Here is a 72,089-nt window from a genome sequence, read left to right on the forward strand (position 1 = left end):
TCAGTGACTTATACTTTTCAGAGTAGGTTTATTCCTTAGCATTTTATTATTTTTGATGCAGTGATAAAGGGATTGTTTCCTTCACCTTAGGTAGGTTTATGCTTTAGTGTTTATTCTTTTTGATGCAGTGGTAAAGGGGTTGTTTCTTTAGTTTCTCTTTCTGATCCTTCAATTTTATTTTATAGAAAGCAAGAGATTTCTGTGTATGATTTTGCATCCTGCAGCATTACCAAATTCATTGATGAGCTCTAATAGTTTGCTATTGGTTTTGCTAATAGTTTTCTAATAGCATCTTTGGGATTTTCTATGTATAGTATCATTTCATCTATAGACAATTGACAGTTATGCTGCTTCTCCAGTTTTCCACTTTCTTTTATTTCTTTTTCTTCTCTGATTTCCATGGCTAGGACTTCCAAAACTATGTTGAATAAAATGGCAAGAGTGGACGTCCTTATCTTTCTATACTTCTGAGGATGGTCCCAAGGTATTATTTAGAATCTCTTGGGATCTTTTGATATATAACTGCAGAGAAGGAAATGCACAAGTTGCATGGAAGGGAAAGCATTAGGCATGAGAGGGGTCCCTTTCCTTTTTAAAGAATGAGGCACAGGAATATGCAGTGTATAAAGAAGTAATTGAGAGAGAGTCTTCAAGCAACCAAGAATAGCTTCCACACAAGTGGAGAGGCTGCTTCAACTGGCAAAGGAGAATCAGTATATTGGGAATTTGTGGTCTGAGTCAGCCAAATTCTCCAGTATATCTCATTCTAATATTCATATAATGCTCTTTCCTGATCAGTATCCTAACTTTGTCATAAGAGATTAGACAAGACTATGAATTAATAAATTGGACAACCTTGAAGATCAGATGTTTCATTTGGCTTATAATTATTTCACTTCTTTACCTGCAACAGTTGGTCTGGAAAAAAGTCTTAGATTTGTATAATATAGTCATAGAAAGCCCTTGGCTTTCTATTGATAGCTTGAACTCACAATTTAGAAATCTTAGCTTGTCATTCTTTCTTGCAAAGTTGTTCAGTGGTATCAGAAACAATCACAATACCTCCACAGTCTTCGAATTCCACTCACCCCTCATATCATCCTAAGGCAGTAGCACTTGGAAGTCCAAAATCTTGCCTTCTGTTGACATATTTAGTACAAGTGATCCAAACAAAATGGCTAATTAAGTCATTCTATGGATCACTTCCATGTGCTACTGCCTTAGGATGATATGAGGGGTGGGCTGTGAAAATCCAGTTCCTTAATTTTAGCTGGAATCTTCTCATTTTCATCTCAAACAAGGCCAAATAACCAATCTCAGCTCCACTACCTCACCGCCCCCCCTCACCTTTCCCTGAGGAAAAGTGCCTACAACCATTCCTGGTAAAACAAACAAACAGACAAAATCTCCAGGATTCAATTTCCTGAAACAGTATTTAATGGCTAGCTCACAAATTAACTAGGAAAGCAGGCAAGAATCAAGAGAAGCAATGCAGATAACACCACAGCCAGAAATAGACCCAGAAAGCTAGTCTACTAGGGCACTGCTCCTGCTGCCACTGAACACAGGTGCTGCAGCTTGCACCGTTGTCCTCCCCGGAATTCAATCCTGGATACAACAGTTGGCAACACAGACACCCTGGTGCCTGCCAACTGGATGCTGCTACCACTGAAAGAAATCTCCACTGTCTTTGTTTCTTTTTGTCATTAGTTTCAAATTCAGAATCACAGATGAGTCCATCTGATTGGCAGAACCTAAGTCAAGGGCCTCATCCCAGCTGGCAGAGGAGCTGAAACACTAGGTGTCTGTTCATGTCAACTTCTCTTTTGGGTGGCAAAGAATCGCTTAAATTCAAGGGGAGTTTAAATGCTGGACACGAGTAATTACAACTGTCTGTTACACATGTAATGTTCTGAGTAAATGCTGCAGAATGTAATAGGTGTGTACAAAGTTGTTTGGATTTTATCCATAGTATAGTTAATACATACAGTGTAGTGCCTCTCTCATAGCAGGCATTAGGTAGTGATTGCTATTAATAGTATCATAAAACTATCATCATTGCTATCATAATCATGGCCATCATTACTACAAAACATCAGCCTACAGGGATCAATGAATAAAGGACCAAATGAGATAATGAAAGTCTCGGGTACACTGTAGTAACCAATGACAGAGACACTTATATGGCCCCTCCTGATGCCATGACACTGTATAACACCCTCTAGAAATTAGATGTGACCAAAGGATGGGAGAAGGAAACTCTAAACCTACTAAAAAGAATACAGATTTTTCATTGATGGATCAGAGACTCATAAGAGGAAAAAAAGTTGTTAAGGAAAATCCAGAGGAGGTAGATTTTTGTGTACTTAACTAAAGACTGACATTGTACACACTACACCTTATTATTTCAGGTGCTCCATACCAGCCAAGTAAGGTGCCTGTACGACCCCCACAGGAAAGCTTCAAGAGACCTGCCACAATCGCTGTCCCTTTGGGGAAAAATCTTCTGGGGTGGGGGGAGAAAAGAATATTTGAATTCTTCACACACTGACTACATTGAGTACTGGATTGACTCACCGCAGTGAAAACCGATGAGCCATTTATAGGCTCTTCTGCAGCTTGTGAGGAGATAGGGCCCCAAGTTTATACGTGGGGAGTCCTCATCTTCTTTTAGCAAGTATGAACTCAAGTCACAAAGAGATACAAAAGCAATTAATCTTAATGGCAGGATGAGAGAAAGTAGCTGAGTCAACATAATGGCAGTGGGGTAATCTGATTAACGGCTGTATCTTCCTTCCATCCTAGTTTGCACCTCCTCTTTGCAATGCGACTTTTCTCCCTCTCCCTTGTATAAGTCAGGTCTGTTTCTCCAAATCCTTGGATCTAGGATGGCATTTTTAATTTATTTTGGCCAACAGGGTGTGGTGTAAGGTGTCTTACTTGAGTTCTGAAGCCTAGGCCTAAAGGGGTCTTGCAGCATCTCTTTTGCCCTCTTGAAATGCTGCCCTGAGAACCTGATGCTGTGAAGAAACTTGGGGTGAAAGACAATCGCATGGCAAAAGGACAAGCCATGCCAGTTCTCCCACCTGAATCCATGAGTGTGTCCAGGTAGGATAAGCAGCGGTGCCCAACAAACACACAAAATCATGAGAAATAATCAGTTGTACTTGTTTTAAACTAAGTTTAGGACTGTTTGTTACCCTGTGACCACCATGTAAGCTGGGAAAGCCTACAGAAGAATAAGGGGCCATACTGAGGAGATTCAAAGGACCCCAGCTGACTGCCAATACCAAGTGTGAGGCAATCTGAGTGGGGTTACCTGCTACTTTCTAACCTTAAACCAAGCACAGCAACATGACTAAGCTCAGGCAAAAAGCAGCGGACTGCCAAAGTCAGTCCATAGAATATTGAGCAATAATAAATCTTGATTTCTCTTTCTTCTTCCCATATTTTACCCATTGGCAAATCCTGCCAGCTTTACCTTCAAAATACATGCTGAATCTAATCACTTCTCATCAGCTCTGTCACTACCATACTGGTCCAAGCTACAGTCATCTCTTGAATGGATTATAAAATGATGTCCTAACAAGTCTTTTCGGAGTGATGAAAATAGCCTATATTTTATTGTGGTAATGGATACATGACCGTGTACATTTGTCAAAAGTCATCAAGATGCACATTTTAAAGGAGTAGATTTTATTGTCTTTAAATTATAAATCAATAACCTTGACTTTTAAAAAAGTAACATGAAGCCATCCAAGCTTTCAGGTCATATTCAAACCAAGTACAATGTTAAACCCACTGCATTTTTCTAGAACAAGTGCAAAATAATCTTTGCTATGGAGCAAAGAGAAGAAACCAGGCTATAAAAACATCAGAATTTAATGTAAATAAACAAATGCATGTACACGTCACACTATTTCAGAGACGCTTATGGAACTGGATATAATTATAATAAACATGCTCAAGGAGAAAACTTAGTGAGCTATTAGAGGCGAAAATCTCTGTATTAAATGATCCTGTATATCATAGGAGGCAATTCAGGGAAGCAGTTACTACCGTCAGCTGGTGCTCTCCCATAGTTTGCTGTAGAGATGAATGAAGGGATTGGCGTGCAGAGGACTGATAGCAGCTCTTGGCATACTTGCAGCACATGTTTGAAAACAGCACAAACAGTTTTTGTTCTCTCTTTTTTTCTTCCAATTTTATTGAAGTATAATTGACATATGCACTGCGTAAGTTTAAAGGGTATATAGCATAATGATTTGACTTACATACGTCATGAAATAATTACCACAAGTTTAGTGAACATCCATCATCCTATATAGACACAAAATTAAAGAGAAAAAAATTTTTTCTTGGGATAACAAAGCTTATGACTTACACTCTTAACAGCTTTCATATAAAACATACAGCAGTGTTAATTATGTTTATCATCTTGTACATCCTATCCCTAGGACTTACTTATCTTATAACTAGAAGTTTGTAGCTTTACTGCCTTCATCCGGTTTCCTCCCCACTACCTTCCACCTCTGCTAACCACAAATGTGGTCTCTTTTTCTATGGGTTTGTTTTTGAAGTATAATTGATCTACGACGCTGTATTAGTTCTTGTTACACAACAGAATGATTTGATACATCTGTACATTTCAAAATGTCCAATTATAATCCATCACCATAGAAAGATATTACATGGTTATTGACTATATTCCCCACCTTGTACATTTCATATCCCTGACTCACTTACTTTACAAGTGGAAGTTTGTACCTCTTAATCTCCCTTACCTATTTATTTCCTCCTTCTAAGCCCCTCCCCTCTGGCAACCACCTGAGTGTTTTGTTTCTTTATGTTTATACATTTGTTTTTTAAAAAAGATTTCACATATAAGTGAAATCAGACATTATTTGTCTTTCTCTAACTTATTTCACTTAATATACTCTCAGCCCATCCAGGTTGTCACAAATGGCACGTTTTTATTCTTTTTATGGCTGAATAATATTCTATCATATGGGTATACACACACACACATACACACACCATATTTTCTCTATCCATTCATTTATCAGTGGGCACTGAGGTTGTTTCCATATCTTGTCCATTATAGATTAATACTGCATTGAATATAGGGGTGTCTCTATCTTTTTGTATTAGTAGTTTTGTTTTTTTTCAGATACATACCCAAGAGTAGAATTGCCAAGTCGTGAATCATATGGTAGTTCTACTTTTAATTTTTTGAGGAATCACTGTACTGTTTTCCACAGTGGATGCACCAGTCTACATTTCCACCATCACTGTACCAGGGTTCTCTTTTCTCTACATCCTCACCAACACTTATTATTTGTTGTATTTTTGATCATAGCTACTCTGACAGGTGTGAGGTGATATTACATTGTAGATTTGATTTGCATGTCTCTAAATCATTAGAGATGTTGAGTTCTTTTCATGTGCCTATTGGGTATTGCTACATCTTTTTGGGAAAATGTCTACTTGTGTCCTCTGCGCATTTTTTAATCATGTAATTTGTTGGTTTCCTGTTGAATTTTATGAGGGGTTTTTTTGGTATGTTTTGGATATTAACCCTTTGTCGAATATATGGCTTACAAATATCTTCCCCAGTCAGCAAGCGACCTTTTCATTTTTATTGAATAGTTTCCTTCACTGTGCAAAATATATTTAGTTTGATGTAGTTGCATTTGTTTGTTTTTGCTTTTGTTTCCCTTGCCTGATGAGAGAGATCGAAAAAAAACATTACTAAAACCAATGTCATTGAGCTTACTGCCTATTTTTGGTTCTAGAAGTTTTGTGGTTTCAGGTCTTTAACTCTTTAATCCATTTTGAATTTATTTTGGGTTATAGTGTAAGAGAGAAATCTAGTTTGATTCTTTGGTGTGGAGCTGTCCAGTTTTTCCAACACCTTTTATTGAAGAGGCTACTTTTTCCCAATAGTGTATTCTTGCCTCCTTTGTCACAGATTAGTTGCCCACATAAGTGTGGATTCATTTCTGGGCCCTCTGTCCTGTTCCATTGATCTGTATGTGTTTTTGTGCCAGTGCCATACTGTTTTGATGACTGTGGCTCTGTAATATAGTTTGAACTCAAGATGCATGATACCTCCAGTTTTGCTCTTTCTCAAAACTGTTTTGGCTATTCAAGGTCTTTTCTATTTCCAAAATTTAGCATCATTTTTTCTAGTTTTGTAAAAAATGTCATTGGTACTTTGATTGAGATTGCATTGAATCTGTAGATTGCCTTGAGTAGTATGGTCATTTTTTTTTTGTCTTTTTGCCTTTTTTAGGGCCGCTCCCACGGCATATGGAGGTTCCCAGGCTAGGGGTCTAATCAGAGCTGTAGCCACCGGCCTACACCAGAGCCACAACAACGTGGGATCCGAGCCGCTCTGCGACCTACACCAAAGCTCACGGCAACACTGGATCATTAACCCACTGAGCAAGGGTAGGGATCGAACCCGCAACCTCATGGTTCCTAGTTGGATTCGTTAACCACTGCACCACGACGGGAACTCCCAGTATGGTCATTTTGATGACACTAATTCTTCCAATATATGAACACAGTGTATCTTTTATTCATTTATGGCATCTGCAATTTATTTCATTAGTGCCTTATAATTTTCCAAGTATAGATCTTTTGCCTCTTTAGTTAGATTTTTTTTCCCTAGGTAGTTCATTATTTTGATGCAGTAAGATGGTTTTCTTAAATTTTTTTGATAGTTCATTGTTAGTATATACAACAGATTTCTGTATATTAATTTTGTATCCTGCACCATTACCAAGTTCGTTCGTAAGTTGTAGTAGTATTTTGGTAGCATCTTTAGGATTTTCTGTGTATAATATCATGTCATCTGCAAAAAAATGGCACTTTTACTTTTTCCTTTCCCTTTCGTTTCTTTTTCTTGTATGATTGCTATGGTTAGGACTTCCAGTAATATGTTGTAAAAGTGGTAAGAGTGGACATCCTTGTCTTGTTCCTAATCTTAGAGGAAAGTCTTTGAGCTTGATTTTTTTTTTTTTTAAGCTATGGGTTTATCACATATGGCCTGTATTATGTTGAGGAAAATTCCCTCCAAAACCACTTTGTTGAGAGTTTTTATTGTAAATAGATCTGGAAATTTGTCAAAAAGTTTTTTCTACATCTTTTGAGATGATTAAATGACTTTCATTCTTGAATTTGTTAATGTGGTCTCTCACATTGATTGATTTACGGATATTGCATTATCCTTGCATCCCTTGAAAAATACCACTTGATCATGGTTTATGATCTATCCTTTTAATATATTGATGAATTTGGTGTCCAGTTATTTTGTTAAGGATTTTTGCAACTACATTCACCAGTGATATTGGCCTGTAATTTTCCCTTTTCTGTTACATCTTTCCCTGGTATTTGTTTCACGGTTATGCTGGCCTCATAGAATGCATTCAGAAGCATTCCTTCCTTTGCAGTTTTTTGGAATATTTTGAGAAGGATAAGTGTTAACTCTTTTCAGAATACTCAGTAGAATTCACCTATGAAGCCCCATTTTGTTGTAGGGAGTTCCTCTGTTGGGAGTATTTTTATTACTGATTCAATTTGATTACTAGTAGTTGGTCTGTACATATTTTCTATTTCTTCCTGCCTCATTCCTTGCAAGACTGTATATTTCTAGGAATTTGTCCATTTCTCCCAGGTTTTCCATTTTATTGGTATACAGTTGTTGATACTAATCTCTCATGACCTTTTGTATTTCTGTGGCGTCAGTTGTAACTTTTCCTTTTTCATTTCTGATTCTATTGATTGGGCCTTCTCTCTTTTTTTCTTGATGAGTATGGCTAAATGTTTATCAATTTTGTTTATTTTTTCAAAGGGTCACTTCTTATTTCATTGACATTTTCTTGGGTATTTTTAGTCTCTTTTTCATTTATGATTTTAGTCTCTATTTTATTTATGATTTCTTTCCTTCTACTAACTTTGGGTTTTGTTTGTCCTTCTTTTTCTAGTTCCTTTAAATGTAAGCTTAGGTTGTTTATTTGTGGTTTTTCCTATTTCCTGAGGTAGATTTTTATGACTATAAACTTCATTCTTAGGACTGCTTTTGCTGTATGCCATAGGTTTGGATCATTGTGTTTTCATTTTATTTGTCTCCAGGTATTTTTTTTATTTCTTCTTTAATTTTTTTTTTTTTTTTTTGTAATCCTTTGGTTGTTTAGTAGCATATTGTTTAGCCTCCACAAGTTACTGGGGGTTTTGGTTTGTTTGGATTTTGGGTGTTTTTGTTTGGGTTTGTTTTGTTTTGCTTTGCTTTTTGGCCACCGTGCAGCATTTGGAGTTCCCAGGCCATGCATTAGGTATGAGCCACAGTTTTGACCCACATCACAGCTGCAGCAACACCAGATGCTTAACCCACTGTGCTTGGCCAGGAGTCAAACCTGCATCCCAGTGCTCCATAGAAGCCACCACTCCCATTGCACCACAGCAGGAACTCCAGTTTTTGCAGTTTCTTTCTTGTAGTTGCACTGTGGTTGGAAAAGATGCCTGATATGATTTCAGTCTTCTTAAAATTACTGAGATCTGTTTTGTGCTAGCATGTAATCTATCCTGGAGAATAGTATGTGTGAACAGTAAAAGAATGTGTATGCTGCTTTGGACAGAATGTTCTATATATATCTATTAAGTTTAAGGCTGTTATTTCCTTATTGATTTTCTCTCTGAACGATCTATCCATTGATATAAGAGTAGTGTTAAAGTGCCCTACTATTATTGTGTGACTGTCAATTTATCCTTTTTGTATGTTATTATTTGCATTACATATTTAGGTGTTCCTGTTGGGAGCACACATATTTACAATTGTTATAGTTTCTGTTTGGATCAACCCTTGATCATTATGTAGTGTCCTTCTTTGCTCTTGTTACAGTCTTTATTTTAAAGTCTATTTTGGAGTTCCCTTACAGTACAGCAGATTAAGGATCTAGTGTTGTTACTGCTGTGGCTATGGTTGCTGCTGTGGTGCAGTTTCATCCCTGGCCTGGAAACTTCCACATACCATGGGTGCAGCTTAAGTAAATAAATGAAGTCTATTTTGTCTGACATAAATATCACTACACCCTCAGCTTTTGTTTCATTCCATTTGCATTACAGACTTTGTGTATTTGTACATCTAGAATGAGTCTTTTGTAAGCTATATATATATATACACACACACATATATATATATCTTGTTTTATCATTTGACCACTGTGTATCTTTCGATTAGAGCACTTAGTTCCTTTACATTTAAAATAATAATTGATAGGTATGTACTTCTTGCTACATTGTTATTTTTCTACTTTGTTTCTTTCTTCTTCTTTTGCTGTTTCCCCTTGTGATTTAATGACTGTCTTTAGTGTTTTATTTGGAATCCCTTCTCTTTTTTGTATATATATCTATAGAGATATTTGGTTTGTGCTTACTGTGAAACTTATATATAGCAGTGTCTGTGTGTTTGTGTCTGTGTGTGTGGCTATTTAAGCTGCTGATCGCTAAATTTGAACACATTTTAACAACCCTACATTTTTACTCTTCCTACTTTCAGTTTTGACATCATATTTTACATCTTTTTGTTTCATGTATCCCTTGACTACTTCTTATGGATATAGATGACTTTACTGCTTTTATCTCTTGACCTTCCTAATAGCTTTATACATTATTGATTTACTATCTTTACTATATATTTACTTTTACCAATGAGATTTTTCCTTTTGTAATTTTCATATTTCTAATTATGTCCTGTCTTCTTCTGTCACACTTTTAGTCACACTGATCAGCTCTGATTCAATGAGGAGACTACACAAGGGTATAGATACCATAGGGAAGGATGTCTGTGGGCTCTCTTGGATACTGGCTGCCATATGAGGCTTGGTGAATATCTGACCCCAGTCTATTTAAGGTAGTTCGATACTATGACTTATAAGAAATATATATTTGTTCTTTGCCCCCCCCCACTCCCATTTATGGCAGAGCTCTGAAAACCTCTGTAATTACCCTAAGTGCTAAGAGGGATAAATGCGCCTTTTGTTATGTTAGTGAGGTGACTTCTAGACATACCTGCCCCATAACCTAACGATGGGGGGAATCAACCTGATGATAACTTTCAGCCCCACCCCACCACCTCAGGAAGGAGAAAGGACTGGAAGTTGAATCCCTTACCAGTGGCCAATGATGTAATCAGTCATGCTTATGTAATAAAACCTCCATAAAAATCCAAAAGAACATTTTTCAGAGATTCTGGGTCGAATCTGGAGATTTGGGGAGAGTAGTGTACTCAAAGCATGGAAGCTCCTCGCCCTTTCCCATATATTGCCTTATGTTATCTCTTACAGCTGGTTTTTGCTGAGTTAAAGCCTTTTATAATAAATCAGTGATCCAGTAAGTAAAATGTTTCTATGGTTCTGTGAGCCACTAGCAAAGTAAGCGAAGTCCAGGAGGTGAGTCTTAGGAACCTATGATTTATAGCCAGTTGGTCAGAAGCACAGCTTAAAACCCAAGCTTGTGACTGGCATCTGAAGTTGGAGGGATGAGGGATGGGAGTCTTCTTGGACGGAACCTTAAACCTGTGGAGTGTGATGCTGACACTCAAGTTTAACTGTACGATACCAAGCTGGTATCTGGAGAATTACCTGTGCTATGTGGGAAACTCCCTCCCTAAACACATTGGAAACTGACTCTCAGAACCATTTTAGGCAGATAGGACACAACCTACAAGACAACTTAGTGGTTGTCTACATGATTTATTAGCACTAGTTTGACAAAATCAATCAGAAAGTTAATATGCCTAATGAAAGTAGACTCAACACTCATATATATAATACAAATGCTTCTCTCATTACTACATTCTTTACAGTGGCACAAATACCTCCAAAATGCCTCCCCAGACATTCCCCCATAAGAAAATTCATAAAAATACATAAAGCCATAAAGTATTAGGGGAAAAATTATTATAAATCCTCCTGGAGTGGGAAAGGCTTTTTAAAATATGAACTAAATAAAAATTGATATATTAACTATACAAATATTTTAAACACCATAAACAAAGTAAAAAAATAACAGTTGGAAAAAATTACTTGTAAGACATACACAGCCAATTTCCCTTCACCAGCCCTGCCCCTGAAACTTTTCAGTCACTAACAAAGTTAAAAATTAAAATTAAAAATACAATTTGCAATGTGTCAGAATCTACTAAAATGGTCTTAGAAATTAAAAATGAATGCAATCCATAAGCACAAAGAGAACGAAGGAACAGACCAAAAGTCTGTGTTTTAGAAGCTGGCAATTAGCCACATGAAGGAGCACAAACAAGCAAAACTGTTTGCCCTGTACAACCTTAGAAAGGTTAGTTAGGGTATGTGGCAAGACCAAAATAATTAAGTTTTGTTGTCAGTCTATGAACGCAGACCTCGAGATCCTCTCCTTCAATTTGACATAGCCAGTTCATGCACAATTTAAAATATTTTTGCTCGTGTGGACATACACATTCAAAACACTGAGTTTTCAATTTGGAAAGTTAATTCTAAAGATTATGTTTTCAAATAATAATAAATACTCAAAGTTTAGGTAACCAGGAAATAGCACTGTATGCCTTCATATGGGCATCAAAGATTCTGTAACATATCTACCTTCCTCCTTTACAAATTACCCCAAGAGTCCAAAAAAAGCATTTTTTCTAGACTCCAAAATGTCACTTTCTGGATCAATCACATCACATACTCGTCTGTTCTTAGAAAAAATAAGAGAACTAGATGAGAAAATCTTCTGAACTAATATTTTACCATAAAAGGGTATTTCAAAGCTAAAGCTAACTTTATGAAATTTTAAAATTTGTCTTCAAAGGCCAGTCACACCATGATAACCACGTACATATGGTTTTTTTCTCCCTAAGTTCTCCTTAGGGAAAAAAAAAATCAAAAACCTCCCAAATTATGAACTCCACTTTCAATCAGTCCAACAAATCAGTTTTTTGAAATAAGTCAAATACAGAATTCAAACCATGCATCAATGTCTTTTATTATGTATAGGTTTTTAAAGTTATTTCTGCATTTTCTTCATACACAGGCAAAAAGTGTACTGTTTAGCATATTGGAACTTGCAGATCTGACCGCTGCCTAGAGAGGGAAAATTCTCCCTGCACCACACTTAACCAGGAGGCCAATTCATCTGCCGACCTCCAAGAACATGGAGATGAACATGGTAGACAGACTGTCCCCCATCTGAACCTTCGTTCACCACCATTCGATAACCCTTCTTCAGGCCCAGATCAGCAGCACATTTCTTGCCAACAATCATTAAATGTCCAAGAAGCTGGAAAAAAAAAAAGTCTCTTAAGCATTGGTAATTTATAGCTTCTTTGGCATCATATAACAAACAACCATGTTGAAATATTAAGGTGCCAAACTGAGGAGTTCCCACTGTGGCTCACCCATAATGAACCCAACTAGTATCCATGAGGATGTGGGTTCAATCCCTGGCCCTGCACAGTGGGTTAAGGATCCAGCGTTGCCAAGAGCTGTGGTGTAGGTCACAGGTGGGGCCTGGATCCCATGTTGCTGTGGCTGTGGCATAGGATGGTAGCTCCAGCTCTGATTCGACCCCCTAGCCTGGGAACTTCCACATGCCGTGGTGTGGCCCTAAAAAGACCAATGCCAAACTGAAACAGATTTTGGACAAATACTTAGAAACACTTCTAATATAATTTATAATCTATAATTTTTAAAACTCTGGAAGATTAGGTATTTACATTCATTTCAGTAAACAAATTAGAGACACAAATCTGCTCAATTAAAACAATTTTTAAATCCTATTCCAACTGGTATTTAAGGCTTTGCTTTTTGAGGGGGAGAGTTGCTAGGGATTTTTTCAGCTGTACCTGTGGCACAGCTGCTGCAATGCCTGGGCAGGCCTGGGGATTGAACCAGCAAACACCATAGACATGAGCTGAGTCATTAACCCACTACACCACAGCAGGAACGCCTCAAGTTTTTAATAAAGCAAAACACCTTGCTTTCTTGTTATGGGAAAGTGTGTCAGTCAGGATAGGTTTGGTTATGCTGTGGTAACAAACCACCCAAAATCTCGTTTACAAAAAAGATAACATTCCTTGTGTTCACTATATGTTCATCACAAGTTGACCAGCTCTATATTCTACATACTTTTCATTTTGAAACCCAGGCTGATGAAACAGTCTCTATATGATCAGGTGACAGAGGGAAGAGAGAACATAGCAAGCCAGGTGCTGGCTCTTAGTTTCTATTCAAAAGACATGTATCATTTCTGCTTGTACTCATTGGCCAAATTAAGTCATATGACCAGGCCCCACATCAGTGAGGCTCCAACTATAATGCAACCCTAAATAGAATGGTGAGTTATTAATGAACAGTTGTACAATCTACTATAAAGAACACTAGGAAAAATTTCATTGAGGCCTCCTGGCAAAATTTCATTGTACCTCCTGGCAAAATCAAATAATTATTTACTTAACTTTAACAGCATTAACAGAAGAAGAGCCAGTGAACCTTCTCCTGTATGAAACACTTTTTTATTTGAAGAAACATGAGTCTTACAACTAATCCTTTCTTAAAACCCTTTCTGTTTAAGAATTTGTGGTGATGGATGTTAAGTTACTGTAATGATCATTTCATAATATATACATATATTAATCACTATGTTGTATACCTAAATCTAATATAATGTTTCATGTCAATTAAGTCTCAATGGGAAAACAAAAACAAAAACTAGGAGTTCCCACTGTGGTGCAATGGGATCAGTGGCATCTCTGCAACGATGTAGTTTCAGTCCCTGGCCGTGTACAGTGGCTTAAAGGATCTGGTGTAGGCTGCAGCTGTGGCTCGGACCTGATTGCTGGCCAGGGATCTCCATAAGCTACTGGGCAGCCAAAAAAATAAAATCAAATCAAACTATTTATACATTGCATTGAAGCCTTAATGATTTCTGTTTTTCCTCAGTAATGCCCTTAGGAAAATGAGAATGTGGCATCACTTTAAGGTTAAAATGTTGCCTTTCAATTTAAACAGAAAATAAAAATAAATGGTGTGAGTAAACACACTTACGCTTTCATCATCATCTTCTGCTGCAGAAATCTGAGATATATGTTTCTTGGGTATCACCAGAAAATGTGTTGGTGCTTGAGGGGAAATGTCATGGAAAGCAAGACACTGGAGGAAAAAAGGGGGAAAGAGAAAAAATTCAAGGTTTTCATACGAAATCTTACAGGCTAAACTTACTCTTTCACACTAACCCCATGGAAAACACTGTAGTAAATGCTAGGAAATCAGAAGTGTACACAATACATATGCTCTTCTGGTCCTTGGAACTTACAGCCTAATGGAAAGACTGGCTTTAAACAAATAAAAGTATAATTAACAATGATCCTACATGTTACAAAGGAAAGGAGAGCATGCAACAAAAGACTATCACAGAAAAATGTGATTTAGATTGGGTAGTCAAGGACACCTATTCTGCAGTAGCTACATTTAAACCAAGATCCAAAGGATGGGTAGAAATTAGGCATGCTAATCCTTCTCTACCTTTCCAGTCTGATCGCAAGCAACTCTTCCCACTCAAGTCACACTGCACACCTCTCTCCAATGTCAGGGCTTTTACATTTGCTTTTCCCTCCGTTGCCAGGATGCTCTTTCCCCCCAACCCTAACTATTGTCTACACTATTCACTCAACTGCCAGTATATATATATATAACATTTCTAAAGGAAATCTTGTGTTGTTTGGTTGGGTTTTTTTTTTTTTTGCCGTGCTTAGGGTGAGGGATGGAACCCGTGCCATAGCTGCAACCTGAGCCATAGCAGTGACAATGCCAGATGCCCAACCCACTGCACCACCAGGCAACTCCTAAAGGAAATCAGATGCAGGTCAGGGCCCTGGTTATGCGATTTCCTTTTTTTTTTTCTTTATGGCAGTGATAAGTTTCGTAATTACAAATGTGCCTGATATTGGACTAACACTGACTTCTTCCCACTTTACTCAGCTATTTAAGAGATATTTTCTTTTGTAGAAATGAAGAAGATAAGTAACATTTAGACAAATTACATACCACTTGAATGGTTTTAAATCTAGTGAAGGTGGAAGCTGCTTTCTTTGCTTAACTGTCTCAGGAGTAATTCTACCTGGTACTCCGTACAAAATGCTGTATCATTTAGATGGCTTCATGCTGTTATACTGTTGGGACTTCATCGTTCAAAAGTCAATATTTCAACAATCATTTACTAAAAGCAGCTGAAAATACTTTAAAAGTAATACACATTTTCTAAAATAGAATTTTCCTGACAAATAAAGGTATTTGAGTAAATTTACCTCGAGGCATTAAATCTTAGGTGTTCTGACTCTAAGGACACTGCTAGTAACATGTTTCCTTATATTCCATATTTCATAAATGTATTAAATAGTTTACAAAACTTCTATCTAAATCAGCCTACCTCCTGTCCTGCTTTATCTGAGATTCAAACCCGTTATTATCGCTCACTAAAAATTTTATACAAGATGTCTCCAGGTCAAATCAACTCGTCCTTTCTAAAACAATTTCACCTACAGCCAGGTCAGCAAAAACTCTTATCTTCAATCTCTTGGCATAAAACCGCTTCCCGTAAACCATAAAAGGAGCCATTCTTCCAGGGAGGGGCCAAAGGAAAGCAAATCCCAGTTGCAGGCCCACCGTCGACCCCGGAGTCCGCGGCGGGTGGGGGGGTGGGAGGGCGCTGGCCAGCCCTCGCCCAGGCCCAGCGCGTCTGCGCGCCCTCCGCAGCCCCCAGGCCTGGCGCCCCGGCCCCCGAGCGCAGAGCCGCGGAGCGGCGCCCGGGAGAGCTGGGCAGGCCGGCTGTGCGCGGGAGATCGCGGAGATTGGGCCCGAGTCAAGGAGCGATCGGGTTTCTCCCTGTCAGGCAGAGCGCGGGCGAGATTGTCAGATTCCTGACACAGGCGAGGTCCGAGGCCCACGGGCAGCTGGCTGGCGCCCACGCGGAGGACCCGGCGCGCGCCCCACACGCGCCTAGACCCCGCCATGTGGGCCCGCGGGTGCCGGCGGCCTGGCCCGCGCCCGGGGCTGATAACGCGTAACCGGAGCGCTGGCACGCGCCGGCCGGCCGCCTAGGAGCCACCGGGCCCTGCCCGCTGGCTGGGGGCCCGCGGCCCAGGCCACGCGAGGCAGCCGGGTGCCTTCCCTTCGCGGCGCCCCCGACCCTTCCCTTCTTTTCCCTCGGAGGAAACCCGCGTGTCCACGGGCGCCTGTCTCGCCTCAGCCCACGAGCAAGGCAGCGCCGGGTGCCTACCTGGTCATCCTCATAAATGATTTTGGCTGGGATTTCCTTGCGAATGATCTTCCCGAAGATCGTATCGCCACCAGGCCGGGCGGCCTGAGCCTTGGCGATCTCATCTGCCATCTCGGCCTCCCTCCCGCGCTGCCGGTGGGGGAGAAGGTCCGGAGGAGGGAGGAGCCGGCGGTTCCCGCAGAGGGCGGGAGAGCAAACGCCCCAGCACCTCTTGCGCGTGCGCACTGCTGACCCGCGCTGGGGTGCGGCGGCGGCGGTGCAGGAGCCTTAGGGCCACCGTGGGGCGAGAAGGCGACAGGGAGGTTCCGTAGCCGAGGCTCCCGGGGGCCGCGGCGAGGTCGTGTTTCCTCCTTCCTTTCTTGTCTCTCGGGGAGTGGAGTTACTGCTGTAAGCTCTGCACTTGCCGTATGGACGCTTGTAGGAAAAATTGGGTAGTGTAACTGAAAAGATTTGATAACTCAAGCAGTGCTGGCCATTTTTGCTGGCAGGGACACCATGATACTTCATTCCTCGGGTGCAAAGGTCTTGACTAGGAGGTACGCCCTCCCGCGTCAATTTTTTTTTTTTTTTTTTTTTTTTTCCCTCTAGCCGTGGTTCACAGCCTTGACTGCAGGTCCACATCATTTGGGAATCAAGTAAAAAAAAAAAAAAAAATCCCCTGAACTTGGCCACACCCCAGATCAGTTAAATCAGACTCTGGGGGTGAGACCCAGGCATTGCTAGTAAACGTCCTTGACTGTTCTGCAAAGAATATTTCCCACCAGTAATCGACATAATGTAAGAGGCCCCACCTAAAAGGAACAAAATCTTTAACCCTATATCCCCCTCTGTAGCTTTGCTTCTTTTAAAAATAATTTTTGTATATTGTGTCCACTTTATCTTCCTTTTTTGAAACCATTTGTCTCTTGTCAATGTCACTAAAGACCTTCACTTACAAAATTCTTTAGGCGATTCCACTCAGCCTCTTGGTATCATTTATTACTGTTGACCATTCCCTCTTTTCAGCAATAGTCCTTCACCTTCCTCTCTGGATGCTGTTTCTCCTTCAGAGTGAGCCTTCTATTCCGGAGCTCCTAATGAATTCCATTCTTGGCTCTCTAACAGTTAATCCCCAAGTGTCCTTATTATGAAAAAGTATACTTTCACCACTTTTTCTTCATAGAGGGCCCCCTTTAATCACAAAACTGTGTCCCATTTGGTACTTTTTGTATCAAAGACATTCACCAGGGCAATTGGTGAAATATAAATAATGCTTACAAATTGGGAAATAGTTTTGAAAGATGTTAACTTCCCCAATATACCCACAGGAAAATTATCAAAATCAGTTGATCTAGGGTGAGGCCCTATATTTTAGGTCTCTAACAGTTTCCAGGTGATACAGCTGCTGCTAGCCCAGGAACTGTGCTTTGAGAACCACTGATGTAAAAGGATTGTCATTTTTGTAGGAATAAACCCACTGAATAATGTATGAGTAGAGAAGTATCATATCTGCAATTCACTTTCACACAGTGAAGAGATTCCCCCCCAGAATGTCAACATAGAAAAAAGCAGAGCAGTAAAAAAGGATAAAGCAACTGTAATAAAAATTTTAACATTACAGGAAACTGAGCGAAAGGTATATGCAAAATTCAGTTATTCTTGCAACTTTTCTGTAAGCCTGAAATTGTCAAAATTAAAAATTGAAAAGAATATGTATAGGTTTGGGCAATAAATAATATGGTCATTTTTCGCTAAGTCAGAGGCTTTATCATCTGCAGAGCAAGGACTCTCCAGTATTTATCTCCCAACCTGCCTCTCCCCTTAATTCCAGATTGGTGTATGATACATATTTCTGCCTACTTACTACCTTCAGTGGGATATCTACCAGGCACTTCAAATTTATTTTTACTTCTTCCACAACAATCAGCCTCTTCCTGCAGCATACAACATCGACTATAATACTATGCACCAAATTGCCAAGGCAAAAGCCTTGAAATCATCCCTACCTCTTTTCTGTGGATTTTTAGCACATATGAATCTAATCCCTTTTCACTTCCTCTACTCGTACCACCCTAATCCAAGTCACTATCATATCTTGCCTAGTGTACTTCAAAAGCCTCCCAGTTTGCTTATCTGCTTCCACTATAGTCAGTTTGCCATACAGCACCCAAAATTATTTTTATAAAGTACAAATCATAATTTCACTCATGGTGGTAGGGATTTCATCACAGAATTCAATGTAAAATCCTTGCCATGGCTTTTAGGGCTCATGAATGTTCAGTTCCATGGCTGCATTTCCTTCCATTTCATCCTTATTGACCAGCTTCACCCAAGCTGGGTATGGAAGGCAGAAGATTCCCAGGTCCTAATCCCTGGAACCTGTGAATATGTTACTTTACACGGTAAAGGGATGGGCAGGTATGATTAAGTTAAGGGACTTCAGATGGGGAGATTCCTCAGTTATCCTGGTGGGCCCAATGTAATTACAGAAGCTCCTTTAAGTGAAAGAGGAATACAGCAGAGTGAGACCCAGACAAAGAGATATGATGGAAGCAGAAGTGAAAGTCAACAATTGAAGAGGCTCCACTGTTGGCTTTGAAGACGGAAGGGGCCACTTGCAGGTGGCGTTCTGGAGGTCAGAAGTTTAAATTGCATTTCACCTGGCTAAAATCATGGTGTTGGCAGGGATGCATTCCTTCCAGAGGATCTAGGGGAGAATGATTCCCTTGCCTTTTCTGACTTCTAGAGGTAACCTGCATCCCTGAGCAGTGGCCCCTTTCTCCATTTTCAAAGCCCACACCTGAGTATCTAAAAACTTCGAACTCTGCTTCTGTCTTCCATTTACAAGGATTCTTGTGATTACTTTGGGATCATCAGACAACCCAGGATAATCTTCCCATCTTAAAATCCTTAATCACATCTTCAAAGCTTCTTTTGTCATATATGGTAATAATATATGCAAATTTATTATTGTTAGTAGTAGTAGTATTTAGTAAATTCAAATAGGATTTAAATAGGGACAAATTTTGGAGGCCATTATTCTTCCTACCACATAGCTTCATGACCTTACATGGTACCCATGTTGGAATTTCCTGTTCAGTTCTGGATCCCATATTTTGAGATGCCAGCAAACCAGGACATATTCCCAGAACAACCAGAATAGTCACTTCATTTATGGAATAGCTCAGGGAACCACATAAATTTAGCTTAGAGAGGAAAAGCCTCAGGACTGAACTGATTTGGGCACTATGGAAACTATATTTTCAAATAGTGGCATTTAAGTGGTTTTGGTTAATGACCCAGGACCCTAGTTTGCCAGAAATTATAACAATAAAATGTGAATGTTCAGGAAATTAGGCTGATTCCACAATGAAAATGCAAAAGAGCATCTTTGAATCATTCATTAGCAATCTGTTTCTAGGTAACAGACAGTGTCCAGTATATTTGATTTAATTTCTTATGTTAAACACTCTTTTGCAAATCTAATGCATTTTGATTTTTAAAAGTCCACTATTACTATTCTCAGGATGACTTGAAATATTCTTTAAAAGGACCTAAATCACAGAGAAAGAAAAGGGTCTTGGAGATCCCTTGGTCCAAATTTTTCATTCCTAATAAAAAGTCAGTTTTACCTAAAAGTTAACTTGTTGAGGTAGGGAAGGCACACAATGATTATGCAGTGGAAACAAGATAGAAATTTTTCTTGATGCTTGCAAGGTCATAAATGTACTTAAATGCTTTATGATTGTTTAATAAGTGTGATACTGCCAATAAACTATCCATTTCCCAATCTCTTGACCAGCAAAACCAAGGAGTAAGGCAAGTTGAGTAGGCACAATGTGTAGAGGGTAAGACCAAGTTTCAAGTCAGTCATAGTGATTTATTATCCCAGACCTCGATTTGCTAGCAGTATGATCTTAAGTAAATCAACCTCAACTTCTAGAGGAATAAAATGGGACACTGTTTTCGTTTTCTGGAGTCATTCTTCCAGTCAGTGCCTACCGTAGTTGCTGGAGGTTGGCTCTTAGTATGTACTTTTGCAAGGGGACAGTTTCAACTTTTTTTGTTTGTGTTTACTTTTTTTTTTTTTTAAAGTTCGTAGTTCCTGCTATGTCGCGAGGGGATCATCGGAGTCTCTGGAGCTCCTGGGACACCGGTTTCATCCTCACCAGGCACAGCGGATTAAGAATCCCCTGTTGCTGCAAGTTGCAAAGGAGGATCGGATCTGATACCTGGCCCAGGAACTCCATATGCTGCAGGGCGGCCAAAAAAGAAAGACAGAAGAAGAAAAAAAAAAAAAAGCTTCCTTAATAGATAACCCCAATTCTCAAACAGGAAGCAAGAATATAAAGGTGACGAAGCCATGGATGAAATGCCAATCCACCCTCCGCCGCCAAAGGTGGCTTCAAAAACTGGCCGGAAGTGACTCTGCCCCTAACTGACATGGCGTCCAGGTGATTTCCGTTCTCTCTCCCGTAATTGAGCTCGCCGGGTTCTGGTGGTTTTCACAAGTGGGGGGGGGGCTACAGAGGAGAGGCTGCGTGGTGATTGGCTGTGGCGCGTTAGGGACGTGGCTATGGTGGAGGGGCTTGGGGTTGGACAGTCCACGCCAGGCGTTGATTGGTTGCCAAGAGGCGGGGCTACTCGACTGCTGGAGAAGCAGCCGCGGCGGTGAGGAGAGCCATGGGTCAGGCCGCCAAGGTGACAGGGACCCGGGAGGGGTTGGGTGTGATGCCGACGGGGAGGGTAAGAGCTCGGCCTTGTGAACGTAGTCGGGAGTCTCTGTAGCAGGGGTTCAGGACCTTCCACGGAGGATGTGGCCGTTATACCTGAGGAGCCCATGACCAACCCTGAAGGGTAGTCGAGAAATTTTGCAGGTGTGGAGGAGGGAGTGCGGTGCTGGTAGTCCTACTTCATAGTCTACTGGGATGCTAAATGTTTATCCGTGGTGCAAGCCCTCAACTTGAGTTCTGCCCCGGTTCCATGTCCACGGCGAGTGTTTGTGTCTGGGACCCATTTTCCATCCTTGGGAAATGTACAAGACCCCAAAGGCAGTTCTGCGCCGTATCCACCCTATGAGGTGAAAGCTTCTGTCAGATAACCAGAAGGTGCAGAGTCGTTTAGGAACCAGGTAAACCGAATCCCCGCAAAATTCCTGGCCAGAATCACTAAGCGAGATAGAGCAGAGACCTGCGATTCCTGGGTGCTCTGAACGAGCTTGGGAAGTGATGGCCCCTGCAGGGTAGGGATTACATCCCTGAAGACCTGATCTCAGATTCATTTATTGTCAAGCTGATGCGCGTTCCTGGCCGGTGTACAGTTCTCTGGGACCAGCCATCCCCAACCTTAAGTATTATAAGCATGGCCACCTAAGACCTGTCACTGTCGCTGGTTGAAATATAGGAATGGAAAAAAAGCTATGGCCTGTTCCAATATAGTGAGGAAAAGCAATGCTTATGATTGGTGAATAGTAGGGAGTCACCAAACAGTACCTCCTCTACTATCGAACTCAGTGTTCTTAGCACTTTTTAATAAGCCTCACAGCTCCAATAGAAAGAATTGTAAAGGGTTTTTTATTCAAAAAAAATTGTTGAATGTCCATAGTAGCCATTAGTAGCACGTAACAGCCAGCATTTAGTCTGCAATATCTAGGCATAGCCGATGCAACAAAAAACAGACCACCTTTGCCTTCATGCAGAAGTCTAGCAGGTAGAGAGGTTTGAAACAGTTACTTAATTACAAGTGTGGTGAGTGCTTTCGATTGAAAATGCAGGCGTTCCCTTGTAACACACCAGTTAACTATCCAGGGTTAAACATCTGGCGTTGTTGGGACACAGGATCCATCCCTGCCGGGGAAAATGAAGTATATAAACAGTACTGGAAGTGGAAAGTTGTAAAACTTGAATGTAAATGAAATTAAATAGGATTCATTCCAAAAACACTTTTAGCGAGAACTACCATGTGTAGAAAACACTTGTGCTAACTGTGGAAGCTACAAAGGTGACTGAGCAGCCTTTGAAGAAGTAAAGGGATAACAGCAATTAATTACTCTACAGAGTAGTAACTGCCAGTGCTGTGCATGTACTCAGGAGGGGCATATAACCCAGACTTAGAAGAGAGAGGTAAGTAATAACCAGCTAAAGAGAAACCTAGTACAGAAATTATATCACTCACCCTTAAAATCAGCTCATTATGCAACAAAAAAAAAGAAAGGAAAAAATACTGAGAAATTTGTCTAAGCTTAGAATAAGTAGTAGTGTTAGAATCAAACTGATCTGACTATAAAGAATTGACCTTCTCGGAGTTCCCATCGTGGCACAGTGGTTAACGAATCCAACTAGGAACCATGAGGTTGCGGGTTCGATCTCTGCCTTTGCTCAGTGGGTTAACGATCCGGCATTGCCGTGAGCTGTGGTGTAGGTTGCAGAAGCGGCTCGGATCACGCGTTGCTGTGGCTCTGGCGTAGGCTGGCAGCTACTGCTCCGATTCGACCCCTAGCCTGGGAACCTCCATATGCTGCGGGAGCGCCCCAGAAATGGCAAAAAGAAAAAAAAAAGAATTGACTTTCTGGAGTTCCCGTTGTGACACATCTGAAACAAATCCACCAGTATCCATGAGTATGGGGGTTCCATCCTTGGTCTCACTCAGTGAGTCGGGGATCTGGCATTGCTATCAACTGTGGTGTAGGTCACAGACAGGGCTTGAATCCCACGTGGCTGTGGCATAGGCCAGCAGCTGTGGCTCCGATTCAACCCCTAGTCTTGGAACTTCAATATGCCACCGGTGCAGCCCTAAAAAACAAAAAACAAAACAAGGAATTGACTTTCTGTATACACTGCCTGAATTTGTCCAGTCGATATAAGTAAATGAGAAAGAGAAGACAGTCTGTGACCTAACTTTATATATTTTATAAAAGTTTATAAATTTTAAGGTGTTATTAGCCCCAACACAATAATAACATTTTCTTCTCTCTCTATTTGTTTTTTTGGTCTTTTGTCTTTTTTGAGGGCCTCATTCCCGGCAGATGGAGGTTCCCAGGCTACGGGTCTAATTGGAGCTGTAGCTGTGGACCTATGCCAGAGCCATAGCAAAACCAGATCTGAGCCGTGCCTGTGACCTACACCACAGCTCATGACAATGCTGGATCCTTAACCCACTGAGCGAGGCCAGGGATTGAACCCACAATCTCATGGTTCCTAGTTGAATTCATTTCCACTGTGCCATGATGGGAACTCCTCTTTTTAAAATTTTTTTTTTTTTTTGTCTTTTTGCTATTTCTTGGGCCACTCCCGCAGCATATGGAGGTTCCCAGGCTAGGGGTCGAATCGGAGCTGTAGCCACCGGCCTACACCAGAGCCACAGCAACGCGTGATCCGAGCCGCTTCTGCAACCTACACCACAGCTCACGGCAATGCCGGATTGTTAACCCACTGAGCAAAGGCAGAGATCGAACCCGCAACCTCATGGTTCCTAGTTGGATTCGTTAACCACTGCGCCACGACAGGAACTCCTAAAATAAATTTGATAGGAGTGTATTTGACTTATAATGTTGTATTAGTTTCAGATGTACAGCAAAGTAAGTCAGTTATTCATGTACCTATATCCATTCCTTTTCAGATTCTTTTACATATAGGTTTTTATACAGTATTGAGTAGATTTTCCTGTGCTGTACAGTAGATACTTGTTGCTTATCTATTTTATATATAGTAGTGTGTGTGTGTCCCTACCACCTAATTTATCTCTCCCCACCATGTATCTCCTTTAGCGACCATAAATTTGTTTTTGAAATCTTCGTCTGTTTCTATTTTGTGAATAAGTTCTTTTGTATCTTTTTTATTAGATTCCACATAATTAGTGATCTAGAAAGACGTGATAGTTGTCTTTCTCTGTCTGACTTTACTTCATAAAATAATCTCTAGGCCCCTCCATGTAGCTGCAAATGGCATTATTTTGTTCTTTTTATGACTGAGTAATAGTCCATTGTGTATATGGAGCTGCAGCTGTTAGCCTATAACACAGTCACAGCAATGCCAGTTCTGAGCCACATCTGCAACCTACACCACAGCTCACAGCAACTTCGGATCCACTCAGCAAGGCAAGGGGTCGAACCCTCATCCTCATGGATACTAGTAGGGTTCTCAACCCACTGAGCCACTACAGGAACTCCTTGGCTATTGTTTTTTTTTTTGTTTTTTTTTTCTCCTTGGCTATTGTAAATAGTGATGCAGTGAACATTGTGGTGCACTTATCTTTTCAAATTATGGTTTTCTTCAGATAGATGAGCAGGAGTAGGATTGCTTGATCATATTGTGGTTCTATTTTTAGTTTTTTAAGGAACCTCCATACTGTTCTCCATAGTGCTTGTACCAATTTACATTCCCACCAATAGTAGGAAGGTTCCCTTTTCTCTACCCTCCTCCAGCATTTATTGTTTGCAGACTTTTTTTGATGATGGCCATTCTTACTGGTGTGAGGGGATACTTCATTGTGGTTTTGATTTGCATTTCTCTAATAATCAGTGATGTTGAGCATCTTTTCATGTGCTTTTTGGCCATCTGTCTTTGGAGAAATGTCTATTTAGATCTTCTGCCTATTTTTTGATCAGGTTGTTGGGTGTTTGGGGGGGTTGCTTTGTTTTGTTTTTGGTAGAAAGCTGCATGAGCTGTTTGTGTATTTTGGAGATTAATCCTTTGTTGTTTCATATGCAGAGATTTTCTCACATTAATTGGTTTATCTTTGTCTTTTTAATGGTTTCTTTTGCTGTGCAAAGCTTATAAGTTTAGTTAGTCACCATTTGTTTATTCTTATTTTTATTTTCATTACTCTAGGAGGTGGATCCAAAAAGATATTGCTACAATCTATGTCAAAGAGTGTTCTGCCTATATTTTCCTCTAAGTGTTTTGTAGTGTCCAGTCTTATATTTCCTTTTCTTACACTAGTTCTTAAAGTAGGGATATTGGTTGTTGAACTGATGGAGTCACTTTCTTTTTTTTTCCCCCCTAAATAGCATGTAAATTGATTAGGTTTACTTACTTCTCACTTAGTCCTATGCAACCTGTCTTACACTGCTCTTGGAATATTAAACTCCCTGGGTTTCTATAATGTTCTGCTGCCTTTAATGTCCCTATTTTACCAACAATCTTTTCAATACAGTCTCAGCTTTTACTGTCAAACACTTGAAAATTTTCCCAGTCTCTATGTATTACTCAATTCCCAAGCCACTTCCACATTTTTAGGTATTTGTTGCAGTTGCACCCCACTTTCCAGTAGTAAAATCATCAGTAGTTGCCTATGAATTGTTTAACAATTTACCACAAATTGAGTGGCTTAAAACAATAGAAATTTATTGTTTCATAGTTCTGGAGGCAGAAGTTTGAAGTCCATGTGACATTACAGCCATGCTCCCTTTGAAACTCTGGGTAGACTCTTCACTTCTTCCCAGCTTCTGATGTGGCCATCAGTCCTTAGTGTTCCTTGTCTTACTGTGGCATAACTGCAGTCTCTGCCTCCAGCTTCACACGGTGGTCTTCCTCTGTGTGTCTTTGTTCACATGTTATTTTCCTTTTTTAAGAATACCAGTCTTATTCTGTTGTGGCTCAATGGGTTAAGAACCCAACTAGAGCCCATGAGGATGAGGGTTCAATCCCTGGCCTCACTCAGTGGATTAAGGATCCAACGTTGCCGAAAGCTGTGGTGTAGGTCACAGGTGTGGCTCAGATTCAGTGCTGCTGTGGTGTAGGATGGCAGCTGCAGCTCCAATTCGACCCCTGGCCAGGGAACTTCCATATGCCATAGGTGTGGCGCTAAAAAGGGGAAAAAAAAAAAAAAAAAAAAAGAATACCATGGAGTTTCCATTGTGGCTCATCAGTTATGACCACAACCAGTATCCATGAGGATGTAGGTTCAATCCCTGGCCCTGCTCAATGAGTTAAGGATCTGGCAGGCTGCATTGTAGGCATAGATTCGGCTTGGATCTGGCATTGCTGTGGCTGCGGTGTAGGCTGGCATCTGCATCTCCAGTTCGACCCCTAGCCTGGGGTCTAGGGGTCTATGCCACATCTGCAGCCCTAAAAAGACCAAAACAAACAAACAAACAAAAAGAATACCAGTCATTTTGGATTAGGGCCTACTCTAATGATTCATCTTAACTTGTTTATATCTCCAAGGACCCTATTTCCAAAACAAGGTCACGTTTACATGTATTGGGGTGAAGACTTGGACATGTCTTCTGTAATTCAAGCCATAACATTGTGAATATACTATATTTTATTTATCCATTTATGATCTGGGTTATTTCTACTTTTTGACTATTATTTATAATGGTACTATAAATATTCATGTACAAGTTTTTGTGTGAACACGTGTTTTCATTTCTCTTGGTTATATACTTAGACATAGAATTGCTGGGTCCCATGATAACTCCGTGTTTAACGTTTTGAACAACTGCCAAACTATTTGCCAAAGCAGCTGCACCATTTTACATCCCACCCAGCAATGTGTAAGGATTCCAGTTTTTCCACACCCTTGCCAACAGATGTTATTGGCTGTCTTTTTTGACTGGAGCCATCCTACTGGGGTGAAGTGGTATCTCATGGAGATTTAGATTTGTATTTCCCAGATGGTAAACTGTGTTGAGTGTCTTTTCATGGCCTTAATAGCCATTCGTCTATCTTCTTTGCAGAAATATCTCTTCAAATCCTTTGCCTATTAAATTTTTTTAATTTTTAATTTTTTGTGTGTGTCCCTTTTTTAGGGTTGCACCCATGGCATATGGAGATTCCCAGGCTAGAGGTGGAATCAGAGCTATTGCTGCTGGCCTACATCATAGCTATAGCAACACAGTATCTGAACTGTGTCTGCGACCTATACCACAGCTCACGACAACACCGGATCCTTAACCCACTGGGCAAGGCCAGGGATCAAACCCGCAACCTTCTGGTTCCTAGTTAGATTCGTTTCCACTGCGCCACAACAGGAACTCCCTTTGCCTATTTTTAAATTAGTTTTTTTATTTGTAAATATTCTCTGTATATTCTTGATACTGGTCCCATATAAGATATATGATTTATAATTCTTCTGTGAATTGCCTTTTCTCTTCTTTGGTAGTGTACTTTCCCCTTTTATTTTATTTATTTATTGTCTTTTTGTCATGTAGGGCTGCACCCGAAGCATATGGAGGTTCTCAGGCTAGGGGTCTAATCAGAGCTGTAGCTGTAGCCACCAGCCTGTGTGCACCACAGCCACAGCAACATCAGATCGGAGCCGCATCTGCGACCTAAACCACAGCTCACAGCAACGCTGGATCCTCAACCCACTGAGCAAGACCAGGGATCAAACCCACAACCTCATGGTTCCTAATCCGATTCGTTTCCACAACCTCATGGTTCCTAATCGGATTCGTTGCATTGTGCCACAACATGAACTCCCTGCCTTTCTCTTTTTAAAATAAATAGGAGTTCTCACTATGACACAGTGGGTTAAGAATCTGACTGTAGCAGCTCAGGTCCCTGCAGAGGTGCAGGTTCCATCCCTGGCCTGGTACAATGGGTTAAGGACCCAGTGTAGCCACAGCTATGGTTTGGATTCAGTCACTGGCCCCTGAATTTCCATATGCCACAGTGTGGCCATAAAATTAAATAAATTAATTAATTTAACTTTTTTTGTTTTTATAAAGGTGATAAATGTGTAAAATTTAAGAAGTCAAATAGTGTTATGCAGAAACCAGTAGGTATCTAATTCCATCTATATATTCCCAGCTTCCAAGGTATAAGCACTTTTAATCATTTTAGCTACTTCTGATATTTACCTCCATGTTTTTAAATAACATGTTTAAACTACTTTTTTTTTTCTCTTTGGAGATATTTATTGACTTTTAACTATGAAAGTTGAGGACTAAACTTCCCCTTATGCAATATTCTTCTTAGTATACAAATTTTGGTGAATCGATTTTCAGGTGTGATATTATCACTATAGAAAAGTTATCCACAGCTGAACCTTCTAATATAAATATGACTACATTGCCCTTCTTTTCTAAGTCTTAGTTATTCTTGAAGTTAATAACTGGCTTATTTCTATTATCATTTTCCTATATATCTATTTCCAAACTCTAAACAAAACTGAGGTCGCCTGATTTCATTTTTTTCCTAGTATCATCTTTTCCAGAGCAGTTTGACTTTTTGCTGTAGTCCAGACTAATTGCTTTCTATCCGGCTGCACAAATGCTGACCTGTGTTTGTCCTTCACCATCATCTCTGCCTCTTCTGTGTTGGATTACCTGTCTCCCTTGGTCCATTTTTTTTTCTTTTGTGGTTCATCCCCTTGTTTTGGTGGAGCACAGTAATCTTCTTGAGCTTTCTAAGAAAGGATGTATGGCAGATAAGAGTTTCTGAAAATGTCTGATTGCCCTTGTAGTTAGATATGGTTGGACTGTATGTGGTGTTCTAAGCTGGATATTTTTTTCAAAACTTCGAGAGGTCATACCATTGTCTTCTCACAGTATTGCCATTCAGATTTTCTGTCCTTTATACATGAACTGTTTTTTCACTCCCAAGATTTTCTTCCTTCTGTTAGCAATGTGCTGGATTTACATCATAATGTGCTGTGGCACGGGTGTTGTGTTGGGCACTTCACAGACTCTATCTTCTCTGTTCTCTCTTGTTGGAGATCCTGTGGGGGTCCCTTTTGGGCCATCTGGGCTACTCTCTGAATTTTCTCATCCTTTCTCCCTTCAGTTGGTATCTATGAATTTTTATTCTACTCTCTGGGCAATTTTTCCCAAATTAAACTTTTTTTTTTTTTTTTTTTGGCTGTACCTGCTGCATACAGAAGTTCCTGGGCCAGGTATCAAACCTGCACCACAGCAGTGACAACGCCAGAACCTTAACCACTAGGCTACCAGGGAACTCCCTCAACTTAATCTGCTCTCACTCATTTAATCTCCGCAAGATTTGGAGCATTTTCTGAATTTTCCTTTTTAAATTTACTATAACTTCTTTTTTCTTGTTATTGCATGTCTGCAATAATTTCCGTTTCTGAGGTAGTTCATTGTGGTCAGTTTTTCTTTTGTTTTATTTTTGTTTTCTGTTCCCTATTTCCTGTTTCTGTTTTGGTGTCTGCCTTTGGTGTTAAAGTTTTTCTAAAATATGTAAAATATATCTTTTTATTTTTATAAAAATATAAAAAATTATGTTTTATATATTTTATATATCTATTGTATTTATACTCAAAATAATGCCTGGTACACAGAATACACTCTGTTAAGTTCAGATATTGTTATCTGGTTAATGGACTGGGGGAAAGGAGGCAATGATGAGAGAGTAACAAATCATTATAAGTAGTCTAAGCAAGAGAGAGGGAGAGGCCTAAATTTAAATTGTTTTGGGTGATGGAGAATATACAGATTAGAGAAATAGTCCTCCAGTTTCTACATGAAGAGTAAAGTAGGTTTAAAGAGTGAGCTAAATATTTCTGACTTGGGAAACTCATTGTTTTCCATAACTAAAATTAAGACAGGATAAAGAGCAATATTGGAGGAACAGTATTGACCTTTTTGGACTTAAATAAGTGTGAGGTGACGTTAGCCTGTCACTAAAGGCTCTTCACAATATGTCTTCTACCAAAATGCCAGGTTCTTTTCTCTTTTTTTTTTTTTTTTTTGTGGAACAGTCTTAGAATATTCAAAAGTCTCAACATTCCACTTCCCTTTTTGAGGTATCACATTAAACTTGCCTAAGTTGTCTGAAACATCTTCGTTCTGCTCTTTTAAGATGTAATATATTCATGAGTATGTGTGTACGACTTTAAGAGCAGATGGAGGTCTTAATATGTTGAGAAAAATTAGAACAAATACTTATTAGACTGGTAAAGTTGGTTACTTTAGCAATCTGGTTTTGGCAGGGGAGATCATTAACTTTTTAACCATCCTCATGTTGTTTTAAAGAATTTTGTATTACTTGTGTAAATACACAAAGCTCCTTTTTTAAATTTAAAGATAAATTATAATGAGAAAGTTATTTTGGCCTGCCCTGGTTCTCACTAGCTATTTTGAAAAATAGTTGAAGAAACTATTTGTTTCTGTTTGTTTAAACAGAAAAGAAATACAGTTTAATCCTTGTAATTATGTAAAATGTGAAATTTTTCTCTTTTGAGATCTGAATTCTAATTTTCTTTATAGGTTTTACGGCTCTTTAAAACATTGCACAGGACCAGACAACAAGTTTTTAAAAATGATGCCAGGGCATTAGAAGGTAAGTTTGCTTTTTGCCCCTTTGGAGCAAGTCCGTTCTTCTGGTGGCTATCAAGCTACGTCTGCAACCTACACTACAGCTCACGGCAATGCCAGATCCTTAACCGACTGAGCGAGGCCAGGGATCAAACCTGCAACTTCACGAAATCTGACGGGGTTCAATCCCTGGCCTCGCTTGGTGGGTTAAGGATGTGGTGTTGCTGTGAGCTATGGTGTAGGTCGCAGATGTGGCTCAGATCCTGATTAGACCCCTAGCCTGGGAGCCTCCATAATCGGCCCTAAAAAGCAAAACAAATAAATTAATTAAAAAAAGAGAGACCCTGTGTGGTCAAGAGCTATCTTGGGGATGACCTTCACTATATATCCCCAAATGTTCTGTTTTATAAAGGTTAGTTTACATGACACTTATTTGAGAAGTATTTACTTACAGAAAATTTATTAGAGTTGATTTAAAATGTTGTGTCAATTTCTACTATACAGCAAAGTGACCCAGTCATACATGTATATATATTCTTTTTCTCACATTATCCGCTATCATTTTTCTCATTTTCCATCATGGTCTATCACAAAACACTGGATATAACAGAAAATTTTTAAAGATCAAGTTTTTGTAAAGAATCGGGAAAAAAAGATCAAAATTTCCTTATGCTCTATTGCTTACCTTATATTCAAGCCATGAAATTCATTTCTCTATTATATCATCAAACTTGCACATTCTCTAGGACCAGATACTACCATATTGTTAAAGCCTTGTGTCATTCTAGAAGTGACAATGAAAGATAATCTATCACAAATGATTGCAATTTCAGCATTTCACTGTTCAAAGTAGTTTCTGACCTATCTGGAACTCAGAGCTTCTAAATCTCTTTAAGAGCCACCTAGGTAAATTGCCCCACTGTCCCTAGGACTTTAAGACTAATTCACCAAAAATAATTTCTTGAATATTAAAGTATATGTCTCATATTTGTATGTACTTTATATATATACCTCATTTAATTCTTATAATAGCCCTATGAGATAGCTACTATTATAATTTCTGTTTTTTCAGCTGAAAAGCTGACAAAATGTGAAAGAATTTGCTCCACATCATACTTAGTAAGAGGTAGAGCTAGGATTTAGCCTAATACTCTGTTCCAAAGCCCAAACTCTTAGCCACCTCACATATTAAAGTGTATTGAGCATAGTAGGAAGGTTTTATGGCTATTCTCCATCAACATAGCATATTTTCGTTGCTTTAAATGTTTTCAAGTGAAATACGAATAGCTAACAGTGCATATTTAGTAAGTACTTCACAAGAATTGTTCCATTAAGTGTTCACAGCAGCAATACAGGCAGTTTGTCACTTACACTAAATTATGCTGCTGTAACTATGCCAAATCTTCAGTGGTTTATACGAACAAAAGTTTTATTTATCACTAACTTTTCTTGTCAGCCAAAGCACTCAAAAATATTCAGATATCCTCTTTGCTGCAGTATCTTCATTTTAAGTATGTGTGTGTGCGTGTGTGTGGTTTTAACATGCTTGTATGAACTGAGTCTTGCCATCTTAAAAAAAGGCATTTTAATTTAAATCCTTAGATATATAGAAACACAGTATTAAATTGAATTTATTAGAATCTCATAGCTAGAGATTCACAAATGACATTGGAAATAAAAAGCAGAAAACAAAAGTATTAGAGTGCTGACAGTATACAGTAGGTTTCATTACAGCTTTGCATGCCTATCAGAAGCTCTCCAAGAGACTTCTTTAATAAATTTCTTATTTTTATACTTTGTTTTACATGAAGCAAAAATATTTTCTATGCTAGAAAAGTAGTAGATTTAAGTATATAGCATATAGTATAATATAATAAATGATATATGAATTGTTAGGACAGGAATTATAAATTAGAAAAGCAAATAATATATGTATACATTTTCTTCTTTTTCTAGCAGCCAGAATAAAGATAAATGAAGAATTCAAATGTAATAAAAGTGAAACTTCTCCTAAGAAAATAGAAGAGGTACAGTAGTTTAAGTTTTTTAATTACAATAAAACTCATAAATTTTTTCAGCAACTAGAAGAAATGATAAAAATAGAGGAGTTATATGAAATAAAGACCATTACTTGATAGCTAAAGCCATCACAATTAGGTAACTTTCACTTGTTTGGTATGGCTCACTTCCTCAGAGTTGTCTGCCTACACCCATGATCCAGCAAGTTGCCTGGTGAAAAGAATATGAATGTAGCCATGATCAAAGCAATGCAGCTGAGCCAACCTAAAAACCCACAAAAATGCTGTCTTCATCTAAGGCAAGTGACTGAAACTAAGCAGTAACTCACTCACTCAGAATTACACAGATGAAACCTCTCATTTAGTTCAACTAGACAATTTTTCTTTTTTACAGCTGCACCTGCTGCATATGAAAGTTCCCAGGCTAGGGATTGAATCAGAGCTGCAGTTACAGGCCTACAGCGCAGCCATAGCAACACCAGATCTAAGCTGCATCTGCATCCTACACCACAGCTTACAGTAATGCCAGATCCTTAACCCACTGAGTGAGGCCAGAGATCAAACTCATATCCTCTTGGACACTATATCAGGCTGTTAACTAACTGAGCCACAGTGGGAACTTTAGAACTTTTTTTTTTTTTTTGTCTTTTTGCTATTTCTTTGGGCCGCTTCCGCAGCATATGGAGGTTCCCAGGCTAGGGGTCCAATCGGAGCTGTAGCCACCGGCCTACGCCAGAGCCACAGCAACGCGGGATCCGAGCCGCGTCTGCGACCTACACCACAGTTCACGGCAACGCCGAATCGTTAACCCACTGAGCAAGGGCAGGGACCGAACCCGCAACCTCATGGTTCCTAGTCGGATTCGTTAACCACTGCACCACAACGGGAACTCCTTTTTTTTTTAATTCCTATCTTGACAGTGGAAGTTAACCAGCTTGAGTTTATGAAATGTCATTGCTTTAGCTTCTGCAATGTCATTTAATCACTTGCCATACTTAAAGACAGTATGCTAACACTAGGCTGTGATCTTCTTGGTACTCCCAGAACTTGTTCATTGAAAAAAAGCATGATGATTCTTTTCCTGTATAAAATCATATGCCGTATATACATTGATTCCTTAGGAAGGAACACTGCTTCCTAAGTGTTCCTGTATCTAACTTCATATACGTGTAGGACCCTTAGGAAGAAACTGAAAAATGAAAAATTATTTGCAGAGGTAATTAAGGTTCCAAGAATTGGTTTGGTAAAGAGGAAGTTACAAATTAGAGAAATTCCTGTATGTTTAGTAGAATTTCCACATGTTGAAAAAGTTTTTGATACAAAATACATTTATACTTAGAGAAAAGTAGTAAATATCTGTAATAGTCAAACTGAGACAAAATGAGATAGCCTAAGTATTTCTATCCCTGTAATAAAAAGAAAAAAGGGAAGGATTTCACTTATGCATATGAGAGGACAAACAGGGACTATGTAATTTTTATTCATGGCTGAAGTTAAAATGACATTATAATCAAGTCATGCCCTGAGAAGTTCAAAAGTGTATAAGGAAGTTTGTACTATTTTGCTCTTCATTAGACTGATTATTAGCAATATGATACAGGTCAGGTATACCTCATTTTATTGTGCTTCACTTTATTGCAGTTCACTGTGTTTTTTTTTTTTTTTTACAAATCGAAGGTTTATTGCAACCCTGTGTTGTCAGATGATGGTTAGCGTTTTTTTTTTTTTTTCTTTTCATCCATATATTCTTTTTTTTTTTTTTTTTGTCTTTTTGCTATCTCTTTGGGCTGCTCCCACGGCATATGGAGGTTCCCAGGCTAGGGGTCTAATCGGAGCTGTAGCCACCGGCCTACACCAGAGCCACAGCAACGCGGGATCCAAGCCGCGTCTGTAACCTACACCACAGCTCACGGCAACGCCGGATCGTTAACCCACTGAGCAAGGGCAGGGACCGAACCCGCAACCTCATGGTTCCTAGTCGGATTCGCTAACCACTGCGCCACGACGGGAACTCCTGGTTAGCGTTTTTTAGCTATAAAGTTTTTTGGGTTTTGTTTCTTCTTTTTTGGCCGCCCCATGGTCCATGGAGTTCCCAGGCCAAGGATCATATCCAAGCTGCAGTTGCAAAATGCTGCAGCCGCAGCAATGCCAGATCCTTAACCCACTCTGCTGGATTGGGGATCAAACCTATGTCCCAGCACTCCTGAGAGACTGCCGATCTCATTGTGCCACAGCAGGAACACCTATAAAGTATTTTTAATTAAGTTATGTATATTGATTTTTTTTTTAGACATAACGCTATTGCACACTTAACAGACTACTGTATACTATAAACATAACTTTTACATGCAGTTGGAAACCAAAAAATTCATGTGACTTACTTTATTGTGATACTCGCTTTATTGTGGTAGTCTGGAACTGAACCCACAATATCTCTGAGGTATGCCTATGACTATTTTTCAATTTCGAAGTCATAATTTTGAAAACTTTTAATTGTTTATATCAACTATACTGGAAAAATGAACCATGGTCTCCCAAATTAATTTCACTTGTAGAGCACTAACCTTAAGCAGTCTTGAAATTAGATTTTTTTTTAGATACAAGTGTATATTTTGTACTTTCTCTAACTCTGCATATATTAAATACTCTAGTATTTTTTAGATAATTACATTGTTATGTATTAGAGGGTCATGAAGTCTTGCACCAAGAGGAATCTTAAGTTTTCTCTTGACCAGCAGTTCTCAAACTTTTTGGTCTCAAGACCACTTTACTTTCAGAAAAACCAAACACCCCAAAAAGTGCTGCTTATGTGTTATACTTATCAGTAGTTACCATATTAGAATTTAAAACTGAGAAATTTTAAAATATTTACTGGTTAAATAATTTTAAGGTTTTTTATTTGGTTGGTTTTTGTTTGCTTTTTTTTCTGTTTTTTTTTTAGTGTCGCAGTTTGCTTTTTTTTCTGCTTTTTTTTTTAGTGTCGCACCCATAGCATATAGAGGTTCCCACACTAGGGGTCTAATCAGAGCTACAGCTGCTGGCCTATGTCACAGCCACAGCAACACCAGATTCGAGAAGCGTCTGCGACCTACACCATAGCTCATGGCAACACTGAATCTTTAATCCATTGAGCAATGGCAGGGATCGAACCTGCAACCTCATGGTTCCTAGTCGGATTCATTTCCACTGCGCCACGACAGGAACTCCACCTATCTACTTTCTATATAGTAGCCAAAGAAAGATTCAACCCCTCTCAAAAAAAAAAAAAAAAAAAAAAAAAGCTGCACATTTTAAAGGCATTGTAAAATATATATTATAGCAAAAAATACTCTAAATCTGTTTTGGAACAAAATATGAAATGGATAGGTAAAAGGTAAAAATATAGACGTGTCTGAACTTTCTGTATACTTGGAGTGGTTACAAAAAGTTAAAAGCAAGTGTCACCTACAGACATTGTAGTAAACCCATAGTTTCCACAGACAGTGCATTCATGTCAACCGCTGAAAAAAATACCCGGAGGATTTAATCTGTTATTTTCTTTGTTTTCTTAACAGCTAATAAAAATAGGTTCTGATGTTGAATTGATACTTAGAACATCTGTTATACAAGGTATTCACACAGACCACAATACGCTGAGTAAGTAAAATGAAAGAAAAATGTTGCTTACAATGTTTTTTAAAATATTGAGCAATTATAGTGCTTTTAATGCTGATTAGTGAAACAGCTTGACTTTGCCAGACAGTGGGGCACATATATTGTACACATTTGGAAAGCCATATTTTAAAATGCTGGATTATGAAACTTTGTTTTGCTAGGTTTTTTTCTCTTAGTAACTTATTTTTTCTTTTTATTCTTAACCACCAGTTATATTGCAGAACTACAGTTAGACAGTCGTGGCATACCTCATTACATAGCATTTTGCAGATAATGTATTTTCTACAAACAAAGTTTGTGGCAACCCTGCAAAAAGCAAGACTATTTGAACCATTTTTCCAATAGTATTTGCTCACTTTGTGTCTTGGTGTAACATTTTTGTAATTCTTGCAGTATTTCAAATTTTTTCATTATTATTATACTTGTTATAATGATCTGTGATAAGTGATCTTTGATGTTGCTACTGTGACTTGCTGAAGGCTCAGATAATGGTTAGCGTATTTTAGCAATAAAGGTTGTTTTTGTATCTTTTTTGTTTTTTGTCTTTGTACCTTTTCTACGGCCGCACCTGAGGCACATGGAGGTTCCCAGGCTAGGGGTCTAACTGGAGCCACAGCTGCCGGCCTACACCACAGCCACAGCAACGCCAGATTCGAGCCACATCTGCGACCTACATTACAGCTCACATCAATGCAGGATCCGTAACCCACTGAGGGAGGCCAGGGATTGAACCCACAACCCAAGTCGGATTCGTTAACCACTGAGCCACGATGGGAACGCCTTTTTTTTTTTCTCTCTCTCTGTCTTTTCAGGGCTACTCCTGAAGCCTATGGAAATTCCCAGGCTAGGTGTTAAATTGGTGCTGCAGCCGCCAGCCTATGCCACAGCTACAGCAATGCCAGATCCAAGCCACATCTGCCACCTACACAACAGCTAATGGCAACGCTAGATCCTCAACCCACTGAGAGAGACCAGGTATTAAACCCATGTCCTTATGGATACTAGTTGTGTTTGTTACTGCTGAGCCACAACAGGAACTCCAATAAAGTATTTTTTTTAAATAAGGTTATACATTTTTTTAAGACATAATGCTGTAACATTTAGTAGGTTGTAGTATAGTATAAACATAATTTATATGCTTTGGGAAACCAAAAAATTCATGTGACTTTCTTTATTGAGGTACTTTGTTTTAGTGATCTGGAACCAAATCTGTAGTATTGCAGAGAATTGCCTATATGGCTATTTTTAAAATATTTATCTGGAGTTCCCGTGGTGATGCAGTGGAAATGAATCTGACTAGGAACAATGAGGTTGTGAGTTCGATCCCTGGCCTCGCTCAGTGGGTTAAGGATCTGGCGTTGCTGGGAGCTGTGGTATAGGTCACAAACACCGCTCGGATCCCACATTGCTGTGGCTGTGGCTTAGGCCAGCAGCGACAGCTCCGAATCGACCCCTAGCATATGGAAAACCTCCATATGCCGCTGGTGTGGCCCTAAAAAAGACAAAAGACAAAAAATGAAATAAAATGAAATGTATATCTGACATTCTCAATTTTTCTCCTATAATTTTTCACCTACTTATGGAGTTCCCTGGTGGCTCAGTGGGTTAAGAATCCAGCATTATCACTGCTGTGACTCTGGGCACTACTGTGGTGCAGGTTTGATCCCTGGCCTAGGAACTTCCATATACCATGGGCACAGCCAAAAAAAAATTAGTCACCTACCTAAACTAAGTCTGTTTCTTTATCTGTTATCCTATGGTTAGAGTTACTTTAATTTAGAAGCGAGATTATACAAAATGGAAATAGGTATTCCCTAGAAAAGTAATAACTAACTGTGACTTAGAGAAACATTGAAATTTGCTGTTCTGTACTTATTGATTACTGACATTTGTCAAAGCCCTTTTTCTAATATAGACATTGATCGACTGGTTTCAGTGTTGGCCTTTATCAAAGATATAGTCTGTAGACAGTAATCAAATGTATGATTGTAGATGGTACCAAGAAAACTCAGGAATTGAGGGCTATGTGTTAACAGTACTCAGTTTCTGAGTAACATTATCCATGTTTTTTTAACTTCCTCTCCGGCATATATGTATGACAAAATAGGAACATGCCTCTGAATGTATAAAATCCATTAAAAAAATAAAAGCACATGCTCTCATGGCACCTTGTAATCTTCCTTCACAGTATTTACCCAACTTGCCATTATCTTTGTGATGTGTATATGTGCTTTATTTCTCTCTCTGATGCTAGATACTAGACTCCGTGAGGGCAGGGACTATCTCATTGATCACTGACTTGTTTTATCTCTAGTTATTCATGCGTATTAAGTATGTCAATTGCACAAAATGAATGTTAATTGTAGAAAAAAGTACCTTTTCTGATCCAGAGTTTACCTTTATTATTTTTTTCCCCCGTGGTTCAAAATACTTTGGACCTTTGGGAAATTCTTTTCTTCCTTTTCTTTTTATCCTTTTAGAAGATTTCATGCAGCAGCCCATCTAGATAAGATTTAGAGAACACATAGCATGGTGCTTTTTGTTCGTTTTAAATTGATAAATAATCTCATGTCATGAATTTGATGTACCATAATGCAGCCATTGTAGCATTCATGCCACCAGCAAAGGATCTCAAATCACCAGAGAGCAGTGTTATATTGGTGAGAAATAAAACCATCATGGGTGAGATGAATGGCGAGGCACTAGGGAAGATAGAAGATGATGGATAAACACAACCTTTCTGTGGGTGGAAGAAGTTTTTTAAGATGCATGCTTCTAGGTCAGAAGGCATTTCTGGGAGTTCCCATCGTGGCGCAGTGGTTAACGAATCCGACTAAGAACCATGCGGTTGCGAGTTCGATCCCGTGAGCTGTGGTGTACGTTGCAGACGCGGCTCGGATCCCGCGTTGCTGTGGCTCTGGCGTAGGCCGGTGGCTGCAGCTCCGATTCAACCCCTAGCCTGGGAACCTCCATATGCCACTGGAGCGGCCCAAGAAATGGCAAAAAAAAAAAAAAAGAAGAAGAAGAAGGCATTTCTGGCCAGCTTGTTTGTGCAGAAAATCAGAGGATATCTGCATATTTAACAGGCTCCCCAGAATTTGAGCTCTTTAAATTCAGAGGCCTATGTCATGATTCTTCTCCATACTTCACAGAGCAGATATTGCTGAAGAAAAAAATGGTTAAATATATTCTTTGTTTGCTTTATGTTAGCTATGTGATGGTAAATTAACGTTGTTTTTATTTTATTTTTTCCATTTTTGAAAGTTATAGTTGATGTACAATGTTGTGTCAATGAGGTGTTTTTTGTTTTAATTTGAAAATAATAAAGAACAGTACTAAGAGAAGGGAAAAACCCCTAGGAAGCTAATTTTTTTTTTTTCTGTGCTCAGTCCTGGAGCAGATTTATTTTATTTTTAAAATTTTTTAAATTATACTTGATTTATAATGTTCTGTCAATTTCTGTTGTACAGCATAGTGAGCCACTTATATATATATATACACACACACCTTCAGCTTCTCACATTATCCTCCATCATGTTCCATCACAAGTGATTGGCTATAGTTCCCTGTGCTATACAGCAGGATCTCCGTGCTTATCCACTCCAAATGCAATAGTTTGCTTCTACTAACCCCATACCCCCCATCCATCCCACTCCCTCTCCCCAGCAACCACAAGTCTGTTCTCCATGTCCATGAGTTTCATTTCTGTAGATACGGTTATTCGTGCCATGTATTAGATTCCAGATAAAAGTTTGTTTGTCTTTGCTTTAACCTGTCTTATAGTTTGTATTCTAAGGCAAGTTAATTTGACTCAACAAACTTTTATTCACTACCTCTTATGCTAGGCGCTGAGAATAGAACAGTGGTCAGTCCTTAGGGAATTTAGATCTCTGTTTAGGAGATAGAGAATACAGTGTCCAATCACTGTCCTTTGGGTCCCTTGACAAAAGAGTAGGGGTGCTATTAAGGCACATAGGCAGAGCTCCAAATCTCAAAATTTGGTGAGTCAGGTGGGTAAGGAAGAGGTGTTTTTTGTTTTGTTTTGGCCACACTCATGGCTTGTGAAAGTTCTTGGGCCAGGATTGAACCTATGCCAGAGCAGCAACCCCAGCTACTACAATGACATTGCTAGATCTTTAACCCACTGCTCCACAAGAGAACTCCCAGGAAGAGGTTCTTAAAGAAAACAATTTTGTGTGCAAGTTCACTTGAATTTGTATGCTTTATATATTTAGTGACTTTCTGTAACTGCAGAGTTAAATATTTTTATGTCCTCTAAGTTATGTACATCCTGTATGCCTCTATGATTGCCACACTGTTATAAACCATGCCATTGAAAGATTTATTTTTAATTGGCATGTAATTGACATACAACATTGTATTAGTTTTAGGTATTCAGCATAATGGTTGTATATATAGTGAAATGACTGTAGTGATAGTACTGTGTATGCCTAGTGAAATGATGACCACAGTAAGTTTTTAGTTAACATCCATGACCACACATAGTAATAAATTTTTTTCATGTGATGAAAACTTTTAGGGTTTACTCTCAGCATCTTTCAAATATACAACAGAATATTTTTAACTGGTAGTCACCATGCTGTGACTACAGTTACATCCCCAGGGCTTATATATCTTATAACTAGAAGTTTGTACCTTTTGACCAGTTTCCCCTGTTTCACCCACACGCTCCCAACTCTGACTCTGCCAACCATCAATCTGTTCTCTGTGTCTGTGAGTTCCAGTTGTTGTTGTTGTTTAGAGACCATATATAAATGAGATTATATAGTATTTGTCTGACTTACTTCACTGAGTATAAAGCCTGAAGATCCCTCCATATTGTCACAAATGGCAGGATTTCCTTCTCCTTTTTAAGGCCAAATAATATTCCATTGGCTATGTGTATATACACATTTTTTTTTTAATCCATTCATCCATCATTAGACACTTAGTTTATTTCCATGTGTTGGCTATTGTGAACATTGGAGTGCAGATATTTTTCTGAGATAGCAATTTCATTTTCTTTAAATAAATACCCAGAAGTAGAATTGCTGGATCATATGATAGTTCTATTTTTTAATTTTTTGAAGACCGTCCATACTGTTTTCCATAGTGCCTATACAAATTTTCTTTCTTTTTTTTTTTTTTTGTCTTTTTAGGGCCACACCTGAGCCCTATGGAGGTTCCCAGGCTAGGGGTTAAATTGGAGATATAGCCACTGGCCCACACCACAGCCACAGCAATATCCAAGCCACGTCTGCAGTCTACACCAGCTCATGGCAATGCTGGATCCTTAACCCACTGAGTAAGGCCAGGGATCAAACCTGCATCCTCATGGATACTAGTCAGATTCGTTTCCACTGAGTCACAATAGGAACCCCCTGTACAAATTTGCATTCCCACCAACAGTGCGCAAGTCTTCCCTTTTTTCTATTTCCTTGCCAACACTTACTGTTTCTTTTTTTTTTTTTTTTTTCGTTTATGACTGTACCTGTGGCACATACAAGTTTCCGGGCTAGGGGTCCAATCAAAGCTGCAGCTGAGGCCTACCCCAAAGCCAAGGCCTATGCCACAGTCATAGCAACACCAGATCCAATATTTCTTTTGATAATAGCTATTCTAACAGGTATGAGGTAGTATTTCATAATGGTTTTGATTTGCATTTCCTTAATGATTAGTGTAGTTGAGTACCTTTTCATGTACCTGTTGGCCATCTTTTTGTCTTCTTTGAAAAAGTGTCTATTCCGATCATCTGTGTGTATTTGAATCAGATTGTTGTGGTTTTTCTATAAGGATATGAGCGTTCTTTATATATTTTGGATATTAGGCTTTTGTCAGATGAATGATTTGTAGATATTTTCTCCCATTTTGTAGGTTTTATCGATGATTTTTCATTTTGTTGATGGTTTTTCCTTTTCATTTTATTAGTGATTTCTTTTGCTATACAGAAGCTTTTTAGTTTCATTTTGTACTACTTACTTATGTTTCCTTGTGGTATTAAGTTCAAAAAGTTATGACCAAAACTGATGTTATGTAATTTACTCCCCTATGCTTTCTTGTAGGAGTTTTATAATTTCAGGTCTTATATTCAAATATTTAATCCATTTGAGTTAATTTTTTGTGTATAGTATGGGATAGAAGTCTGGTTTCATGCTTCTACATGTGACTATCAAATTTTCCTAGTACTATTTACTGAAGAGACTGTCCTTTTCCCATGCATATGCTTTACTCCTTTGTTGTAAATTAAGTGACCATGTGTGTGTGTGTGGGGGGGGGGTGGTTATTGCTAGACCCTCTGTTCTGTTTCCATTGATCTGTATGTCTGTTTTTTATGCCATTACCATACTGTTTTGATTGTTATAGATCTGTGGTATAGTTTGAAATGAGGAAGCATGGTATCACTAGCTTTTTTCTTCTTTCTCAAAATTGCTTTGGCTATGCAGGGTGTTTCATGTCACAAATTTTAGAATAGTTTATTCTACTTCTCAGAAAAAAACCATTGAAATTTTCATAAGGATTCCATTGAATGTGTAGATTGCTTTCATTAGTATCAACATTTTAATAACACTATTAAAAAACACTGTTTTTTATTGTTTTCAGGGTACCAGTCTTTCACCTCCCTGGTTAAATTTATTCCCAAGTATTTTATTCATTTGAATGCAATTGTAAATAGGGTTCTTTTCCCTTAATTTATCTTTCTGATACTTATTCAGTTCGTTATTAGAGTATAGAAATGGAACTTTTTTTATATTACTTTTGTATCCTGCAACTTTGCTGAATTCATTTATTCTAACAGTTTTTTTGGTAGAATCTTAAGAGTTTTCTCCATATAAGTCATGTCATCTTCAAATAGTGACAACTTACTTCTTTCCAACATGAATGCCTTTATTTCTTTTCCTTGCCTAGTTGCTCCAGCTAGGGCTTGCAAAACTATGTTGAATAAAAGTGGTGAGTAGGCGTCCTTGTCTTGTTCTTGATCTTGTAAGGAAAGCTTTCAGCTTTTCACCATTGAGTATGATGTTAGCTGTGGGCTTGTCATATATGGCCTTTATTATGTTGAGATATATTCCCTCTTTACTCACTTTGTTGAGGGGTTTTTATTATAAACAATGTTGGATTTTGTCAAATGCTTTTTTTTGGCATCTACTAAGATGATCATATGGTTTTTATCCTTCATTTTATTGATGTGGTGCAAATCACATTGATTTGCAGATCTTCAAAAATCTTTGCATCTGTGGAATAAATTCCACTTAAATCATGGTGTCTTATCCTTTTAATGTATTGTTTAATTCAGTTTGCTACCACTTTGCTCAGGGTTTTTGCATCTGTATTCATCAGGGGTAACGGCCTTTAATTTTTTTTTATAGCGTGCTTGTTTCAGTGTTAGGGTAATACTGCCCTCATAAAATGAGTTTGGATGTGTTCCCTTCTCTTCTGTTTTACTTATTTATTTATTTATTTAGGTCTTAAATTTTGATTTGGGGCCATAATTGAATTAAAGCATTTTTATTTCAAGAAATTACCAATTAAAAAAATTTTTTTTGGAGTTCCTTCTTGGCTCAGCAGGTTAAGGATCTGGCATTGTCACTACTGTGGCTCTGTGGTTTGGGTTTGATCCCTGGCATGAGAATTTCTGCATGCCATGGGTGTGGCAATATGTAAGTAAATAAATAAGTGTTTTATTAAAGTATAGTTGATTTACAATGTTGTATTCATTTCTGCCATACAGCAAAGCAACTTAGTTCTACATATGTATATTCTTTTTTGTACTCTTTTTCATGACAGTTTATCACAGGATATCGAATATAGTTCCCTGTGCTATACACACAGTAGTTCCCTGTGTTATGCAACAGTAGGGCCTTGTTGTTTATCCATCCTGTATATAATAGTTTGCCTCTGCTAATCCCAAACTCCCAATTCTTCTCTCCCATCCCCCCTCCCCCTTGGTAACCACAAGTCTTTTCTCTATATTTATGAGTCTGGTTTTGTTTTGTAGATATGTTGATTTGTGTCCACATATAAGTGATACCATATGGTATTTGTCTTTCTCTTTCTGACGTAACTTCACTAAGTAGGATAATCTCTAGGTCTGTCCATGTTGCCGCAAATGACATTATTTCCTGTTTTTTAATGGCTGAATAATAATAATCTATTGTATGTATTGTACAAAATCTTCTTTATTCAGTTATTTTTCATTGGACACTTAGATTGTTTCCATGTCTTGGCTATTATAAATAATGCTGCTATGAACATAGGTGCATGTATCTTTTCGAATTATAGTTTTGTATGGTATATGCCCAGGCGTGAGATTGCTGGATCATATGGCAACTCTATTTTTAGTTTTTTTGAGGAACCTTCATACTTTTTTCCATAGTAGCTGCACTAATTCACATTTCCAACAAAAGTGTAGCAGGGTTCACTTTTCTCCACAGTTTCCACAGCATTTATTATTTGCAGGCTTTTTAATGATGGCCATTCTGACTGATGTGCGGTGGTACCTCACTATAGTTTTAAATTTTGCATAACAAATTACTTTCTAAATGATGTATTTAATATGGCCATAGTAGATAAGGTTTCTCAGGGGCCTAAAATACCAGAAATAAATCATGATCTCTGTAGTTCCTTGTTGTGATCTGACAACTTCCTAAACTAATGTTGTTATTGTACTTTGATATCTAATATAGAGAACAGACTTAGAGATTTTAAAATCAATAAAACAATCATAATGAAAAATAGTACACTGTGTATAAGTAGACCTGTGGGAGTTCCCACCATGGCGTAGTGGGCTAAGAATCTGACTGCAGTGTCTCAGGTCTCTGTGGAGGTACAGATTCAATCCCTGGCCCACCACAGCAGGTTAAAGGATCTGCAGTTGCTGCAGCTGCAGCATAGGTCACAGCTTTGTCTTAGATTCAATCCCTGGCCCAAGAACTTCTGTATGCCTCGGGTGCAGCCATTAAATTAAACACATACACACACACACACACACACACACACAAACACACACCTGTGGTTGGCCTGATTAAAGTGTTAGCAATTAGTGAATACAGAAAAACTCATTTGTAGGCTGCCTTTTGATTCCAAAGATTACCTCATAAGGTAAATTGTGTGAAGGGATGGAAATAATGAATTTTTAACAGCTTTTCTAGTTATTTACCACTTGTTGGATGTCCTCATTTTGTTTCAGGAATTTCCAGCTCTATGAGTTCTAAAACCCCAAGATAAAATCTGGAATATTCCTTTCCTCAGTTTCTTTTGCAGCTTAGGTGCAGATATTTAACATAGGTGCAAGAGACCGCTCATATTCAGAAATGAACTTAAGAGGCTTGACGTAGACTCTCTTTTGCTTGCAAGAGTTAGCATTAGTGGTTGCAGCGTCAAGTTATTGATCCAGAAGTGTCATTGGTGTGGTAGCAGGAGCAGATGTAGTAAAGCTGAGTTTCTGGCAACATCTGAAGTATAGTGTGTTGTGCTTCATGAGGGTAGAAATTGTGGTCGTTTTTTCCAGTGCCCCAGAGGCAGCAGCAGTTTTCAGCATCAGGCCAGTTCTGTGGTATGGCTTTGGATATTATTCCTGGAAACTTAGCCTCAACACTGCCTGATTTTTAAACCCTCACGATAATTCCATGTGCTAAACCAATAAACTGTTGCATATAATCTTTTTCATATGTTGTTGGATTCAACTGGCTAAAATTCTAAAATTTTGTTGAGAATTTTTGCGCCTTTAATTTTCTTTTTTGGTAGTATCTTTGTCTGGTTTTGGTATTAGGGTCACGGTGATGTCATAGAATGTCTTTGGGAGTGTTACTTCTTCCACCTTTTGGAAAGTTTAAGGAGGATGGGTATAAGTTCCTCTTTGTATGTTTGGCAGAATTCACCTGTGAGGCCATCTGGTCCTGGACTTTTATTTGTAGGGAGTGTTTTTATGACATATTCAATTTCATTTCTAGTCGTTGGTCTGTTCAGTTGATCTGTTTCTTCTTGGTTCAGTTTTGGCAGGCTGTGAGTCTCTAGAAAGTTGTTCATTTCTTCTAGGTTGTCAGATTTGTTGGCATATTATTGTTCATAGTGTTCTCATGGTTTTTTGTATTTCTGCAGTATCCATTGTGATTTCTCCTTTTTCATTTCTTATTTTGTTTATTTGGGTTTTTTTCTCTCCTTTTCTTGTGAGTCTGGCCAGAGGTTTGTCCATTTTGCTTACCTTTTCAAAGAGCCAGCTCTTGGTTTTATTGATTTTTTTCCATTGTTTTTTGAATCTCTATTTTGTTGATTTCCTCTCTACCAATAAACTGTTAATAAATGCCTTTTCTGCCTAATTAGCCAGAGTTGGTGTTTGTTACTTATAGCTAAGAATTATAGAAGTTGTTGCCAGGGGTGAGATATTGAAAATTATACAACCTAAAATGTGAAATTAGTAGAATGGAACGCAGGGATAGAGGAGAGTATTATTAACATGGACCTGACCTGACAGGCCTTAAACTGGTGGGTCTTGTTGTGTAGTGGTGGACATCAGGTCAGTGCCTCTTACTGTTTCTTGGGAGTACAGCTACAGCAATAAAGACCATAACCAGGGTTTCCATGTACACCAGTTCTTTCTTCCTGCTTTCAGCAAAATATTGACAAAGAGGATTAATGCAGATTAAACTAGTCAGTCTGCAAAGCAAAGATGAAAAGAAGTACTCCTTTGCTAAGGGACACTTCTTGCTACATCCTGAAGTCTTAATTGATTGAGAGCCCTATAATTTAGAACCTTTGTAGGCTTAAAAATTCCAGCTGCTCCTAGCCACTAAAACTAAAGCCAGTAAAAGCAAGAGGGCTCTGAGCTCTAATATGGAATAAGGTCAGTACCCCCAAGCCTTTCTCATTTGCCAGACAAAGATCAGATATAGGATGCATTTACTCACTGGTGCCTATAGTTTTTTTATGGAATTAAGAAGTGTCTGTTAGGAGTTCCCGTGGTGGCACAGCAGAAATGAATCCAACTGGGAACTGTGAGGTTGCAGGTTCGATCCCTGACCTCTCTCACTGGGTTAAGGATCCGGCGTTGCGGTGAGCTGTGGTGTAGGTCACAGACACGGCTTGGCTCTGACGTTGCTGTGGCTGTGGTGTAGGCCAGCAGCTATAGCTCTGATTAGACCCTTAGCCTGGGAACCTCCATACGCCACGGGTGCGGCTCTATAAAAACGAAAAGAAAGAAAAAAAAACAGAAAACATTAAGCTAAGGTTTAGGGAGATGGGACGACATAGAGACATTGCCAAAGGGTAGAAGTCTTCATACTTAAAACTGTGTCAGGATGTTTGCCTGAGGCTGCTTGTACATGGAAATGATTGGGGGAAAAAAGTAGACCTGAAGCTTTTATAAAGTTTTTGAGTAAATTGTATCTTTTCAAAATTTTGTATCTTAAGAGCAGGAAGTCTCACCTAGGCGTCATCATTTGTTGTGGTTGTTGAACAGTGTTTCTCAGTGGTGCGCTCAGTGGGGCACAGACTGTCCCACACATTCCTGGCTCCTGCTCATGAAATTCCAGTAGCGTTCTTCAGTTGATTGACCACCCAGAACACCTCCCATTGAGAGCCACTTTTTTTTTCCCAGTGGCTGCACCAGAAGCCTGTAGATGTTCCCGGTCCAGAGATTGAATCCAAGCCACAGCTGTGACCTGTGCCACACATGTGGCAACGCCAGATCCTTTAGCTCACTGCACTGGGGCATTGAACTTGCACCTCTGTAATGACCTGAGCTGTTGCAGTCTGATTCTTAACCCATTGTGCCACAGCAGGAACTCGGAGAACCATTGTTGTGTAAAATTTGCAATCTTTTAAATTGGGAAAGCAGTCTTGCTTTTTATACAGTGGATAGTAAAAATAATTAATGGTTTCAATTATCATTAATGTGTAATCTGATACTGACAGTGTGCTTTAGCTGAATTTTACTTTACTCTAGATTTACTTTAAAACTAGATATTTTACCGTTAGAAATTTTGGGGAGAAATGAGTACATTTGCATTTAATTTTAACTTTAGTGACATTAAATATTCTTTCTGTTTTTCTTTCAGAATTGGTCCCTAGGAAAGACCTTCTTATAGAAAATGTGCCATATTGTGATGCACCAACTCAGAAGCAATGAATTTTTCTAGAGTAAAATCACATCTTTGTCGTTTTTAATTTTAAAATATGTAACTGGCTCAAGTCATAGAAATGCAGACATATTTCTCTGAACTGGCATATTGAAAATGAGTGAATTAAAATACAGTTTCATGATTATTTTCATGTTAAAAGGACATTGCTAAAAACTAGAGAGCATATTTAAGTATTTCTAAAGAACATTAGATAAGAATTTCATTTTTACTGAAAATGAAACTGTATAAAGGGAAATAAATGCTTAGGGAGGTATATCATACTCACTTTTTTTTTGACCTTGGTGAATATTTTGGTTTTATCATAGCTATTTGAGAATGAAGTATTTTGACAGGTTGATGGGTTTTCTTCCCAAGTGAAATGACTATTAGATTAAAACTATTAGATTACATTAATATTTAGTCCCCAGAAGATTGTTTGTCCAAAAAACATAATGTGTGCCAACTCTCAACAAAAGGTGGCCTTTGTTTCCTAAAGCACTGAAATTATTTCAGTAACTAACAAATAATTATATAGTTTCCTTTTAGAGATAAAGCATATCTCTGTGTTCCTATAAAGAAAATTTTTAATCAGTCTTCTAAAGATAGGTGAATAAAATCATGTAGGATAACCCAAATAAAGCACTCTTAATTTTTAAAGAAAACAGAGGCCCTTGATCAAACTATGTAATATAGCCTGAGTAGAATTAGCTGTACTTAGACCCCAGCTAGATTGTATTGTGAAAATGTAATGTATGGCTGCATCTTCTTCATTTTAATCAGTAAGACCTAACTGGCTTTTTTTCTAACACTTTTCATCCCTAACAAGATTGGCAGTTATCACAAAACAGCTTGGCATTCTCCCATCCAATGGTGGGAACTACAAAATGGTGTTCAGTATTCTTGTTTCTCTTGTATCTGCGCATCTTTATCATTCTGTTTTCTCGAGGAACACTGTGTTCTCTTCCCTTCCCTGGCCAGCTCTCCCGTTTGATGATGACACAGCGTTTTCTAATCTTTATAGGATTCTCAGTGCAAGCTGTATTTGTTGGCAAAACACATTGGTATAGCCATACTGGATATAAAATGTCGTATTTAAAAATAACTTAATTTTAGTAGATCAAAAAATTATCAAAATTACTGAGACATAGTACACTTAGTATTAAACCAGAGGCTACCTTTAATGCCTCCCATTGCTTTGGAGATTGGTTAGTCGTCTGGGAAATGGATTATATAGGTCAAAAGATTTGCTACGTAATTTTTTAATCTCCCATATATATTTCTTATTGTGTGTATGGAAATCATAGCTACATCAAAATAAAAGTTGCTTCAAATTTGAAATTTGCCCTTATAAGAAAATGCTGAACATCAAAATCACTGGTAAATTCCCTGGCTTACTACTGTTTCGACAGTAAATGTCTTTATTATATATTTTGAGGAAAGTTGGGCTGACATAATTTAAATTTAATATATACTTTAGTTGTTTCAGGATTGTTTAACATTTTTAAAAGTTCCTAGCTTTTTTCTTTAACCTGAATTCTCTTGTTCCATTCCTTGCTCATGTTAATTTAAAAATATCTAATCAAAAAATAGGGTTTTTTTTTAACAAACTAGGTATTATTAGGAGCAATGTAGATTAATAATCTACATGTTACATAAAATAAAAAATAATTATTAAAGCTAGACATTTAGCTTAGACATTTTAATCTATATGTTGTATGTATATATCATATATATTTGTATATATATGTATAGAGCTATTTGAGCAATAGTATTTGAACCACTAGCGTTTTAAATAAGTCTGCCCCATTGGTAATGTGCAAAATATATATATATATGTATATATAGTGCTTTGATAGCTTAAGACTGAGCAATAAAATTCCTGTGTAATATACCAGCATATCAACAATAGATATCATAAAATGATGTCATAAGTTTTTGAAAGATTTGGCACTCTATCCTTAAATAGCATATATTTAAGAGGTCTTTGTGGTGCACTGGGTTAAGGATCTGGTGTTTTTACTGCAGCAGCTTGGATTGTTTCTGTGGTGTGGGTTCAATCCCTGGCCTGGGAACTTCCATATACCACAGGTGTGGCCAAAAAGAATAGCATGTATTTATTATTTCAAATGAATTTTAGCATTATTTAATAGTTTCGTTAGATCACTTAAAACAATTTATGGGTTCTCAGCTCGTTGTGGAAAAAAAAAAAGATTGTCATTATTCTAGAGAGTAAAGGACATCTCTATACGGTTTATTTTGTAAACCATTTATAAAATTTTGAGAGTGAAGATTCTCTAAGTACCTGACCTCTCTATGGTACAATGTCAAATTTAACTAAATCTTTTCAAGTTATTTAGTTAAAAAAAGCTTTTCATGTTTCCAAAGGAAACACTATCTGACATTTCACTTTGACTCTTGAAATCTAGTGAAAGCAGGTGGTACAAATTCTCCTTGCAGATATCTAGGTACAAAGGCCCAGCAGGACTTTGTAAAACAGTCTTTTGGCAGAAGTTAGAAAGGGTGTGTGGCAGGAGAATCAAATACAGCAAGCATGTGTGGGGAAGAATCCTTCACTAACGGTTTGAAGCTAAGGGAAATATGAGAGAGACTTGCATAACATCTAATTCAGAACATTGAAATTAAGATTTGAGTCAAATTGTGTTTAAATTGGTCCTCCTTTTGCCTCCAGTTGCATCTTTTAACATCAGTACAATGTTCACAAAGCACACAATAATAATAATAATAGGTAGAATTTCTATACTCATTGACAAAACCAATCACTTAACTGTAAACACAAAGCCATAGGTCAACAAAGAAGTGAAAATTCCAGTTCTTAGGCAGAATTTTCTAAAGTGAAGGTGAAAAATACAAAATTAATGTAACCATACTATATGTCAAGAATAACCAGTCAGAAATGAAATGGAAAAAAGATCCTGTTTATAATGGCAAACAAAACTATAAAATAGGGAGAGACTTAACAAAAAAGAAAGAATTGTTAAAACTTAAAAATGAAAAACATTCTGTGTTCCTAGATGGGGAAGTTGAAAATTTTGGAGATGACATTTCTTTTCTTTTTTTTTTTTAAATAGATGAGTTTTTTGGGGTTTGCGGTTTTTTGGGGTTTGTTTGCGGGTGAGGTCTTTTTACGACCTCACCCGCAGCATATGGAAGTTTCCAGGCTGGGAGTTCAATCAGAGCTGTAGCTGCCAATGTATACTACAGCCACAGCAATGCCAGACCTCATCTGTGTCTGTGACCTACACCACAGCTCACAGTAGTGGTGGATCCTTAACCCACTGAGCAAGGCCAAGGATCAAACCCGCATCCTCTTGGTGTCAAGTTGGGTTCCTTACCACTGAGCCACAACTGGAACTCCAACAGTTCTTTAAAACGTAATCTATCAAGGCCAGGAATTGAACCCGCATCCTCATGGATCCTAGTCGGGTTCGTTAACTGCTGAGCCACGAAGGGAACTCCTCCCATGCTGGTTTTTAATACTTTTATCAAATGTGAATATATTCAAAACAATATATAGTATTGTTCTGTGGTTTTCAAAGGCGAGTGAATGGTGATATGCTCCATATACTCTGCATCTTACTTTTCATCACACATTAGGTTCTGACATTTATCTGTATTGTTGGATAATATCTAGGTCTTTCACATTTATGTCTTATTCTTTTGTAAGAACAAGCTAGCTTATCCACGTCTCTCTCTCTATCACTTTCTTTTATGGCCGCACTTGCAACATATGAAACTTCCTGGGCTAGTAATCGAATCAGAGCTGCAGATGGCAGCCCACACCCCAGCCACAGCAACATTATATCTGAGCCTCATCTTCGACCTGCACCGCAGCTCACAGCAATGCCAGATCCTTAACCCACTGAGTGAGGTCAGTCATCAACCTGCATCTTCACAGACACTAAGTCGTGTTCTTAACCCCCTGATCAACAATGGGAACTCTTATCCATGTCTCTTGATCAATAATAGTGTTGTTTAATTTTACTGATACTACAAACAAGTTTACTAAAAACACCAGCAGGTGGATTCTTGAACTCATGTAAAAGTGCATCTGGATATATACCAAGAATCACAACTTTTGAAGCATTGGGTATGTACATATTCCACTCTTGCAGGAATTGGTTTGTTCTTTAACTGTACCAGTTTACACTCCAGTTAACCCTGTGTGAGAGGTCCCTTTTCTCCATATCCTTACTGTTATCGTTATGTCTGACTTTTCTCATTTTTGTCAAACTGATGGGTATGAAAAGGTATCACATTGCTTTAATTTGCGTTTCTGGATTACTGGTGAGGTAGGTCATCTTGTCATGTTTATGATCATTGTGGTTTTCCATGATGAATATGTGTCCATGTCCTTTGTTCACTTTTTTCTTTTGGATTGTCGTTTCTTACTGACCCTTTATATACTCTTGAATTTAATCCTGTGTTGGTTATCTTTGATACAAATGTCTTTTTCTAATACGTGGTTTGTGTTTCAGTTCTATTTAGGATAAACCTATAGTATAGGACTTTATTTTAGTGTATTCATTTTTTAAAATCTTTTTTATTAAGGTAAGTGTCATATCTTATATCTAAGTGTAGTTGCTTTGCAGTGTTAGGCCAATTTCTGCTATACAGCAAAGTGACCCAGTCATATATATATATATATATATATATATATATATATATATATATATGTATACATATGTATACATATGTATATATATGTATACATTCCCTTTCTTATATTGTCTTCCATCATAGTCTATCCCAAGAGACTGGATATAGTTCCCTGTGCTATACAGTAGGACCTTGCTGCTTAAATATTTAAATGTAATAGTTGCCTCTGCTAACTTCAAACTCCAATCCATCCCACTCCCTCCCTCCTCCCCCAATCACAAGTCTGTTCTCTATGTCTGTGAGTCTGTTTCTGCTTTGTAGATAGATTCATTTGTCCATATTTTAGATTTCACATATAATGATATCATATGGTATTTGTCTTTCTCTTTCTGACTTACTTCACCTAGTATGAGAATCTCTAGTTGCATCCATTGCATGCAGTTGCAGCTGCATGCAGATGCATCTGTTGCTACAAATGGCATTGTTTTGTTCTTTTTTATGGCTGAGTAGTGTTCCATTATATATATGTAACACATAATTCATCTTTTGATGGACATTAGGTCACTTCCATGTCTTAGATACTGTGAATAGCGGTGCTATGAACATGGGGTGAATTGTGTATCTTACTGAACTATAGTTTTGTCTGGATATATGCCCTGGAGTAGGATTGCTAGATCATATGGTAGTTCTGTAGTCCCTTTTTTGAGGAACCTCCACATTGTTTTCCATAGTGTTTTACCAACTTCCATTCCCACCAACAGTGTAGGAGGTTCCCTTTCTCACACACTCTATAGAATTTGTTATCTATAGAATTATTCATGATAGTCATTCTGATTGGTGTGGGGTGGTGTACCTCATTGTAGTTTGGATTTGCATTTCTCTAATAATCAGTGATGTTGAGTATACTTTCATGTGCCTACTGGCCATCCATATGTCCACTTTGGAGAAATGTCTATTCAGGTCTTCTGCCCATTTTTTGATTGGGTTGTTTTTGTTGTTGTTGTTGATTTGAATGACTTCTTTGTGTATTTTGGAGATTAAGCCCTTGTTGATTGCATTATTTGCAACTATTTTCTTCCATTCCATAGATTGTCTTTTGACTTTTTTATGGTTTCCTTTCCTGTGAAAAAGCTTATCAGTTTGAATAGGTCAATGCTTTATTTTTGTTTTTATTTTTTTAATTTATTATGATTGATTTACGGTGTTCTGTCAATTTCTGCTGTAAAGTGCCCCAGTCATACATGTATATACGTTCTTTTTTCTCACATTATCCTCCATCATGTTCCATCACAAGTGATTAGATATGTAGTTCCCTGTCCTATACAGCAGGATCTCATTGCTCATCCACTCCAAGTGCAAGAGTTTTCATCTACTAACCCCAGACTCCCAGTTCATCCCACTCCCTCCCCTTCTTCTCAGCAAACATGAGTCTGTCCTCCATATCCATGATCTTTTCTGTTTTGTAGATAGATTATTTGCACCATATTTTAAACCCCATATATAAGTGGTATCATATGATGTCTTTCTCTTTCTGACTTACTTCACTCAGTATGACAGTCTATAGTTCAATCCATGTTGCTGCAAATGGCATTATTTTGTCCTTTTTTATGGCCATTGGTTTATTTTGTTTTTATTTCTCTTGCCATGGGACACTAAGAAAACACTTGTATGGTTTATATCAGAATGTTTTTTCTATGTTTTTTTCTAGTTTTATGGTGTCATGTCTTATATTTTAAGTCCTTAAGCCATTGTGAGTTTATTTTTGTGCATGGTGTGAGGGTATGTTCTAGTTTCATTGATTTACATGCAGCTGTCTGGTTTTCCCAGCACCACTTGCTGAAGAGACTGCCTTCTTCCCATTTTATATTCTCGCCTCCTTTGTCAAAGATGAATTGACCATAGGTGTCTGGGTTTATTTCTGGGCTCTCTATTATGTTCCATTGATATGCATAAAAAATCTTTTTCTTCATTAATTTTGTTTTTATAGCTTTTTAAGAAATTCTTTTCTTCTCCAAAATCATAAAGATGTTCTAGTACATTATCCTCTGAACATTGAAGTTTCTACTTTTTATATTCAGGCCTTTATATCATCTAGAACTTATTTCTGTTTATGATATGAGAGAAGGGTCTCATTTTATCTTTTTTATGAGAGAACAATTTGCTTCACCATCATGTATTGACTAGCCCATCCTTTTCCTGATAACACCTAAAGCTACGTTGATCGTATCTCAAGTTACTATATGTTAGAATCAGTGTAATCTTCGTAGCTGTTCGAGGACTTTGCCCCTACAGTGGTCCCCCTCCTCTGACAAATATTTTTTTTCATCTCTCCACTAGATTGTTCTCAACAGCATTCACATTTTGAAATATTTCCTATCTTAAAAAAAAAAAAAAAACTTTCTTAAAATCACCCTCCAACCCGGCCCTTAAGCTTTAGCATCATTTGTCTGCTACTCTTTGTTCTAAGAGTTTTCTCTATTTACTGTTTCCACTTGTTTGCCCATTCTTCCTTATACAGACCCCAATCGAGATTTAATCCCAACCATTCCACTAAAACCCTCTTGTCCCAGTTATTGACCTCTGCTTAGTAAGTCCAATGATCAGTTCTCAGTTCTTATTTTAAGTATCCTCTCAGTAGCAGTTGACATAATTGATCATTCCCTCTTTTTTGAACAGAAACCTAGACATAAGTTTATTGTAAACCTACTACAAGTAGAATACAGCCATGAAACTAAAGTAGCAAGAATGCCTGCCTTATCTTCTGTTGTGATTTTAGATACAGTCTCAGCCCTTCTTGATGCTGGTCTCAGCCTTCTCTGGGAAGACTGACCTTTATGAATCAGCTCAAGTGGCTCCTATGCTCTCTGACTTTTGGTTGATGCAGTGGGGGACCCTGGCCAGAGATCAGAAGGAGGGAAGAGAGTAAAGGCAGATACTTATTTTCCTGGCTCTGTCCCTCAAAGTTTCTCTCAAGGTGACCTCTGTGCAGTTCTTTCCTGCCAGTTTGGGTGAGAGCTTCCCTCCCCTCTTCAGACCTGAGGTAGCAGCATCTCTGCTACTCTCCATGTGAATCCCTTTACACTCACACTTTTATAAATCTTCCTCAGTCATGTGTTCTAAGTACTTCATCTATTTCCTTTTGGGATTCTCATTAATTCACTGCCCTAGGGGAACCTCACCTTCTGTAGGTGAGACAAATAATGAACACAATCAAAAAGTAAGTTAGAAAGTGATAATTGGATTTTCTGCTGTGGCACAGTGGGTTATGAATCCAACTACAACGGCTCCAGTCCTCAGGCCAGCACAATAGGTTAAAGGATCCAGAGTTGCTGCAGCTGCAGTGTAGGTCGCTGTGGCCCTGTTCATTCCCTGGCCTGGGAACTTCCATGTGCTGTGTGTGTAGCCACACACTTTTAAAATAGCAGAAGAAGAAGGTGATAAGTGATATGGAGAAAGATGGAGTGGAAAAGGGAGTTCGATGGGAAAGCTAGGAAGAACAGGGCATTGCAATTTTAAATCCTGTGATGAGGGAAGATCTCACTAAGGAAGTGATGGCTGAGCAAAGACTAGGGAGGGGAGGGATGTAGTCGTGCAGATATCTAAGAGAAGAGCTTCCCAAGCAGAGCAAACAGCTAATGCTAAGTTCCTGAGTTAGCTTCCTGTCTGCTGTATTTGAAGAGAACCAAGTAACAGGCGCAAAGTGATTTTAGGGGGAGAATAGGAGACAAAGTCATAGTAATGATACGGTAGAGAAGGCAGAGTAGATGCCAGGTTATATAGGCTATTATAAGGACTGTGGTTTTTTTCTCTTGATAAAATGCAGAGCCATTAGATGGTTTGGGGAAGAGGGGCAGTATGATCTGATTTAAAATTTTAAAGACACCATTCTGGCTGTTGTGCTGAGAATAGACCATGGGGGTGAGGATGAATGCAAGGGTACCAACTCTAGAGGTCTCTTGCATTGTTCTGGGTAAGTGTTGATAGTAGCTTATACCAGAGTGGCAGCAATGATGTGGTGAGAAGTGGCAAGATTCTGGGTTTATTTTGATAGAGCTCCTTGTTTCCTGAGGGATTGAATATGAGGTGTGACAAAAAGGAAGGAGTAAGAGATGATTCCCAAGGATATTGTTGCCATCATTGGTGATGGTGAAAACAGATTAGATTTGTAAAGGAAAGATAAGGAGTTTAGTTTGTCGCATGTATTAATTGAATGTCTAGAAGGTAGCCAAGTGGAGATGTTAACAAGATATTGGATTAAACATCTGTAGTTCAGGAAGTGGTCTGAGCTCAAGATAAAAATTTGGAGGCCATTAATGTAGATAAAATACTTAAATCACGACGTTGGATGAAATCACCAAGAAACTGATTCTGTAGAGAGAAGAAAAGTCAATGAGTGAGTCTTTTGGAGCACTACAGTGTTAAAAAGATAAAGAAGTTCCCGTTGTGGCTCAGCAGATGAAGGACCCAAGGTTTTCTCTGAGAACACGGGTCCAATTCCTGGCCTTGCTCAGTGGGTTAAGAATCCAACACTGCCTCAAGCTGCAGTGTAGGTCACAGATGTGACTCAGATCCTGGGTGGCTGTGGCATAGGCTGGCAGCTGCAGCTCCAATTCAACCCCTGGCCCAGAAACTCCCATATGCCACAGGTGTGGCTATTAAAATATATATGATATATATGGTAGATGATATATAAAGAAATAAGAAACAACAGGCACAAGAGACAGAAAAGAAGTTTCCAGTAAGGTAAGATGAAAACGAGGATGTAGAAGAAAGGTTGGCAGACTATGGCTTACAGGGCCAAATCTGACCCACTTACCCTTTTTTGGAGGTGAACATTTATTGGGACACGACCATACTTACTCATTTACACATTCTGGGGCTGTTTTCATACTACAGTGGTGTAGTTGAGTAATTTCAGCAAAAACCGTATGATCCACAGAGCCCAAAATTGCTATCTGGCCCCCTTACAGAAAAAGTTTGTTGACCCCTGGTGTGTAGGGTCTTGGAAGCCAGGTTAAAAATATGTTTTGTTGAGAGGGAATGGTTGTATTGGGATTAAAATTGAAATTTCTCTAGGAAGAGCAACATGGAGCTGACTTTGGTGACTTTAGCCAAATAGTTTCAGTGAAATAATTGGAGAAACAAATTCTAATTGATTCTTCCCAAATTTATCTCTAAATTTATTGTAATCACAGTTAAAATTGCTGTAGGGTTTTTGTAAGGAACTGGTGAAACTTACTTACAAATTTATGAGGAATAATAGGAGTTATTCCTATTAACAGTTAAGAGAATGAAAAGATAAGCCATGGCTTGGGAGAAGATATTTACAAATCATAAACTGATTAAAAAAAAACCTTTTATCTAGAAAATATAATTTTTAATCATGAGGACAAAAATAACCCAATTTTTAAATAGACAATATTTGGATACTTTATTAAAAATGTACAAATGAAAAATAAGCTCATAAAAAGATCTCATCATTAGTCATTACAAAGTAAAATTGTATGAAGTTCCCGTTGTGGTGCAGTGGAAACGAATCCAACTAGGAACCATGAGGTTGCAGGGTTCGATTGCTGGCCTCTCACAGGGTTGCCATGAGCTGTGGTGTAGGTCACAGACGCAGCTCAAATCTGGGTGTTGCTGTGGCTGTGGCTGTGGCTGGCAGCTGTAGCTCCGATTGGACCCCTTGCCTTGGAATATCCATATGCTGCAGATATGGATATCTAAAAAAAAAAATTAAAATCATAGTGAGATACTTATACATGCCTATTAGAATAGCTAGAATTAGAATTTTAAGTTATTAAAGATAACAAAATTATCAAGCTATGGCAAGAAAGTAGAGGAACTGAAGTTCTCACACATTTCTGGAAGGAGTATACTTTAGAAAGCTAATCAGCAATTTCTTATGAAGTTAAACATGCACTTCCTTTATAATCCAGACTTTTCAATCCTAGGTATTTACCTAAAATAAATAAAAACATTTATCTATACAAGACTTAACATGTTTATATTACACAACAAAGGAATCCATCAACAAAATGAAAAGGCAGCCTCCAGAATGGGAAAAGATATTTGCAAATAATATATCTGATATAAAGAACTCATACAAGTCAATATCAACAAAACAAACTAATCTTTCAAGTGGATCCTTTTCAGAGGATCTGAATAGACATTTTTCCAAAGAAGACAAAAAGATGGCCCGTGGGTACATGAAAAGATGCTCAACATCAGTAATCATCAGGGTAATTCAAATCAAAACCACAATGAGGAGTTCCCGTCTTGGTGCAGTGGAAACAAATCCGACTAGGAACCACGAGGTTGTGGGTTTGACCCCTGGCCTTGCTCAGCAGGTCAGGGATCCAGCGTTGCCGTGAGCTGTGGTGAAGGTCACAGACGAGGCGCAGATCCTGCGTTGCTATGGCTGTGATATAGGCCAGCAGCTACAGCTCTAATTCAACCCCTATCCTGGGAACCTCCATATGCCACCAGAGTGGCCCTAAAAAGACAAAAAAAAAAAAAAAAAAAAAGAAAAGAAAACACAATGAGCTATCTCACACCTGTTAGAATGGGTCTTATTAAAAAGGCAAAAAATAGCAAGTGTCAACAAGGATATGGAGAAAAGGAACCTCTTGTGTACTGTCGGTAGGAGTGGAAATTTGTGCAGCCACTGTGGAAAACATATGGAGGATCCTTAAAAAATTAAAATAGTACAACTGTATGACTCATCTATCCACTTATACGTGTTTATCATAACAACATAAAAACACTAATTCAGAAAGATACATGAACCCCTGTGTTCACTGCATTGTTTGTAGTAGCCAAGATATGGAAACAAGTGTCCATCAGTGGGTGAATGGATAAAGATGTGACATATATACACAATGGAATACTATTCAGCCATAAAAAGGAATGAAATTGTGCCACTTGCAGCAATATGGATGGACCTTGATGGTATTATGCTGAGTGAAACAAGACAAATAGAGAAAGACAAATACATTATGATTTCAGTCATATGTGGAATCTTACAAAAACAAAACAAAGTAAAACAAAAACTCATAGCTACAGAGATCAGATTAGTGGTTATCACAGAGGAAGGGGGCCCACTACATGGTTACGGATGATAACTAAATTTGTGTGGTGATTACTTTGTAGTATATACAGATGTTGAAGTATGATGCTGTATACCTGAAACTTAATATAATTGTTAAAAAATAGGCCTGTTTTGTCATCCAGCATTATGCTAAGTCAGACAAAGTCAGAACACTACCTGATGATCTCACTGATGAGTGGAATTTAAGAAGAAAACAAAGCAAACAAAAAACCTAAGCTCTTAGTAATCGGGTATTTGCCAAAGGTAAAGTTTGGGGGTTGGAGGAAATGGGTGAAGGGAATCAAAAGGTACAAACTTTCAGTTGTAAAATAAATGAACCATGGGGTTGTAATACACAGCATGGTGACTATAGTTAGTAATACTGTTTTGTATATTTGAAAGTTGCTAAGAGTAGATCTTGAAAGTTCTCATCACAAGAAAATATATTTGCAGCTGTGTGTGGTGATTGACGTTAACTAAACTTAATGTGGTGATCATTTTGCAATATGTACAAACATCAAATCATGTGTATCTGATAATAATGTAATGTTTTATATCAATTGTTTCAGTTTTTTAAAAGACTTACTTGTAGCAGCTTTATTTGCAATGGCCCCAAACTGAAACAACCCAAATATCCATCAGCAGATGAAGGGATAAACAAATTGATATGTCTGTATAGTGGAATGCTTCTCAGGAATAAAAAGAAATGAATTATTGCTGCAAACAGCAACATGGATGAATCTCTAAATACCCTGAGTGAAAGAAACCAGGCAAAGTCAAGTACATATTTTATGATTTGGTTTATATAAAATTCTAGAAAATGCAGTTTAATTCATAATGACTGAAAGCAGATCAGTGATTGGCAGGGGATGAGAACAGGGAGATGGGTGAAGGGAGGGATTTAAAAGATGCACAAGGAGTTCCTTTGTGGTGCAGCAGCTTAAAGATCCTGCATCATCAGTGCAGCGGCTTGGGTCGCTGCTGTGTCACAGGTGCAATCCCTGGCTGGGAAGTTTCGCATACCCCAGGTGCAGCCAAAAAAAAAAGAAAAAAGATGCACAAGGAAATTTTAAAGGATGATGAATGTGGTAATGGTTACATGGGTGTATGAATATGTCAAAATGTTACAAAGTACATATGTAAATTTTAATGTGTTTATACGGTTTACTGTATTCCAAACATAATAAAGCTTTTTTTAAAAAAGCACTACAAAGCCATAAATGATTTTTTAAAGTGTAGTGTTGGTCAAAGCTGAAGAAAAGCAGTTGATGAGAAGAGAGACCTCAGGGGTAGACCCATATACTCTGTATATATACATTCTGTATTCTGTACATTCTTAATAGTTCTTTCAGTGAGTCTGTGAAAATATTTTTCACCTTTTTTCTCTCTCTTTTTGGAAGTACTAGCATAGTTATGAACTCCCTGTATTTTTCTTTTCTCCAAATGTAAAACTCAACATTTATTTGAGATAAAATTGCATGGAGTAAGTTATTTTCTGCATGCCTCCACACTTGAACAAAATTCCTGCCTGGCTATAGTTTTGTGCTGGACAATTACTCTGATACTAATATATTTGCCAGGAGACATTTCAAGGCCAAAAATTAATAAAAATGTATAGTAAATAACTATGGATAGCTGCATCTATACATTTAATAATTTTCTTTTGTTTGTTTTAGATATTTAAAGTTTTAAAATCATTTTAGATTTACAGAGAATTTGTAAATATATTGATAAATTGTTATTAACTAAACTCAATAATTTATGAGTATTTCCTTAATTTTTCCCAACGTCCTTTGTTCTTTTTCCAGTATTTCATCAAGGCTATTCCATTACCTTTTGCCATTGTGTATCAGACTCTTCTAGGCTACAAGTTTCTCATGCTTCCCTTGTTTTTGATAACCTCGAAAGTTTTGACAGGTAGTGGTTAGGTATTTTTGTAGAATGTCCCTCATTCAGATTTTCTTGTGGAAAGATTGAGTTTATGGGTTATAAGAATGAACCCACAGAAGGAAGAGCCATTTTCAGCATATGATATTGAGGGTATGTGCTACTAACATGATATCAACCTTCTCATTGATATCACCCTTGATCACCTGGTAATCTAATATTTTCCATGTTTCTCCATTGTGAAGTTATTTCTCTCCCTCTCCGCACTGCATATGGCTTTCTTTGGAAGCAGGTCATTAGGTTATAGCCAAACAGACTGGGCAAGTTACAGTCCACCTCCTTGACAGGCATCTACGTAAATCACTTGGAATTCTTCTTTATGGGAGATCTGTCTCTCATTTGTCTCTTCTCCATTTATTTACTTATTTATTTATTCTACAGTATGGACTTAAGGATATTTATTTTTTTAATTGAAGTTTGTTTACAGTGTCGTATCAGTTTCAGGTGTACAGCAAAGTGATTCAGTAATACGTTTTTTTCAGATTCTTTTCCCTTACATGTCATTACAAGATATTGAATACGGTTCCCTGTGCTATACAGTAGTAGGTCCTTGTTGATTGTCTGTTTTATATCCAGTAGTGTATACATGTTAGTCCCAATTTCTTCTTGTATCCCCCTCTTTCCCCTTAGGTAACCATGGGTTTGTTTTTCATGTCTGTGGGTCTGTTTCTGTTTTGTATCTTTTTTTTCTTTTAGATTCCGCATATAAGTGATATCATATGATGTTTCCCTTTGGCATACTTTACTTAGTATGATACTCTCTAAGTCCGTCCATAGAAGTTGGCATAAATGGCATTATTTCATTCTTTTTATGGCTGAATAATACTCCGTTAGGTATATATACCACATCTTCTTTATCCATTTATCTGCTGATGGACATGTAGGTTGCTTCCATGTCTTGGGGCTGTTGTAAATAATGCTGCAGTGAACAGTGGGGTACCTTCACCTTTTCTCTTGAATAATACTTTTGTTAGTTATAGAATTCTACTATATCAGCATTATTTCTCTTAGCATTTCACAGATACTGTTGTATTGTCTTCTAACCTCTCATTTTATCACTGAGAAGTCTATTGGTAATCTAATTGTAGTTCTTTTTGACTAATCTGTCCTTTCTTTATGACTGTTTCTAAGATTTTTGCCTTGTCTTTGATATTGTAGGTAACAATACTATTTTTATTTATTCTACTAACCACTTAGTGTCCTTCATCTTTCTGAGGATTCATATTGTGTATCAATTATGCAAATTTCTCATCTGTTGTATATTCAGATATTACCTCACAAACATCCTCTCGATTTTTCCTGACAGGAGCTTCTATTAGGTATCTCACATTGGGTTTCATTCTGGTTACTTTGCTCATTACACTGATTTGATACCTGTTCTGATCGACTGCTGCTCTTTTCAGGTATCTCTTTGCTGTGTACCCACTCCCTGTATTTCTGTTTAAAATTAGTGACTTTATTTTTTCATTTCTGGGCATTGTATTTGCTTTCTATATCAAGTACAGTATTTTTCACAGTGATTTGTTCTCTGCTGTTCTTTCATTATCTAAAGATATTAAAGATAATAATTTTTTACTCTTTTGGAATCTGTTTTATTCAACTTTGTTTTGTTTTGTTTTTGCTTTTTAGGGCCACACCTGCAGCATGGAAGTTCGTTCCCAGGCTAGAGTTCCAATCAAAGCTGCAGCTGTCGGCCTATGCCACAGAAACAGCAACGCAGGATTCTAGCCACATCTGCAGTCTACACCACAGCTCAGGGCAACGCCGGATCCTTAACCCACTGAGCAAGGGCAGGGACCGAACCCGCAACCTCATGGTTCCTGGTCGGATTCGTTAACCACTGAGCCACAACAGAAACTCCTAGTTCTACTTTTAAGATGTACTTTCTTTCTTTCTTTTTTATATTACTCAATGAATTTACTACATTTGTAGTTGTACAATGATCATCACAGTCCAATTTTATAGGATTTCTATCCTACAACCCCTGCGCTTCCCCCCACCCCCCAAACTGTCTCCTTTAGAGACCATAAATTTTTCAAAGTCTGTGAGTCAGTATTTGTTCTGCAAAGAAGTTCATTCTGTCCTTTTTTCAGATTCCACATGTCAGTGAAAGCATTTGATGTTGGTGTCTCATTGTACAGCTGACTTCACTTAGCATGATAATTTCTAGGTCCATTCATGTTGCTAAGAATGCCGGTATTTCGTTCCTTTTAATGGCTGAGTAATATTCCATTGTGTATATGTACCACATCTTCTTGATCCACTCCTCTCTTGATGGACATTTAGGTTGTTTCCATGTCTTGACTATTGCTGCAATGAACATCAGAGTACATGTGTCTTTGCAAGTCATAGTTTTCTCTGGATAGATGCCCAGGAGCAGGATTGTTGGATCAAATGGTAGTTCTATTTTTAGTTTTCTGAGGACTCTCCATACTGTTTTCCACAGTGGTTGCACCAATTTACAATCCCACCAACAGCATAATAGGGTTCCTTTTTCTCCACACCCTCTCTAGCACTTATTGTTTGTAGACTTTTGGAGGATGGCCATTCTCGCTGGTGTAAGGTGGTACCTCACAGTGGTTTTCATTTGCATTTCTCTAATAATGAGTGATGTTGAACATCTTTTCATGTGTTTTTTGGCCATCTGTATGTCTTCTTTGGAGAACTATCTGTTTAGATCTCCTGCCCATTTTGGGATGGGGGTTTTTTGTTTTTGTTTTTGTTTTTTGGTATTGAGCTGCAGAAGCCGTTTATAAATTTTGGAGATTAATCCCTTGTTAGTCGATTCATTTGCAAAGATTTTCTCCCATTCTATGGGTTGCCTTTTCGTTTTGTTTAGGTTTTCCTTTGCTGTGCAGAAACTTTTAAGTTTGATTACGTCCCATTTGTTTATTTTTGTTTTTACTTTCATAAGATGTACTTTCTGAATGTGCCCTCTCATATAGACTTGTCTCAGAAGCATGACTTAGAAAAAAAAAGTTCTTTTCAGTAAATGGTAGTGGATGAATAGGATATCAATGTGAAAAACAATCTTGGACGACATCTTACAGCATACTAAAAAATCCACTCCAAATGTCCTGGAGATCTAACGTTAGAAGAGAAAACCATAAAGTCTTTGAAGGAAAACATAAGAGACTATATTAATGACTTTGGTATAGGCAAAAGTGTCTTAACTAAGACATAAAAAAATTAATAGGAAAAAATGGATAAATTGGGCTTCATTAAACTTAAGAACTTCTGTTGAAGACATATTAAGAAAATTAATAGGCAGAGTGGAAGAAGGTATTTGTAATACATATATGTGATTAATATCCAGAATATGTAAAAAATTCCTCAATCCATACACAAGCACACACATTAGAAAACTAGACTTAGGAGTTCCCGTCGTGGCGCAGTGATTAACAAATCCAACTAGGAACCATGAGGTTGCGGGTTCGGTCCCTGCCCTTGCTCAGTGGGTTAAGGATCCAGCATTGCCGTGAGCTGTGGGTAGGTCACAGACGCGGCTTGGATCCCGTGTTGCTGTGGCTCTGGCGTAGGCCGGTGGCTACAGCCCGGATTCGACCCCTAGCCTGGGAACCTCCATATGCCACGGGAGCGGCCCAAGAAATAGCAAAAAGACAAAAAAAAAAAGGAAAAGAAAACTAGACTTAAAACTTGTATAGTCATCTCCAAGAGGGCTATCTTTTTTTTTTTTTTTCCAAAAGTGATATCTTAAGTAGTCAATAAAGCTATGAAAAATGTCCTCAACGATATTACTCACCATGGAAATGGAAACTACTGTAAGGCACTATCATTTCATGCCCACCTGAATGAATGAAGTATAAATGGCAGCTAATACCAAGAGTTGGAAAGGATGTGCAGCCTCTGAAACTTTCATATGTTGCTGACTTGAACGTAGGTTGGTACAGTTTTGCAAACCTGTTTGTCAGTGTCTACTAAAGTTGGACATATACATATCCTGAGACTGAGCATTATGCACTCTGAGGTATGGAACTGTGTTTATCAAAAGATAAGGGCAAAAATGGTCACAACTTTCCTATTTATATTAGTCCAAACTGGAAACAAGCTACTAGGATGTTGGTAATGTTCTATATTGTAATCTAAGTGGAGGTTGCACAGTGTTTGCTTTGTGAAAATGCATTGAGCTTGCACACTTGAATTTTGCATGCTTTTTTGTGTGTATGTGTATTATGCTACGATAAAGTTTGTTAAAATTGCAGTATAATTGATTTACCAATATTAGGTGTAGAACATACCGATTCAAAATTTTTATAGATTTTACTCTATTTAAATTTATTATAAAATATTGCATATATTCCTTGTGCTGCATAATATATCCTTTTAGCTTATTTTTTTTTCCTTTTTTGGGGCCACATTCAAGGCATATGTAGGTTCCCAGGCTAGGGGTTAAATTGGAGCTGCAGCCGCTGGTCTACACCACAGCAGCAGCAACACCAGATCTAAGCCATGTCTATGACCTACACTGCAGCTCACAGCAATACCAGATCCTTAACCCACTGAGTGGGACCAGGCATCAAACCCGCCTCCTCATGGGTACTAGGCAGGTTTGTCACAAGTGAGCCACAATGGGAACTCCCTAGCTTATGAATTTTATAAATTGTAGTTTGTACCTCTTAATCCTCCATTCCTATCTTGCCCTTCCCCCCTTTTGCTTTCCCCATTGGCAGCTGTTCTTTATATCCACGTGACTGTTTCTGTTTTGTTATATTCACTAGTTTGTTTTATTTTTTAGATTCTATGTATAAGCGGTAACATACACTATTTGTCTTTCTCTGTCTGACTTAATTTCACTTATTTTACTAAGCATAATAACCTCCAAGTCCATCCATGTTATTGTAAGTAGCAAAATTTCATTCTTTTGGTGGCTGAGCAGTATTCCACGGTGTGTGTGTTTTATACACAACAGCTTCTTTATCCATTCATCTGTCAGTAGACACTTAGGTTGCTTCCATATCTTGGCTGTTATAAATAATGTTGTTGGGGAGTTCCCGTCGTGGCGCAGTGGTTAACGAACCAGACTAGGAACCATGGGGTTGCGGGTTCGATCCCTGGCCTTGCTCAGTGGGTTAATGATCCGGCGTTGCCGTGAGCTGTGGTGTAGGTTGCAGACGCGGCTCGGATCCCACGTTGCTGTGGCTCTGGCATAGGCTGGTGGCTATAGCTCAGATTCGACCCCTAGCCTGGGAACCTCCATATGCCGCGAGAGCGGCCCAAGAAAATGGCAGAAAGACCAAAAAAAAAAAAAAATGTTGTTGGGCTGCATTATTGTAAATAATGCCGTCGGGGATACTTTGGGGTGCATGTATCTTTCAAATTGTTGTTTTCTTTGAGTGTATACCCAGAAGTGGAATTGCTGGGTCATATAATAGGTCTACTTTTAGTGTTTGGAGGACTTTCTGTATTGTTTTTCATAATTCCTGAAACAATTTACAACCTACCAACAGTGTAAAAGGCTTTTCTTTTCTCCACATCCTTGCCAACATTTGTTATTTGTGGTCTTTTTGATGGTAGCCATTCTGATAGGTGTGAGGTGATATCTCATTGTGTTCTTTATTTGCATTTCTCTGATGATTAATGATGTTGAGCATCTTTTCATGTACCTGTTGACCATCTGCATGTCTTCTTTGAAAAAAATATTTTTAGATGTTCTGCTTTTTTTTTTTTTTTTTTTTGCTTTTTAGGTCCACACGCAAGGCGCATGGAAGTTCCCAAGTTGGTGGTCAGATCGGAGCTACATCTGCTGGCCTATGCCATAGCCACAGCAACAGAGGATCCCAGCCAAGTCTGTGACCTGCATCACAGCTCATGGCAGTACGGGTCCTTAAGCCACTGAGCAAGGCCAGGGATCGAACCCACATCCTCATGGATACTAGTCGGATTTGTTTCCACTGCGCCACAGTGGGAACCTCCATCTTCTGCCTATTTTTTATTCTAGTTTTTTGGAGATTGGTTTTGTTTTTTTTTTTTAATATCGAGTTGTGTGAGCTGTTTATATATTTGGATAATAACCCCTTATCAGTCATAACATCTGCAAATATTGCCTGCTGTTAGGTAGGTTGTCTTTTCATTTTGTCAGTGGTTCCCTTTGCTGCGCAAATGCTTTTAAGTTTAATTAGGACCAATTTGTTTATTTCTGCTTTTATTTTTTTTGCCTTAGGAGACAGAGTCAGAAAAATATTGCTGCATTTTATGTCAGTGTTCCACATTTGTTTTCTTCTAGGAGTTTTATGGGTTTGGATCTTACACATAGGTCTTTGATCCATTTTTAGTTTATTTTTGTATGAGGTATAAGAAAATGTCCTAATTTCATTATTCTACATGTTGTCCAGTTTTCCCTGTACTACTTTTTTTTATGTATTTTATTTGGTTTTATTTCTTTGTTCTTTATAATTGTTCCTTCCCCACCTCTCTCCTTCACTTTATTTGGTTGTTCCCCCATCTTTTTTTTTTTTCAGTCTACTCTCATACCAAATTTTTTTTATTTTTTATTTTTTTGAAATTTTATTTTTATTTTTTACAGAATAAAATATATACATTTAAACACATTACATTCACACAGATTATTATATCATGGATCTTAAGAAACAGATTGACTCCCACTGGAGAAGTTGAATGGAAAATATGCTGAGACAAATAGGAAATTTATTCTATACTTTATCCCATTTTTATGGCTTTCATCTTTACTACTTAGTTTCATCTATTACATTTCAATTTTTCTTTAAAAATTAGCATTATATTAAAATTGTTATATTATGCAACTAAAATATATAAAGAAGAAAGCCTTATATACCATTAAATATTTTATATAGCATAGTAAAAAGAATAACTTAACTGGTAAGAATAACAAAAGTAATACACCCTCTGAAAATAAGTAAAATATAAAATGCATAAATTGGTTAAAAAACAATTTAACTATACAAATATGTCCTCACAATTTGTTACATCTTATTGATTCTTCAATATAGGCATTACACCATTCTAGGTGATGTGATATACAAGACAATATAGACCTTACATTGTACCATGGAGAGAAATGGTTATTAATAATACAATTGTAGAACTGTATTATTTAATTGTACAGTGGCATTGTTTAATTATAATTATCATAAGTTCTTTGATGGAGAGGAAATCAGAATCAGATGTAAGAAGACTTCAGGATTCCAAGAATGATGTCAAATGACCCCCTTCATGGTGGATTATGCACTTATTCACTATTAGATATATTTCTTCTCCAGAGATTCCTTGTTTGTGTATCAATTGTAGATTTTTGGTTTGCAGTTATTCTGAAGTTTTGATGTAAGAGTCTATATGTATATGAGATTGTTTTAAGTTGTTGTTCTCTTAATTGCAAGTTCATCTCCAATGTCCCGCATTTGTACCCACCTCTTCTCATGATTTCTGATTTTGATGGTATAATTGTGCATGGATGATTTCGTATCTTTACTGTATATATACCTTTACTGGTGAGCCTTGTCATTTGTGGAATTTTTGTTTCCTGTTGCTGTCTTTTCTTTCCTGCCTAGAGAAGTTCCTTTAGTATTTGTTGTAAGGCTGGTTTAGTGTTCCTGAATTTTCTCAGCTTTTGCTTATCTGAGAAGGTTTTTATTTCTCCTTCAAATCTGAATGAGAGCCTTGCTGGGTAGAGTAATCTTGGTTAGAGGTTTTTTCCTTTCAACACGTTAAGTATATCATGTCACTCCCTTCTGGCCTGCAGAGTTTCTGTTGAAAAATCTGCCAATAAACTTATTGGGGTTCCCTTGTATGTTACTTGTTTCTTTTCCCTAGCTGCTTTCAAGATTTTCTCTTTGTCTTTCATTTTGGTCAGTTTGATTAATATGTGTCTCGGTGTATTCCTCCTTGGGTTTATTTTATATGGTACTCGTTGTGCTACCTGGATTTGAGTGAGTGATTCCTTTCCCATGTTAGGGAAATTTTCAGCCCTCTGGTTAATGACACTAGATCCTAGAGCAACTGGCTGAAGAGCCCAAGGTGTCTCAGAACTGGTGTTGGCCATTTGAAGGGTAGGTCCTGCCATAGAAGCCTGTGGGACAGCAGTGGTCTTGGGGCTGGTGTCTGCCTGCTAGTGGGTGGGCCTGAGCCCAGAAGATCCTGGGGCTGGTATCTGCTAACAGTGGGTAGAGTTGGGCCCCAAGATCTCTGGGTATAGGGCCTTAGGGCTCCTGGGGCTAGTGCCTGTCCACTGGAGTGTGGGAACCAGGTACTGGGCCCTCTGGTGGACAAGGCTGTGTCTAAAAGTGCTGTCATGGACTCGGGACGTGGGATGGAGGGGGTAGCAGCCTGCCTGCTGGTGGGTGGGGCTGTGTTCCTCCCTGGCTAGTTGTTTAGCCTGAGATCTTCCCATGCTGGTGCCCACAGGCTGGTGGGCAGGGCCAGATCCTGATTCTAATAAACTAGAGGGAAGATTTTTATAATGGTGCTTGCCAGCACTAGTGTCCACAAGGTAGGACAAGCTCCCCACAATGCCTGCCACCAGTGTCTGTGACCCCAGGATGACCTCCAGTTGCCTCCTTCTCTCCGGGAGAATCTCCAACATCAGCAGGTGAGTCTGACCCAAGCTCATTTCAAATTACTGCTTCTGCCCTGAATCTGGAGCATGTGAAATTTTGTGTGTACCCTTTAAGAGCAAGTCTCTGTTTTACACAGCCCTCTGGTTCTCCTGAATGTAAGCCCTGCTGGCCTTCAAAGCCAAGCAGGTACAGGACCTCGGGGCTAGGGAGCTCAGTGTAGGGCTTACACCTTTCACTCCTTGTAGAGGGGGAACCTCTACAATTGTAATTATCCCCCTATCTGTGGGTCGCCCACTCAGGGAATGGGTCTCGACTGAACTGCATCTCTGGCCCTCCTACCCATCTCACAGTGGTTCCTTCTTTATAGTTTTAATTGTAGAAAACATTTTCTACTAGATCCCAGTCTTTCTTATCAATAGTTGCTCTGTAAATAGTTGTAATTATGGCATGTCTATGAGAGGAGGTGAGCTCAGGGTCTTCCTACTCCATCATCTTGGCCAATAAAAGTTTTTATTAAAAAAAAAAAAGTGGAGTTCCCGTCGTGGCGCAGTGGTTAACGAATCCAACTAGGAACCATGAGGTTGCGGGTTCGGTCCCTGCCCTTGCTCAGTGGGTTGACGATCCGGCGTTGCCGTGAGCTGTGGTGTAGGTTGCAGACGCGGCTCGGATCCCGCGTTGCTGTGGCTCTGGTGTAGGCCAGTGGCTACGGCTCCGATTGGACCCCTAGCGTGGGAACCTCCATATGCCGCAGGAGTGGCCCAAGAAACAGCAAAAAGACAAAAAAAAAAAAAAAGTATAGGAATGTACTATGGTGAGGGGGTTAATGATCCAGCCTATCTCTATGGCATTGCTGGTTCGATCCCCAGCCCAGCGCAGTGGGTTAAAGATCCGGTGTTGCTGCAGGTATGGCACAGGCTGCAGGTGTGACTCGGGTTTGATCCCTGGCCCTGGAACCTCTATGTGCCATGGGTGTGGCTGAAAAGGGGGGGGAAAGTACAATTTATGTTACCTTAGCAGCTCTTGTGATCTTGGCATAGTGACTTGAACACAACACACATCTGAAACAACAAAAGAAATTTTTGTTGTTGATAATGGTGTACATTATACCAGTAAGGGGTAAACTCATAATTCTCTTACATTTCAAGATTTTAAAATAATCAGTTACCAGGTGTGACTGGGGTTTGATCCCTGGCACCAGGAACCTCCCTGATTAATAGCAGCTTATATATGAGCCCACATTTTTTTGCTTATTTTGAATGCACCTCAATATCCCTTTCCAAAAAATGAAATTCTGGAGTTCCCATCATGGTGCAGTGGTTAACGAACCCAACTAGAATCCATGAAGACACAGGATCAGTCCCTGGCCTTGCTCAGTGGCTTGAGGATCTGGCGTTGCCGCGAGCTGTGGTGAAGGCTGCAGAAGTGGATCAGATCCCTTTTTTGCTGTGGTTGTGGCGTAGACCAGCAGCTATAGCTCTGATTCGACCCCTAGCCTGAGAACTTCCATATGCCATGGGTGGTGCAGCCCTAAAAAAGACCAAAAAAAAAAAAGTAAGAAAGAAAAGAAAAGAAAGT

At 38.5% G+C, this 72,089-nt stretch overlaps 2 protein-coding genes across 2 annotated transcripts; one reads left to right on the top strand and one right to left on the bottom strand.

The window, feature by feature from the left end:
- Positions 1-10,741: 10,741 nt before the first annotated feature.
- On the bottom strand, positions 10,742-16,508 carry HINT1 (histidine triad nucleotide binding protein 1). The gene is made up of 3 exons (XM_047778555.1): positions 16,321-16,508; positions 14,091-14,195; positions 10,742-12,324 (listed from the first exon to the last, which is right to left on the bottom strand). Exons 1-3 carry the CDS (start codon positions 16,429-16,431, stop codon positions 12,160-12,162), a joined length of 381 nt encoding a protein of 126 aa, XP_047634511.1. The 5' UTR covers positions 16,432-16,508; the 3' UTR covers positions 10,742-12,159.
- A 4,346-nt stretch (positions 16,509-20,854) lies between these two features.
- On the top strand, positions 20,855-48,453 carry LYRM7 (LYR motif containing 7). Its single transcript, XM_047778556.1, has 5 exons — positions 20,855-21,000; positions 30,473-30,545; positions 32,477-32,547; positions 36,093-36,174; positions 48,246-48,453. Exons 1-5 carry the CDS (start codon positions 20,983-20,985, stop codon positions 48,314-48,316), a joined length of 315 nt encoding a protein of 104 aa, XP_047634512.1. The 5' UTR covers positions 20,855-20,982; the 3' UTR covers positions 48,317-48,453.
- Positions 48,454-72,089: the final 23,636 nt, after the last annotated feature.

This window comes from Phacochoerus africanus, chromosome 4 (genome assembly GCF_016906955.1).
Source record: "Phacochoerus africanus isolate WHEZ1 chromosome 4, ROS_Pafr_v1, whole genome shotgun sequence".
Lineage (NCBI taxonomy): Eukaryota > Metazoa > Chordata > Mammalia > Artiodactyla > Suidae > Phacochoerus > Phacochoerus africanus.

Coding starts and splice junctions, on each gene's coding strand:
- HINT1 (XM_047778555.1), bottom strand. CDS start 16,431: ATGGCAGATGAGATCGCCAAGGCTCAGGCCGCCCGGCCTGGTGGCGAT. Junction 14,196..16,320: donor TCATTTATGAGGATGACCAG/GTAGGCACCCGG, acceptor TTTTTCCTCCAG/TGTCTTGCTTTCCATGACAT. Junction 12,325..14,090: donor CAGAAGATGATGATGAAAGC/GTAAGTGTGTTT, acceptor TTTTTTTTCCAG/CTTCTTGGACATTTAATGAT.
- LYRM7 (XM_047778556.1), top strand. Junction 30,546..32,476: donor TGATGCCAGGGCATTAGAAG/GTAAGTTTGCTT, acceptor TTCTTTTTCTAG/CAGCCAGAATAAAGATAAAT. Junction 36,175..48,245: donor CACAGACCACAATACGCTGA/GTAAGTAAAATG, acceptor TTTTTCTTTCAG/AATTGGTCCCTAGGAAAGAC.